Source organism: Salvia miltiorrhiza, chromosome 8 (assembly GCF_028751815.1).
Source record: "Salvia miltiorrhiza cultivar Shanhuang (shh) chromosome 8, IMPLAD_Smil_shh, whole genome shotgun sequence".
NCBI lineage: Eukaryota > Viridiplantae > Streptophyta > Magnoliopsida > Lamiales > Lamiaceae > Salvia > Salvia miltiorrhiza.
This window is the reverse complement of record NC_080394.1, coordinates 44225797-44287520: the sequence shown is the minus strand read 5'-3', so window position 1 is coordinate 44287520 and position 61724 is coordinate 44225797. Positions and strand designations below refer to the sequence as shown.

General features: G+C 38.1%; 1 protein-coding gene and 1 long non-coding RNA gene across 2 annotated transcripts; one reads left to right on the top strand and one right to left on the bottom strand.

The window, feature by feature from the left end:
* The first annotated feature begins 26829 nt into the window (after nucleotides 1-26829).
* On the top strand, nucleotides 26830-28017 carry LOC130998522 (uncharacterized). Its single transcript, XM_057923936.1, has 4 exons — nucleotides 26830-27052; nucleotides 27123-27233; nucleotides 27402-27535; nucleotides 27589-28017. Exons 1-4 carry the CDS (start codon nucleotides 26830-26832, stop codon nucleotides 28015-28017), a joined length of 897 nt encoding a protein of 298 aa, XP_057779919.1.
* Nucleotides 28018-44408: 16391 nt separating this feature from the next.
* LOC130996805 (uncharacterized) lies at nucleotides 44409-48773 on the bottom strand. Its single transcript, XR_009092817.1, has 2 exons — nucleotides 48641-48773; nucleotides 44409-44724 (listed from the first exon to the last, which is right to left on the bottom strand). It is a non-coding gene; the product is annotated as an uncharacterized LOC130996805 (long non-coding RNA).
* Between the last annotated feature and the right edge of the window lie 12951 nt (nucleotides 48774-61724).

Here is a 61724-nt window from a genome sequence, read left to right as displayed (position 1 = left end):
AGCAAAAATTTGACTTGACCTAAATTGGATTATAATTCACAACAGCAACACATGTTCAATAATCACCCAAAATTACTTTCTTAACTTCCTCATCACCAAATCCTATCTCTGGCAGCATAATAGGTAAGCAAAAATCTAACCTGACCTCAGTAGCATTTAAACAAACACAAAAGAGGCATTCCCATTTTCCAATTGACAATTAGATATACATTACTCATAACGTGAAATTTTAATTCGATATACATATTAAACTTTCGGAGAAGATAAACAATCATATACCAAAAACAGCAATGGATCATTGCAGAAAATATCCAGACAAAATGAGAGCAAACGCTAGAAGCAAACCACCATAGATGAGCAGAAGTTTCTGACCAGACGTCAGCACGTTGCCGCCCAATCTCCATCCTCTTACTCTCGTAGAAACTCTACGAGGCGCCGCATGTGCAGCACCTCCAGTGGGATCATCGGGAAGCTTGTCGAAGGGCAGCCCCAGTGGAACCTCGGCGGTGGGGCTAGCGGCGATAGTAGTTGCCCGGTTTGAAGGGAGTAAGGTGGTGGCAGAGAGAAAAGGAAGAGGAGAGAACGGTGTGTGTGTGTGTGTGTGTGAGATAGAGAGAGAGAGAGAGAGAGAGAGAGAGAGAGAGAGAGAGAGAGAGAGAGAGAGAGAGAGAGAGAGAGTGTGTGGTGAGAGATTAGAGGGGTGCTTGAAACTTTGGAGAAGAAGGAGATTGTGGGTTGGCTAGGTGTATTAGGAAATTAGGGTTTTAATTTTTTATAATATTATTAAAATTACAAATAAATACTATTAAAAATAATACATACCAGTATTGAGGCGCTCATATATAACGGTTAAAACAACCATTATAAAAGATGCTCATAGATAACGGTCGGCTTAACGGTTTTATAATACCGTTATGTATGTATCTAATAGGTAACGCACAAATATAACGGATTAACTCAAACCGTTATCTAAGCGTATGGAGAACACTACATAGATAACGGTTTTTTGTCAAAACCGTTATCTTTTCCAAAAATGTGCTCATACATAACGATTTTTTTAAAAAAACCATTATGTATGAAGTGTTATGTATGTGCATTTTTGTACTAAATGTCAAGTTATAATGAAATGGAGTCATATATTCAGAAAAGTTTGAGCTAAAATTACCACTAAATTAATTTATAAGGCTAAAATATAATCTCTCTTTATTAAACAAAGTTCTGACTAGTTTTTATCATAGAAGAGACTACTCATAGTTTTTATTATGTTAATTAAGAATCTAGAATTAATGAGTTTGGCTGATGATTATGATTTCAGTGCTGAATAGACTAATTTGATTTTCAACATTAGCAATGAAATTGAAGCCAACGAGTAGATGAGGCTAAAAAAAAGGTCACGAACTTGCAAGTAGGTAAATTTAGGGTTAATTACGTTGAAACTCATGAACTATACTCTAAATTTAAGGGGGCTGATCTGATTGATTATCTCATAGACGAGTAACATGTTCAGGGTTAATTGTGATCCTCATTGATGTTGAGAAATGATTGACAGTGATTCTGAAGAGGATGTGATGTCTATGTTGAGTTGACTAGAAATGGAGTATCTTAAGTCCGAACTCTACTACGTAGAACTGAACTTTTGCTTGAGGACAAGCAAATGCTTAGTGTGGGGGGGATTTGTTTAGTCGTAGTTTGTGTCATTTTCTCTAGTTAGCTTAGTCGCATTTTCTTGCAAAAGTTGTGTAGTGTAATGGTAATTTCATGTATAAATTGAGCTTAATGTGAAATTGTGATGCTTTAGGTGTGGAAGAAAAGATATTGATGTTAAAACATTTAAAGATCTTGAAGTAAGCTCACAATGATGCAAAAGAGGATGTGCAAGTATTGCTAGTCGTGGCGCACAATGAACCGGGGTGACTAATTGAAGAAAATTGAGCAGAAAATGCAGCGCGCCCCGGCCCACAGTCAACCAAGCTGACTGTTAGAGGGAATATGGGACATAATGCCCAGTCAACCGTGGCTCACTGTCAACCGGGCTGACTGGGAAGGTTTCTAACTTAATTATGACGGGATTTTGGCCTTAAAAAATAGTTTTTAGCAACCTAAGCTTTCACCTTCAACTTTTATCCTTTCACTATTATGAAGTAAGAACATTAGGAGAATTTTAGTTTTTCATTTAATTTCAATTTCTCTACGCATTGGGAACGAATTGCACTTCAATTTAGTAAGAATTTCTTTATCTTTCTTCTTTGCTTTCATTGTATGGATTACTTTTGCTCTTTCTTTTATTTTTACAGCATTATAAACTAACTTCTATAATATAGGGTTAGGGGATTCAATTGGGTTTCATTGGTGTAATTTTTGAATTCTTGATGCATATGTCCCATTCAATTGTTTGATTTTCAATTTAGCAATTGATCACTTCTTTATTGTGTTTGCAACGTGTGAGATCTAGAGAATAACTCATTGCTTGACCGTGGTTGAATTGGAATTAGACTTAATCGGAAACGTACAGTCTAATAATTGGTTAATTCACATTATTTTATTGGCGTAGATTCAAACTAGAATGTGGAAGCTATGGTTTGAGTTTCTATGTTAGTTGAATTTGTGTGAGTTTATTAATTGTGCATTATTTTCATTTGTTCATCGATGTCCCGAGAAGATTATCCATCTCCCTAGAATCATTTCGTCTTTGAACTTTTATTTGCTTATTAATCTTGAATTTATTTCTCATTGCTTTAGATACACACTACTTGATTACTTGGATATTGGTTAGAATGTGTAGGATTTATTTGCTTTACGTGTACAACACATAATTGCTAGCCCTGTTAAGCTTGCTTTGTGGATATGTAGTGCCCCAAAATATTTTAACTACAAAAATTTCTCTTTTTTAATTCTTTTCAATAATTAAATTTTAAGTCTTATAAGTCACGCCTAGATATTGCATGAGCACGAGCATTTTTTTATTTCAATAAATTCTAAGCATTCATTATTATTATTATTATTATTATTATTATTATTATTATTATTATTATTATTATTATTATTATTATTATTATTATTATTATTATTATTATTATTATTATTATTATTATTATTATTATTATTATTATTATTATTATTATTATGGTGAATCAATTGGAGCCGCTGTCATGCGTGAAAACCCTTGCGCAGTCGTCTTCTTGATCTAGCCATGTCCGCCGCTGTGATGGACTCCGGCCACTCGCCTCGTGGTGGCCATGATCGATCGGCTCTAAACCTTCCTATTATCTCCAACAACTTCACACCTTTGTCGGCTGCAACACAATCACCTCCTAAAAACTCTATTGCTAAAGATAACTTTGTTATCGAAGCAAATCTGGCGGATGCTGCTACGGATGCAGCCACCGGCTCTTCGTTACCGCTGAAGCATACCCACGAGATTCCTGCTGTGCTTAATTATGCGGTTGCTGTGAGACCACGAGCACGGAAGCCGGACCTCCCTGCTCACCGATTCCAAGCGCTTCAAGCTTCCTCTTTGGGCGGCGTCGATACCCTATCGATCCCCCCAGAATTCTACAAGGAGCGTATTGCAGATTTCAAATATGCCCTCATAGGCAGATTATTGCTGCGCAAAGGCACCAAACCCAAGCTTGTGCATGAATTAAAAGACGAGTTGCAAGCTATTTGGAGTATTTCGAATTCATGGCAGTTAATACCAATGGGAAAGGGCTTCTTCACCCTTAAGTTTAGTTCCTTGGATGACAAGAAAGCCGCCAAGGGAAAGCTCAATCTTGATATCTCTCATGGCCATCTGCAACTTCGAGAATGGGTCCCGAAGTTCGATCCTTACAAAGAATTTTCGTCTTTGGCGTAAGTTTGGGTTCGTATCTACTATTTACCTATAGAACTGTGGCATCCGGAGGTTATTTCAGCGATTGGGCGTTACTTGGGAAACCTGGTTCGCATTGATGGTGGATCGGCGGATAGAGACGTGGGACATTATGCCCGTGTTCTAATTGAGCTTGATCTTTCCTTACCTCTAAGGGAATCCTTGATGATCGATGAAGATAATAGCTCTATCTACATTGAATTTTCTTATGAATCGCTGCCCCCGTTCTGCCTGCATTGCAAGATAACCGGGCACTCACTTGATAAATGCCGTAAGTTGAAATCTTTTGAAGAGAATGTAGGGATCACCGCGTCTGATCAATCAAAGCAGAAGGATAAACAACCGATTCAAGGTCCACAATGGCAACCGACTAACTCTGGGTTGATCTCGGGATCGGATTTAGCTTCAAAAGAGGTTGTTGGCTTGGATGTTGCCTCGAGGAAGGCTGTGGAAGCTGGTTTGAAGGAGGCTGGATCGCAGCAGACTCTACACGGACCAGCTGGTAATTCTCCACGGGGAGGGTCTGGTCGGATGCCCGGGGTTGCTAGACAGGCTTCTTTCCACAGCTCCCCTTCGCGGGAGGTGCAGGGGAAAGGCGGGATCGGGCGATCTCAGCAGGAGAAAGGGTTGGGGGCTGCTGTCTTTTGCAGCTCTTCTTCGATTAACAGGTTTGATGCTCTAAGGCATGAGTATCAGCAAGGTTCTGATGGGAAATATAAGGATGAGATGCAATTGGATGGTGACGAAGAGAAAGTAGATGAGGAGATAGAGATGGAGCCGCCGGATGGAGTCGGGAATTCAAATGAAAAGGTAGCTGTTGCGGCGAGCAGTGGCTTGCCGAAGGAGACTTTGTTGCTTGATAAGGAAGTGGCAGAGCAACAGGCAGGGGGGTTGGGTTTAATCCGACTCAAAAGAAGGTTGTTGCCACAGAGGATATCGACAGACGTTTAAGTCAGTTAGAGGAACAGGTGAGTCAGGGAATGCAGTTGCTCTCGGAGCCAAAGCGAGGACGTGGCCGACCAAAGGGCTCGGGAAAGGGCAGGGAGACTGTGCATGCAATTCCAGAAGGTTGCATTAAAAATCGCCTCAGGAATGCGGAAGAAATAGGTTACAAACCGAAGGATTTTTTGGTCGACCTCAACAACAGTCCCAGTATGCGGGCAATGAATAATATAGTACATGGACGTTGGTCGGATGAAATGGATGATTATCCTGAATTTCAGTACTAAGTTGTTTCTGTTTGGTATTTTTTTAGTTTACGAACTCCTTTTGAGTTTAATGCCCTTAGTCTGCGGCTTTGTGCTTTCGGGGGTTTTTTTTTCTTTTCTTTTATAATAAAACTTATTTTAATAATTATTATTATTGGGGATTTTAATTCCTATAAGATACTATCTACCTCTTTTAATAAAGCCTAATTTCTTTTTTTTCTAAAGTCCAACTTCTTTAATTGAAGCCCATAATTCCAGCCCAAATAAAGTGATTCACAGAATTTTCCCCTAAAGCTGACCTTCCTCTGCATTGCCGATTTACCCTAATTCATTTTCCTTCTTGACAATATTAGATTATGGAAAGATTTATTTTTGATTGATGCTTCTTCCATAAATAATGTCTAGCTCTTAGTATAAATAGCAGTCATCTTCATTGATTTCCTCACACCCAAAAAATTATCTATCGACCTCTCCGAGTGAGGTAAACCTCCTCTTCTTCAACTTCTGTATTCATCTGTATTTTTTTCGTGTTCCTCTATTTCCTTCAGTGTTTTTCATTCTCGTCAACAAAGATGATGCCACTTCTTTTACTGTACTAGCCAGAAAGTCTGACCATGCGCATCATGTCAATAGTTTTCCCTTACATGTTTTTGATAAAGTTGTCAGAATCTCTTTTTAATGCACTGTTCTTTCACTATGCTCAAATATATATATATATATATATATATATATATATATATATATGTTTTAAGTATACGTAAGCATAAGCAAGGACATATCTTTCTTTTATAAGTTTCAACACTTTTCTTTGGGAGAAAGACACAAGTAACTAAAATGAGATAGTTTAGGACTTATATAGCCACCACTTATAAAACATGACTTTAGGGGTCAAAAGCTATTGAAAAGACAAAACAACCCTTACTAATTACTGAATAAAAATAAAAGAAAACTTAAATAAAAAACGTTTGACTTTAAAAGTGAAAAGTAAATCAAAAGGGTAAAAAACCCTAAGTAAAAAAAGGATTGAAATTGAATTCAATCGTCTCTCTCCCTTCGCGGTTTCTCTCTCGCCCTTTCCTCTTCTTCTCGTTTTCTCCCAGAAATCGACGGACATCCTCTCCATCCTCTCCATCGTCTCCACTATTATCTTGTTCCCTCGCTCTCCTTGGGTGTATTTCACAGTGTCGCTCCTTGACCAGACGAGTGCGCCGCGACCTTAACCAGCGTGCGACCTCCAGTTGCTGCTCTCCGGCGGCTTGACTTCATCCGGCGCCACCTTTCTTCAGCGGCATCTACGCCATCGTTGAGAACTCCATCTACGGAGGTTTTGGGTAAAAATGGTTGAGCAAGAGAGAGAGAGTTCTCCCGCGACATCTGCTCCATCGGAGCACACCACCACCGCCGTTGAAGGACCATCCACGGCGGCCGCGGCGACATCTGCTCCACCGGAGCAACAAGTAGAAGAAGAAACGGCCAGAGCAACAATTAGAGAAGAAGTGAGTTTTCAATTTTTTTTATTATTTTAGTTGGAATTTGACTCTAAATTACATTTGGGAGTTCTAATATGGGGATTTTATGTTGTTTAGATGATTTGTGTTACAATGCATGTGGTTTTTTGAATTTATAGTGCAATTGATCCAATGAAATTGGTTATACACAATTGATTACACAATTGGTGCATTAGGGCACATTTATATAGGGTTAATTGTTGATTTGGGGGCAATTATGGGGCAATGTATATAATTTTGAGATCCTTGGTGCGCAATTGAATAGAATACTGAACAATTTGTTGCTTATACACATTCGAAAATCTGCACAATCATTACTTAGTACACCATTGCACATTTTAAGACACAGTTGCGCATATTGCACACAGTTACTTATACACTTTCGTGCACTTTAGTTCACAGCTGAATTAAATTTTGTTTTTTGTTTTTTTATTGCAGCCTCGATTTAGATGGGTTCGACCCAATATGAAGGGATACCAAGCGCGCGTAAATCTTTATGTGCGTGTGGAGGTCATGAATCGGGTTCGACAGAAACTGCACGGTATTGGCAGTAGTGAATTAGAGCAACGGTTCTTAGACGGAGTTTTTGGACATCTGGTCCAATTGCGGTGCTCCGGTAGCACCAATAATGCGCTGTCCGAGCTCATTGCTCGGGAACTTCATGATGTTAGCTTCTCAGAGTTCGAGAAGCGGTACTTTGTGGGTGGGCATGAGGTTAGCTTAACCGCCCAAGATTACGCCTTACGACTTTTCAGAGTTATTCAATCGTCAGGTAACCTTTCTTAGATTTTGTTTTATTGGGTTTTCTGATTTTTTTCGATAGCTTGCACAGTTAAGCAATATTGTGTAGGGCACAATTGATTACATTTACACACTTGATTTTTGTTACACAGTTGATTACTTGATACATAGTAGAATTCTTCATACACAGTTGATATATGTCGTTCACAGTTAATTGTTGTTACACAGTTGAACACTTCATACACAGTAGAAGTTAGTATACACAGTAGATTATTATTACACAGTTGAAGTTATCATACACAGTAGATATTTGTTAACACTTTTTATTGATGTTGTGTAGCTTATAATTTGGCCTATGGTACCTACTCCTCGGGAAGAAGGCCATGAGTTCTTTATCAGCCTAGGTACAGATCAGCAGATGGCGGTCACTTTTCGGCCCTCGAAGAGGCATGCCGCAAAAAAATTGCTAGTGGATGAAGACGTTGAGCTAATTGAGGAGGAGTCTGATGAGCCACCGAAGAGGAATAGAAGACGAGAGCCATGTCATAAGACCGCACCCAAGTCGCGCGAGAACTGCTGTAGAGAAGCGACATCATCTCAAGCCGAGTGCAGCAGCCGAGAAGCGGCAGAGGAGACATTCTCCAGAGCCACCACATCCATCTACTACTTGTTGCTTGCATGGCAATCCATGCAAGCATGCAGATGACGAGGAGGTTCACTTGGAGCGCTTGGCTCGAAGAGTAGCTCCTCGCATACCGTTGGATGACTTGGAGAGTGGTTGGATAGCCCGTCTCGCGCATAAATTGCTTGACATTGTGGCGAAGAGATCTGATGAGTCACCCTTCATCAGTGCGACTCTATCAGTGAGTCGAGGCATTCCAACTGCAAACAGTCCTCTTGTGGACGTGGAGGTGGAGCAAGCTGCCGAGGTGGAGGTGGAGCAGGCTGCCGAGGTGGAGGTGGAAGTGGAGCAGGTTGCCGAGGTGGAGGTGGAGCAGGCTGCCGAGGTGGAGGTGGAGGTGGAGCAGGTTGCCGAGGTGGAGGTGGAGGTGGAGCAGGCTGCCAAGGTGGAGGTGGAGCAGGCTGCCGAGGTGGAGGTGGAGCAGGTTGTGGAGGAACAAGCCAAGAACGAGCCTGAGACGCCTTCGGTTCCAACTCGTGAGCATTCCCCTGATCCAGAGGAAGATATGCTTCCCGAGGATGAGGATGTGTCTTGCGGAGTATCCACTTTGGCTCCACGAGTGCCACGTTCCTCTGCTGCGTTGAGGAGCCCGTACATGTCGGGTGCGATTGGTCGTACTCCTACTACCCCTGTTGCGTTGAAAAGGCTATACAAAGAATTTCGATCAAAGGATGCCGATGAAACTGTTAAGGTTATCTCTACTGGGCAGGAGCTGAGTAATTCCACATTTCAGACCATTGAGGATAGCTCCGCCGAGTTCACCGGGACGGTAATATTTAAATTTTATCTACTGTGCACATTCTAATTCAACTGTGCAGATTCTAAATTACTTAACTGTGCAGATCATTGATTTGTATTTGATCTATATGAGAGAGAGATTGAGAAAAAAAATAGCATATCTTCGGCGGTGAAAGATAACTCGACAGTAATTGTTGGATGTGATTTCTATGTAAGTATCAAAAATCTTTGATATTCTTTTGTTTAGCAATTTAAATATTTTTTGTTGAATCTAACTCATTTTTACATATTTAGATGGTATTGCATAGTGAGTTTGAAAAAATCCACGGACCAAAGCCGAGTGGAGTTCATATGGGTGTGAAAAGCCTGTACCATTTTTGGACTCCACCGAAGGGATTGGTGACAGACGTGAGTGAATGGGGGAAGGCGAAACATGTATGTATTTCTAATGCTTTGTCAATTTTTATCTATCATTGAAATACTAACACAAATTCCTATATGTAATGTAGGTCATCATCATATGTAATGTCGGTCGTCGTCATTGGGCCATCGTCCGTGTACTATTGCACGAATGGATTGTAGAGTTGTACGATTCTTTGGCCTTCAAGTACGACACTGAGGTCGGGGTTTCATTAGCCGCTCGGACTTCGGAATTGAAGCCTATTACTCGTCTCCTTCCCCGACTCTTGAGGAAGGCAGGTTACTGGCAGCATCACGATTCCAAACTGGAACAACTGTACGAGATTCCATTGGCCGTGATGCCTTCGCGTGATCAATTTTGTCAGACGGACTCGGTTAGTTGCGGCCCCTTTTGCACCATGATACTTGATCGTCTCTTGACGCGCACAGAGCATCACCGAGGGGCTATCGACGAGACGTACTTGTCCAGTGTAGGCATCGTGTTGCTCGTCGGATATTTTCTCTTACTATTTGATATTTAGGTTGGATGTTGAACTCTGCTTTGGATTGTGGGCTGTTTTTAATGTGGATGAACTGTGTACGTATTTAGCTACTATGCACATATTTTGAATATATCAATTATGCACTTATTACATCATTTGTGCTAATTAACTGTGCACGAATTTTCAAGTGTATACGAGTCTTCAACTGTGCACGAATTTTCATTTGTATTAATTAAATTAACTGTGGTCAAATTGAATGAACTAGGTACTAATTAATTAAGAAAATTAAATTACATATGTACAAATTGGATGAACTGTGCATGTATTTTCAGCTGTGTACCAAATACTCAAGTGTGTACGACTCTTCCACTGTGCACGAATTTCATCTGTATTAATGGAATTAACTGTGTACAACTTAGATGAACTGTGTACTATTTAATTAAGGAAATTAAATTACATGTGTACAAATTGGATAAACTGTGCACAAATTTTCATTTGTGTACCAAATTCTGAAGTGTGTACGATTCTTCAATTGTGTAAAATAGTGCACAATGACAATACACAGTTTAATGCATACACATTTGTGGGCTAACTATCCTTTAAACGGGGCATATTTTGATAATTGAGATGCAGTTAGCTGAAATTAAGTATTTAAAATGTATTAGTAAACATTATATTCAATATAATGAGTTAATTGTGTTCATAACCATCACTTGCTCAAACATATTGAACATATATCACATATAACTTAAGTGTAGTAAGTGTATATGTTAGAGTGCATATAATAGCATCTTAGTAGCTTACACGTGTTTCATTAAAAACAAGTATTCAATTTGATTTGTTAACCATTGAAATTAACTTAGGAGTTTCAATTTCTTAATTTCCATTGTCCAAACACTGTCAAATCAGCCAAAAGGAATAGTTCTACGGTGCACAATGACAGTGCACAATGACAGTACACAGTCGAACGCATACACAGCTGTGGGCTAACTACCCTTTAAACGGGGCATATTTTAGTAATTGAGATGCAATTAAGTGAAATTAAGTGAAATTAAGTATTGAAATGTACTGATAAACATTATATTCAATAAAATGAGTTAATTGTGTTCATATCCATCACTCGCTCAAACATATTGAACATATTTCATATGTAACTTAAGTGTAGTAAGTGTCTATGTTAGAGTGCATATAATAACATCTTAGTAATTTACACGTGTTTCATTAAAAACAACTATCCAATTTGATTTGTAGACCATTGAAATTAACTTAGGATGTTCAAGTTCTTAATTTCCATTGCCCAAACGCCCTCAAATCGGCCAAAAGAAATAGTTCTACGGTGCACAATGACAGTGCACAATGATAGTACACAGTCGAATGCATACACAGTTATCTGGTGCACAATAACAGTCGCACAAATAGAGTACACAGTTGAATCCATACACAATTGCTAACATATACTTACACACACTGCACTTCTTCCTGTGGAGAAGGAGGGCATTTTTTCTTCGTATGATTCGTACTCTTACATATACTGCACTTCTTCTTTTGTCGGCCCTTCTGTGGTTGAGGGTCCACGTCCTCGGTAGGAAGAGATGCCGTGCATGATCTCCTATTGTGTCCACGGCCTTTACACCTGCCACAAATTTGACGCGGTGTGGTGGACGACGATTTCTCAAGATGTGATTTTGCTCTGCTGTCTTTCGGTCGTCCAGATTGTCGGTCAATCACTGGTGGTCGAATAATGTAGCCCGATACTGAAGTCGGCACATCCCACGTGTCAGGTTGTGGAACTGGCTCTACCCGAGCTGCATAAGTTTGTAATAAAGCATGTTGTTTGAAATAACGTCCCACAAAGTCATAGACGTTGAGGTTGGCATGCCTAAAATAAAAACAAAAAATAAAAAAAGGATCAATTGTAAATTTCAATTAGCACTAAATAAAAAAGGATCAATTATAAAAAGGATCAATAACTTGGAAACATTATACGAAATAAATAACTGAGATACCGTATAGCAGCACAAGCGTGACGACAAGGTATCATGTCCAAATCAAACTCACGACAATCGCATGTCCAGCTTTGTAGATCAATAAAGGTTGTCTTGTTCTCTAATTCGACTTTAAATACATGTGTCGTTGTTCCCCGAACAGTATAGCGATGACCCGATTCTACAGATAAAGATAGTTTTCTGAAAGCCTCCTCTGTCATCTCGTGGTCTCTGGCTAAATCTTCTGCGCGTCGTTGGTCAAACCATTGTTCTACAGTTGAGCGATACACTTCCAACATGGCGCAAACCGGCAGACTTCTCGCCCATAACAATCGAGCATTCATACTTTCAGCTGCATTAGACGTCATAAAACTGTAGCGCCGTACCGGACACTTCGATCTTGCCCACCTTATTAAATAAATAATAATCTGTCAACTGTGTATGAAGAATTCAATTGATTGTGTACTCTGTGAATCAACTGTGTACAGTATGTGAATAAAAAAACTAACCTTTCAACCCCAATATCTGTCAGTCTCTTGTAAGCACCCGCCCGGTGGTGGGCTTCCAAAGCAGCAAAGCTCAAGTTAAATACTTCATGTCGATAACTGTAGGCTGCATTTTTGTATATTTCAGCTACGTGACGGCCAAATCGCGCCAAGTTCTTCTGTATATGATAAAAGCACAACCCGTGAGCAACATTCGGGTATATGGACTCAATGGCACTCCGGATGCTCGTGTGTTGATCAGACACGATCAGTAAGTCATCCGGTGGATCTCCTAGGCTCGCACGCAGCATCGAGAAAAAATATGTCCATGATTCGTCATTCTCGATCGGACCAAGACCAATTGCAAGTGGAAAGACCCCTTCGTCACCGTCTTTGGTAACTGCGACAAAGAGAACCCCTTTGTTCTTTCCTTTAAGGTGGGTTCCATCTACTACAATGACAGGCCTAAGATGATTTTGAAAGGCGTGAATAGACTGTCCAAGAGCTAAAAACATGTAGCGGAACTCACCCGTCTGAGTAGTCTGAACATCATATATGGTCCCAGTATTACGCTCCCCCAACAAGTATAGATAAGTCGGGAGCCTCTGATAAGACTGCTCGAACCCACCATACATCATCTCTAGAGCAATATCCCTGGACCGCAAAGCAAACTTGTAGCCCATCTGAATGCCAAATAGCCTAAGCATTTCATCCATCATCTCTTTCGGTTTTAGAACAATCCTCTCCACCGATAATTTTCGTGAAAAGTATGCTGCAACTACTCTAGACGGCACCATTCTTGGAGCAGTGCGAGTCAAATTCGAACGACAAGTGTGGTTTGGAATGAACTTAATGATTCTCCAAAGTCCAACTTCCTGTACTGCACGCAACATGAAAGTGCATTCGTCGTCATGTTTGCAGATATAACCCAAACGTTTGTTGGTGGATCGATCCACCGCGTACTCATCCTTAGACCGAAATGTGGCATTCACCGCAAGTTGGTCTTTATCTGGAAACGATGGTTCAGCCCAATTCAATGGTAAGGCACTATCAAAATCTGGGATAACAATCAACCAATTGCGGAGTTCATTACTTGAATGAGGAACGTCATCTTCAGCAGGCACATCTTTGTTACCATGATCATAAGAAGAAAATTTACGATTCCCAATCATCTTCTCGAGGTGACCAGGTTGACGAATCCAATCTGTAAATTCATGGATTGCCGCCAACACTATCTCTTCACGATGCTTGTCGACGACCTCATCATCTGAAGACTCATCATCTGAAGACTCATCATCCGAAGACACTATCTCAGCATGCACGTCGACTGTTTGACGCTTGCCGTCACCAAAACACCTTGACTCTGTGCGATTTTCTACATCTCTAGTTGGCTGCTTGCCTTTCTTGACAATATATACTACTGGATAGTCATTCTATTCCAAAAGCAGTCGAAAAAAATCTGTATCACTTTTCAAGGCAACTTTTGTTCTCCTACCATCGCTCATGCTCGTCAGATAATGAAACAAATAATCAGAGGCGCTTTCATCACAATTCAGTTGCTCGTTAATCCCTCGTACTAGATTATCATAGGATAACAAACCCACAGACATGTATAAAAGAACCTCGTCCCCACCTATGTAATTAGATCTCTCCCAATGACCACCAAGACGAATTGCTACACGTCTTGACGACATATCTACAAAAGAAGTGCATATAAATTAGTAAATGTGTTTTCAATTGTGCACAACAATTAAAATCAACCGTGTACACATTTTAGTCAAGTGTGCGCAAAATAAATATTATAACAATAATAAATAAATATATAAATTAATTAATAAAAAATTAAATAATAAGCTCAATTAGTATTTTAATTAAGTATCTAAATTAACAAAATTAAATATTAATTAATTTTAATAAGAAATAATTAAGCTAATTTATAAATAATATGTCAACTGTGTATATTGTTCAACTATGCACACATTTATACGGTTGATTTTGATCAAACGTGTACAAATTGAATCAACTGTGTACGCATTATAGTCAAGTGTGCTCAAAATAAATATTATAATATTAATAAATAAATATGTAACTTAATTAATTAAAAATTAAATAATATGATTAGTTAGTAATTTAATTAACTAGATAAATTAACAAATTTAAATATTGATTAATTTCCAATAAGAAATATTTAAGCTAATTCATAAATAATATCTCAACTGTGTATGTTGTTCAACTATGCACACATTTACACGGTTGATTTTGATCAAATATGTACAAATTTAATCAACTGTGTACGCATTATAGTCAAGTGTGCTCAAAATAAATATTATAATAATAATAAATAAATATGTAACTTAATTAATAAAAAATTAAATAATATGATTAATTAGTAATTTAATTAACTAGATAAATTAACAAAGTTAAATATTGATTAATTTCTAATAATAAATATTTAAGCTAATTCATAAATAATATCTCAACTGTGTATATTGTTCAACTTTGCACACATTTACACAGTTGATTTTGATCAAATGTGTACAAATTGAATCAACTGTGTACGCATTATAGTCAAATGTGCTCAAAATAAATATTATAATAAAATTAAATAATATGATTAATTAGTAAATTAATTAACTAGATAAATTAACAAAGTTAAATATTAATTAAATTTTAATTAGAAATAATTAAGATAATTCATTAATTTTTTTTTTTTTTTTTTTTTTGATCGGTCAAAGTCATGTTAGATGTTAGTAGTTAGTTCCCCATCCACTCCAAGAACCACCTTATCTCTCCATTCACCAAACTCCACCTTATATCTCCAATCACCAATTCGTACCCAAGAGGGATCGAACCCGGGTCACTTCACTTAAGTGAGGACCCGGTGGCCAGTGTAAGATAATTCATTAATAATATGTCAACTGTGTATATAGTCAAATGTGCACAACATTTATGCAGTTGATTTTGATCAAACATGTACAAATAGAATCAATTATTGTGCACGTATTAATTTAATTAACTAGCTAAATTACATAAATTAAATAGTATTGATTAGTGAATTTAATTATTATACAACTATTTAAGTATTATAGTCAACTGTGTATATTATTCAACTGTGCATATTATTTACACTGTTGATTGACTTACAACTGTGTCGTTGTGGATGCAACTGTGTTTATATTTATTTTATATTTTTCACACTCAATGTGGTCTTAGACGTGAAAAAAATAAAATTTTATCATACAAAACAATAAATCATGATTTTGATATCAATATATTCTAACTGTGTCATTTACATATACAACACAGTCAACATAAACACACTGCGCAATTTAGCTCAACTGTGTAGCTAAGAACACCTTCATATCTCCCAACTGTATCCTCAAAATCAAGCATTTATTTTATATTTTTCACACTCAACGTGGTCTTAGACGTGAAAAAACTAAATTTTATCATTACGCAACAATAAATCTCGATTTTGATTCCAATATAGTCTTAACTGTGTCATTTACGCAGAGGCTACTGTGTACTGAAATTTTCTCACCAAAATCAGAAAATAAAACATACAATTGATACATTTGCTATGAATTTAACATACATACCTAAATACAATCAGAATGCCCAAACAATTTCGTCCGACCCAAGCTTTTCCAAATAAAAAATCGATAATTTTTTCTGAATTTTCGTGGGTTTTCGATAGAAAAACAAAGAGATGAAGAATGAACACACACCCAAATATTCATCTATTTCTTCACCAACCTACCTTAACATTTGCATTTACTATCACATTAATTGATTTGTACGGTGAATCCTTAACATGCGAAATTCTCATGGCTGAGGAAGATAACTTCATTTATGAGGAATCAGCTCAATTCGAAGAGAGAGAGAGAGAGTTGTTGGCTGAATTCGAAAGAGAGAGAGAGAGTCATTTCAATGCCTTTTGTTGGCTGAATTCGATTAAATGAGAGTTGTTGGCTGAATTCGAAAGAGAGAGAGAGAGTCATTTATGAGGAAGAAGGTGAATTCGAAGAGAGAGAGAGAGTCATTCTTGAGTGAATTAAGCCAGAGAAAGAAAGTGTTGTTGGGTTCAAAAGTCAATTTTATTTTTCTTTTATTTTTATTACTAATTAGTAAGGGTGTGTTTGTCATTTCAATGCCTTTTGACCCCTAAAGTCATCTTTTATGTGTGGTGGCTATATAAGTCACAAACTATCTCATTTTGGCTAAGGAAGGGAATTCTCACATTATGGAATCACCGAGACATAAGAATATATTCCATTTATTCACCACAATCTCATTCTCATACTTTACAAACTTTCTACTCACAATCAACTCTCATTTCTATATTCCTAACTACACCATAAGCTAACAAGTAAACAAAGGGAAGAAAAGAAAAGGAAAGGAAACGTGGGCTGCCTCACCACTGCACTCCTTCCTCCTGCTCCAGCCGCCTATTTTGCACCCTTTTGGCTAGCACACTCAAGTGTGCAGTCATTCAGCCACCTTCCCTATGTCTGCCCCCATCCAATCCACCCCATACTCAGCCACCCTATCTCTGCAGTTTATACTAGCACACTCAAGTGTGTAGCAACAGCTTCTCCTTTAGTCTCACACTTCAGTCCCAATTCATCACTCCCCTCATTTTCTTTTCGCTTAGAAGCTTTTGGAGGAGCAGAAATCTCCATCCAGTGTCCTGCCAACTTCAAGGCAAGCTTTGGCTTAAACTTCTCTATCTTCTTCCATGATTTAACCTGCATTCATTAAGCAACAACAAATACTACCATTTTCAGTTTCAAGCATTTGATACTCCAGCTAACAATGGAAGAAGTAAAATAATCATCCGCTCATTTCCCTGCCAAACTTTAAGGTAAGAGTAGCCTTGATTCATCATCTCCTTCAAAATTGCAATTCGCATTTATTGAAAGGAACAAGTTCCATCTTTTCAGTTCAATCATTCCAGTTCGTTAAACTCAGCAACAAATCACCAACCAATCAGTTCAAACTTTCAAGGTATTTCACTATCCCAAGTATTCAATCCAGTTCGCATTCATTTCAAAGCATGACTAGTCTCGATTAATAAATGGCCATAAGCATGTTAAACTTAGCAAAGTTACATGTTCTCTAAGGGATAACATCAGTAGACTTAAGGACTAATAGAAAATAGAGGGAGACGAGAACTCAGCTTTTAGACCGAGATACGTCCAGTGGGCGGCAACTCGCGGGGACAGAAGCATCGTCGGCGTCGAGCGGTGAAAGGCAGACGACTCCCGACCTCACGACGACCCTCGCCGATTCTGGACCAGCAGCAGCGTGGCTGAACCGAGAGGGGACGACGCCGGGGTTAGACACGGAGACAGCCGACGCCGGACGGAGCTGGCGGAAGCTGAACGGCCGGGGAAGGAGAAGCCGACCGGAGTTGAGAGGGAAGGCCGATCGGATTTTGGGGGAGAAAACCGGTTTGAAACTTCAAGGGAGAATTGGGGCTTTGCTTTCCCTTCGTGGAAGAGACGAGAAGCGAGGCAGGCACGACCGGCGCCGACTGATTTGCCGGATTCCGGAGCCGCGGCGGCGGACTCCTCGGCTGAGGGCGGTGGCATTTGGGCGAAGAAGGGTTAGGGCTCGATTAAGGCCTTCAACTCGTGAGTTAGGGCTGACGATATGAAGTGAGGAGGAAGCGAGGCGAGGGGAGAAGGTACGTCTCGCCGTCGACCTCGCCGGATTTCGGAACCGCGGCGGCGAGCCCCTCAGCGGAGAGAAGCCTCGACTGATATGAGAGAGAGGGGGGTCGACTGATGCTTGAGAAAAGAGAGAGAGATCGACTGATGTTTGAGAATGAGAGAGAGAGTTTTTAATTTGGGCCTTTATTATTTCTTTGGGCCTTTGTTATTTTATTCCAATTGGGCCGATTCTTTCATTGTAGCCCAACTGACCTTATTTTAATTGGACTGTTTTTTTTAAACATTCAATTAACCTTTGTTATCTTATTTTTGGGCCGAGGCTTATTTAATTGCAGTTGGGCCTTGCATACTTTATTTAACTTTCATTTGAGCCAAGAGTTATTTAATTACTTAAGCCAATGAATTATTTCAATTGGGCCTTTCATATTAATTATCCAAGCCCACTTCTACTTAATTATTATTAGGCTGCCTTATGTTGAGCCTTTTAATTATTTAATCTTATAACATTACTTGTTCCTATTTATTAAGCCCGATTGAGTTTTATGAGGTTATACAGCGAATAAGCCAAAGTATTTATTTCTTTTCTATCGATTACCTCGAGTGAGATTTATTTAATTGGCGGATTAGAACACCCTGAAGAGAACGAATTATTATTAGTTAATTACTTGACCTCTTGAGGCGAAACCTAGATGGTTCTTTCACTTGATCCGATAGCAAGGATTGATAGTAGAATTTCCCTGATTATTATTTCAGAATAATAATTCATGCATAAGAGAATCATGCATCGTTAATTTCGTATTCTCATTATTTGAGAATTTTGCTCGAGCAGTATCTTATTTATATTCTCGTAATAAAGGTCAAGCACGAGATTAATAATCGGTCAAGGAGCTACTGTACCACAGAAAGTTTCTATCAGGTGGGCATTACTTTCATATATACCAAATGAGTTTCATATTACAGTTGAACAAGTTATTTCATGACAAAATCTTTGAATTGAAGTTATTTCACGTATTGTCTTGCCATAAAATGTTTCAATTTTGGTATGATATCTATCTGATGTGATATGTAATCGAATTCGGGTCCTGAGCAGTTGATAGCTATCCTGCCAGGGCTAGTGTACACGTGTGACCGTGAGTCATCTAGCGGGTTGGCCGGTCAAGTGACCGTGAGAGGTGGTCACCTCTCCGGCACACAGTTCCAGATATGATAGATTACAAGATAACTTAGACTGATCAGTCGAACTTTAAGAATCACAAATGAATTTAGTAAGCTTGGGCCTTTTAGCGAAAAACCCCCTTGCTGTACTGTTTATGATGGCATGACAATTTAAATATTTACGAAGCATGTTATATTTCATTATAGGCATATGTGCCCACTGAGTACCTTTGTACTCAGCCCTGCATATATTTCTAAATGTGCAGGTTGAGCAGTAGTCGATGGCGATGAAGTGACGAGCAGGATCTTCTTTTGTTTCGATGTTATGTTTTGAAAAACTCTTGGGTACATGTCTTCATACATGTAATCAGAAATTTTATTACTTCCGCTGCGTACTCAAAGAAGTCTTATGTTATTTTGGCTAAGTCGGAGATATCCGAACTTACTAGTTCAATCGGACCAATGCAATTAAACCTCCGTTATATATATGTTAGATGTTCCCTTCGTTGTCAATGCAAAGCACGATCCTTCTCTATTTATTCACTCCCCTTTTCTACTCCCACTTCTTATCTCCCACCCTTAGTCGTGGTTTCCCGGTTTAATTATCCTTAATTAAGTCCGGTCGTGACAGTTGGGCTCGCACCGGCCGAAGTGGATGAAGATGGAAAGGAAATCAATCCTCACATTCCACAGTAAATTTGGGGGTTGGTTTTTTTTTTTTTTAGGTTGAATTTGTGGGTGGAGCTGCGGAGGAGTGTAGCCTCTGCCTCTAAATCTGCATATCGACAGGAGCTGCGGACGAGTGTAGCCTCTACCTTTAAATCTGCATATCGACAATGTAGTTTTAATCAAACCTAGTGTTCGTAGAAAATACTAATGAACATACTAATGTTCGTCGATATGTTCGTAGAAAAATAAATGAACATACTAATGTTCACCTATATGTCCATAGACGGATCAGGTCCCAAAATGGGAAGAGATGAATTTTTGGAATTTGTTCAACGGGATCCTAGAATTCGGTGGATTAGTGGACATATTTTCCCTTTTCGGATTAAATAAATGTAATTAACCAATATTTAATTACATGAAAAATCAAATCAGGAAATTATATGAACCGTTGATTGGAGTGAGATGAATGACTTTGATTTGGTATTTATTATCTATCTAGGGGAGTGATTGTCATAGAATGCAACCCTATATATATATATATATATATATATATAGGGGAGGGCTACAGTCATGAAAACACTTCTTAAAATATAAATATAAATATTTTTTAATGTACGAATTTTATCCAACAGGGTTACGGATTCATCCAACATGGTTACGAATTGTGAAAAATAAATTTTTGCTACCTTTGGAATTCGAACCCAGGACCACGAATTCATCCAACAAGGTTACGAATCAACCGTAGATCTTGATGATCTAAGGGCTGAAAATTGTTTATATTTTATATTTTAAGAAGTGTTTTTATTTTAGCCCTCCCCTATATATATATATATAGGGGAAGACTAAAATAAAAACACTTCTTAAAATATAAAATATGAACAATTTTCAGCCCTTAGATCATCAAGATCTATGGTTGCTTTGTGATATCCCAACCTTTTTATAGGAAATATAGAATACCTCTAATTAAGTATACTATTGATACACGCCCAGTATTTAATAATTTTATTACATCAAGGAAATTGATATAGATATGCTCTCAATTTTATTATTTTCGATCGATTAAATTTTAATCCATTATCGGATTATATGAGAAATATTATTATAAGTATTCCTCATTTTATTCAATTGTCTATCATCTATTTTATTTATTGTTATATGGAGTCTTAGACCAAATATATATATATATATATATATGGGTGGGCTACCGTGAGAGCACATCTTAAAATAAGAAAATAAAAGCAATTTTTAACGTATGAATTTTATGTAGAACACATATGAATTCGTTGTATAAAGGTATGAATTGTGAAAAATAAATTTTTGCTATCTTTGGAATTCGAACTCCGAACTATAAATCCATCTAACATGATTACAAATCAACCGTAGATTTTGATGATCTAAGGGCTGAAAATGATTCTTATTTTATATCTTAAGAAATGCACTTATTTTAGCCCTTCCCTATATATATATATATATATATATATATATATATATATATATATATATATATAGGGGAAGGCTAAAATAAGAACGCTTCTTAAAATATAAATTAGGAACCATGTTCAGCCCTTAGATCATCAAGATCTACGGTTGATTCATCACCTTGTTGGATAAATTCATGGTCCTGAGTTCGAATCCCAAAGGTAGCAAAAAATTATTTTTCGCAATTCATGCCTTTATACAGTTTATTCATGCATGTTATGCATAAAATTCATACATTTTTGCTGGTTCGTAATTCTTAAAATAAGGGTGGTTTATTGAATAACTGCCCCCTATATATATATATATATATATATATATATATATATATTTAATAAGCCTTGGATTAATTTATTTTGAAGTCAAGCCCAAATTAAGTAGATTTGTTGTATTAAGCCCATTCCAGCCAGTTCAGCGTGAAAAAGTCAAGCCCAAATTATGTAGACTTGTTGTAAGCCCATTCCAGGCCAGTTCAGCGTGAATGAAATCATCATTACTTCTGGCTGATTTTAATTTACGTGACGGCGCGTGAAATCTTTTCTCCATAATATGTACTGCTGAATTTGCAGGTAATTTCTCCTTCTTCTCCACTATCTTAGAGCACTCCACTTTTCTACTGTATTTACTTTTCACCTAAAGAAGAATTTCTTTTTCCTTATCCAACAGAATCTACCATTAAACTATTTCTACATCAGGAGTCCAAAGACAACCATCAATCCATTTATCATTCTTTCTTTTTACAAGATGTACCAACTTCCTTTTTGTCACTTTGTAGAACCAATTTTTGTTCATTCTTTTGGTACAGCCAAAACAACAAAAACAACAACTTACTAAACAGACTTTGAACAAGGCTCATACCATTCTATTCAACTTTATTTCACAATATGTATTCCTCTACACCAAAGTCAGAACTAGATTTGATATTTCACACATAGACATGAACTTGAACAGTAGACGTTCTATTCGTAACTTGTAAGGAAATTAGTAAACCACAATCTCTGCTACAATCAGGGGCGGAGCCAAGGGGGGGCAGTGGGGTCACTGGACCCCCCTGGAATTTGGTAATTTTCACAGGGGTATTTTAGTAATTTCATATATATTAATAAAAATTTTAAAAAAATTAGGGATAATTTTCGCAGCCCTCACAACCAACCTCTGAAACTCCTCCCCTTTTCCATTGCGCAGCTGCTTCGAAGAAATAACTAAACCTATTTCTTTCCTCTCTCAATCGCCATTCCTAGGTGCCGCGCCATTTTCCAACTTCTCTACCGGCTGCTACCAGCCTGCCGCTGTCGACACCGTCGCCAACAATCTCTCTTTGGTGCGCCGTCTGTCTACAAGGTAAATCACTAAATTGTGTATATAAATTAATTTTTTAGGCTTTAATCATTGTGGTTTGTGGTGTGTGGATGCTTAAAAGTTTGGTATTTGATAGCTTTACTTTGAGCAAATAGAGTCAGCGATGGTTATAAGAATTGGATATTGATTGAGTTATAAAGTTTGCTTTGATTTTGAAGGTGTGAGTCGACTAATGTCAGTGAGTCAGTGGGTAGACATTGCAATTGCATATTATATATAAATGTTTTGCTTTAATTTCATGTTGGTTTTAAAAATCTAAGTTTGTATGCTTAAGAAACTAGAATGTTGACAATTGGGGTTGCGTCCTACGTGTTTTTTTGCTTCCAAATGAATAAGTGAATCACCCCTCAAATGAATTATTGAGCATTCTTGTAATTACCGAGTTCAATCCCCCTTATTAAAAGGTCCATGTCAAGTGGGGCGGGTTCATCTTCAACGATTAATGGTCCTAATGCATGTGTGGAACCTGAAGCATCACCAAAAGAAGTGAATATTGAAGTTGATCTTCAGCTTGAACTGATGCGACCTTCGCCGGTAATCTCTCGAACTTCACCGGATTGTACTGAACTCACGCACGGAAGATTGAAACACCCAACGAAAACAAGATAAAGTATGGAAGTTTGTCCCAAAACCCCTGACCTAATCTACGAAGTTTCCTAGAGAACGGATCTCTAGACCCCAACGATGTGATCGGAACAGCAACTCGGAGACGTTGAATGACACACGACGAGGGATGATGAACTCGTAGATTCGCCGATAGGTTGAATTCTTGTTTGGCAAAATCAAGAAGAATTTGAAACTTGAGAAGAATAACTCACTGTATTATTATCAAAAATCAACTAACTCTCGTCCAACACATAGCAACCCTATTTATAGGCAACATGAAACCCTAATGTAAAGAAGGAAACAATCGTAAACAAAAGAAACAAAGAAACTTGCTCAACAAGCTAAAAACCCTAGCGAGAAATCCAGCTCTGTAAGATGCAGGTCTGGCATGCGTCAGCTCTGAAAGAAACACGCGCTCTGAAAAGCATGACTCTGGCGAGAACGTCAGCTCTGAAACTTACAGCTCTGAAACTCCAGCCCTGAAACTCCAGCTCTAAAACTCCAGCTCTGCTCTGAAAATACGCTCTGCTCTGAACGTATGCTCTGCTCTGTATGTATGCTCTGCTCTGAACGTCTGCTTTGCTCTGCAAGGTCTGCTCTACAGGTCTCTGCTCTGGCGCGGAATTCAGCTCTGATCTGGCTGCATCATTCCCCTCTTCTTGAAGAGGATTTGTCCTCAAATCCAAGTTGTCAATGCCAATGCCAGGATCAAAAATCAGATCTTCGTTTGTTGCAAGAAACGATTGATGGACCCTAGCTGTTCTCTCTTGTCCATCATTCATCTTGCAGGGATAAAAAACCATATGCTTCGGCTCGAACACTGAATTTTCTTGAACTTTGAACATGCCGAAATTGTTGTTGAAAATACCTCCATGCCTCTGCTCTCTTCCAAACAGCCATGTAGTTAGCATCGGCGCTGCATCACCAAAGAGTTCCCTTTCAGGACCCCTCACCCAACTTCATCAGCTTGGTGTCGCCAATATTATTCTACCATTGCAGCTGATGTTGCGTGAATAAGGCCAGTTCGAACTTATTTGAATCATCACAGCACTGCTCCTGTTCAATACTCGTAGCTTGCGGCAAAGCCTTTGCTTCTAAAATAGATGAAGTAGACTTCTCAAGCACTTCCTCACGTGAATCCTCATCCTTGATATCCACCACAACTTCCACTGCAACCTTCGTCTCCGTTGGATTCATGCATGCCTCATCTTTGATAGCAACAACCTCTCTTTCCACCACAACTGCCACTTCTTCTTCGGTCTCCTCCAATTTTGGCATATCAGGATCAACCTCCTTACCCGCAGTCAACACCTCACGATCATCTCTCATGATCATAACTGGTGTGCTCGAACTCTCACTCATACGATGTCCGGATCCCTAATACATGAACCACGTTGTAACTCGATGGTAACCATCGGAAACTGCCGGATTACCTTGATGTGCTGAATTCACCCCCCGGTCCGAGACCGAAAGAACTGCTTCTTGTCATCACATGGCGGCGCCTCACTTGTCCATTGATTCCCTTTGAACGAGGAACCACTATAAAATGGTTGATACTGCCTCCAAGTGCCCCGATTCTCATAGATCCAATCATCCCACTCCCTTCTGAGATACGAGTTACGATCGTGTTTCTTGTAGATTGATGATATATTGTTCAACTTGATATCCTCATGATCCCTTGCGCCACTTCGACCACCACGGCCTCCTCGAGTCAAAGTGGAATGAGATTGCTCAAAAAGCTGGTCCATCCTCTCATGGAGAGGCTTAAATGCAACATATATATATAAAAGTGTCGACGGGCAGTTTCAAAGTCTTCTTCTTCGCAAGGTTGAGACGGTCTCCAATTGCGCTGATTCTGGCGCTGATTACTGTAGTCGTTGGGGCCATAAAACTGTTCAGCAAGTCTATCATAATCCCTTGCGTCACTTCGTCGTGTCTCGCAGCTATAAAACTGTCGACGATCATTCTCGAAGTCTTCCTCATGATCCCTTCGAAAATTTCGATGCGGTCTCTGGTGATATTGCTCAATTCTATCTAACCTCTCATGCGTAGATTTAAAAGCATCCTTTACCATTCTCCCCACCTCTTTCTTCATATACATCAAATCGGCGTCATTAGGCATGGTCGAAAATTCGCATAGGATGATATATGGAAACACGAAAAGGATAAGGACTGAAACCCTAGAAAACGTCTACCCGGACAAAGAAGACAGAACGAAACCTGGATAATTTCGACCCTTACGAAACCTGGAAAACTGATACCAGATGATGTGATCCTCGTCGGTAATAACAAGATCTTCGTCGGACTGAACAGAGAACACACGCGGAAGATTGAACAATGAGAATTGAAATAAGATAAATTATGGAATTATCCCAAAACCCCTGACCTAATCTACGAAGTTATCTAGAGAACGGATCCCTAAATCGCAACGTATGATTGATGCAGCAACTCAGGGACGTTGAATGACACGCGATGAGGGATGATAAACTCGTCGTTATGTCCATAAATGAATTCTTGTTTGGAACAATCAAGAAGAATTCGAGAAACTTGAGAGATAATAACTCACAATATCATATATCAAAATTTGCTAAGTTTTTGTCCAACAAGTAGCTGCCATATATATAGGCAACATTAAACCCTAATGTAAAGAAGGGAACAAAATGAAACAAAGAAAACAACGAAACTTGCTTAGCAAGCTAAAACAACACTAGCGAGAAAGCCATCTCCGGGAAACGCCAGCTTTGAATTCTTCAGCTCTGAAAACTCCAACTCTGGAAACTTCAGCTCTGAAACTCCAGCTCTGAAAACGTAGCTCTGCTCTGAACTAGAGTCAGCTCTGAAGTTCAGCTCTGCTCTGACTAGAGTCAGCTCTGAAGATCAGCTCTGCTCTGACTGGAGTCAGCTCTAAAGCTTATTCTGCTCTGTTCTGGAAGTTCGCTCTGATCTGGCATTCTGCTCTGCAAGTCTGCTCTGCTCTTCAAGTCTGCTTTGCTCTGTAGGTCTGCTCTGCTCTGCAAGTCTGCTCTGCTCTGCAAGTCTGCTATGCTATTCAAAGTCTACTTTGCTCGGAAGACCTCCTCTGCTCTGGCACAACGACTTCAGCTCTGGCGAGCTTGGCTCTAGTCTGGCGCGGGATTTAGCTGTGCTCTGGCGCGAGCTTAGCTCTGTTCTAGCTGCATCATGAACCATCTTCAAAAGTGGTTGATTTATTAAATCTTCCAAGTGATCTGGGACTATGGCCTAACATAATGAGCTATCCTCCAAACATGATTGAGCAGGTGTGTAGAGCTTACTTATTAAAAGGTACATGTCAACCGCGTAATCATGATTTTCCACAGAAGATAGATGATAATAGAAAGCGAAAATTTGTTTCAGCTTGGTTTGATGAATTCAAGATGTGGTTGGAATATAGTATTGCAAAAGATGCTGCTTTTTGCTTATATTGTTATTTATTTTCATCGGGTAGTAACGAAAAAGGACATGATGCTTTTATATATGGAGGGCTTAATACTTGGCGCAAGAAAGATAGATTGAGAGATCATGTTGGAGAGGTTAATAGTGATCATAATAAATGTAGATTAGCACGTTAAGATTTGATGAATCAATCCAACACATTGAGGTGACACTTTCTAGAGTATCTAAACAGTCACAGATGGATTATCGCTCTAGATTAGATGCATCAATAAAGTGTCTTCGCTATCTCCTTATGCAAGGAATGGCTTTTCGAGGACATGATGAGTCTCAGAAGAATCTTTGAACCAAGGCAATTTAAATGGAGCTTTTGAATCTTTTGGCTTCTTGTAGTAAAGAGATATCTAATGTTGTGTTGAAGAATGCTCCTGAAAACTTGAAACTTACATCACCTGACATTCAGAAAGATATCATAAATGCAATTGCAGTTGAGACTACTAGAGCTATCATTAATGATATTGGTAATGATTTTTTTGTCATATTAGTTTATGAATGTCGGGATGTGTCTGTCAAAGAGCAAATGGGTATTGTTCTACGCTATGTGAATAAAAAGGGATGTGTCATTGAACGATTTATTGGTCTAGTGCATGTTAGTGACACAAGCTACCTCACTTGAGAAGGGAATTGATTCTTTATTTTCTACTTATGGTTTGAGCATTTCTAGTTTGAGAGGTCAAGGATATGATGGTGCAAGTAACATGAGAGGTGAATTCAGTGGATTGAAAACTTTGATACTCAAGAGGAATCCTAATGCCTATTATGTTCATTGTTTTGCTCATCAGCTTCAACTAACAATTGTTGCTTTTGTGAAAAAACATATCATTATTGGGTCTTTCTTTAATACTATCTCGTGTTTATGAAATGTGGTTGGAGGTTCATATAAGCGCAGGGATATGCTTCGAGAGAGCCAAAGAGAGAAGATTATGGAAGGCATTGCAAGTGATGAAATTAAGACCGGAAGGGGATTGAATCAAGAAATGGGGACACTCGTTGGAGTTCTCATTACGGTACTCTCATCAACTTGATTCACTTATTTACTTCTGTTGTTGATGTTCTTGAGTATGTTGGGGCAAATGGTACAGATGATTCACAAAAATATGAAGCTATGGATTTGTTAGATGTTATTAGTCGATTTGAGTTTGTCTTTGTATTACATCTGATGAAGAAAATTTTGGGAATTAAACATGATCTATCTCAAGTGCTACAAAGGAAAGAACAAGATATTGTGAATGCAATGAGACTTGTTAATGTAGCAAAAACTCGCTTGCAAGCAATGAGAGATAAAGAATGGGAGATGATGCTAACTGACATTTCTAAGTTTTGTAGTAAAAATAAGATAGAAATGATTGATATGGAAGATGAATATGCACCTCGAAGAAGAGGAAGGCGTAGAGTTGAGAAAATGACAAATCTCCACCATTATAGACTTGAGCTTTTTTACACTGTGATTGACATGCAGGCTTTAGAGTTAAATCAACGTTTTGATTAAGTCATCACAGAATTGATTTTATGCATGTCATGTTTGGATCCTAGAGACTCATTTGCTGGATTTGATATTGAAAAGCTAGTTCAACTTGCAAAGTTTTATTCGTCTGAATTTTCTGAAGTTGCTTTGTATGAACTTGAAAGTCAGCTTGAGAACTTTATTGTCGATGTGCGCATGGATGAAAAGTTCTTAGAACTATCAGGGATCGGAAATCTGTACCGCAAGAAAACAACTATATCGAGAACCATATTTTCTTTTCAGAATCTGAAAACGTTTATTTTACTGGCCTTGGTGTTGTTAAGTGTAAAAACAACCAAGAAAAGGGGAGAGAACAAATCTGTAACATCGAACACCAAGACTTGATTATCTTTTCTCCTTCCATCCTCAAGAACCAATTTCTCTCCTTCTACAAGAACATACCTTGCTCTTCAAAATCTGCAAGTTTCAATCTTTTTCTCTTTTCCTCTTGGTCTGGAATGTGAGAGTCAAGGGAAAGAAGGGGACTTTCTGGCCGGTTGTGAGGACGGCAGTGGCATGGTGCCGCTCGACCGGCTGCGAGGAAGAAGATGGGGGGAGGAAGAGTCGGCAGCAGCCGCTGCGTGGTGTGGCGGCCCGGGGTGGCTGACCACCGCGAGCAGAGGGAAAGGGAGCGCTAGAGGACGCGGCCGAAGGCCAGGCGCGCGCCGACAGCCGCAAAAACGGCAGCGGTGGCGGCGGCGCCCCTCGGCCGCTTGATGTGCGCCAGGAGGGAGAGAAGGAGGCAGGGGGAGGCAAACGGCGAGCCTCGCCGGAGATGGGGCCGGTGGTGGCGGCGCTGTTTGGCCTGAGAGAGAGAGGGAGACGTTTGGAAAGAGAGAGGGAGTGAGGGAGAGCCGATAAAGAGTGATGAAGAGAGAGAGTGAGATTTTTCCTTTTATTTCAAAACTAGTGTGGCCCCGTGCTACGTACGGTATCTAAATTTTATACTCCCTCCGTCCCAACTTTTAGTATCCAACTTTTCTTTTTTGGCCGTCCCACATTTTAGTATCTATTTCTATTTTTGGTAAAAGTAGGTGGGGCCCTTACTCCACTTTAATTATTTTAACTCTCACATAAAATGTGGGACCCTTAATCCACTCACAACACACCAATCACTTTATTAAAACCCGTGCCGTTCTCAACTGGATACCAAAAGTCGGGACGGAGGGAGTACATTTTAGTATTTAAGTTTTTTATATTACAATTAAGTTCAACCAGATACCTGTAAATATTAAACAACTTATAAATTATTCAGGAGCTTGTAAGGTCTTCCAAAGTGTATGGCAAAATAAACTTTTAAAGAGCTTATAAGCAAGTTATAACCTTCTAAAAAATTAAGTTCCTCTACGCTAAGTTTTTTTTTCTTATTTTATTATAAGTAATACTCATTATTATAAAAATAACGCAATTATGATTTTTTTTCATTATATTTCATTCTCATTTCATCTCTTTTCGATTTTGTCTCTCTAATATTTCAGCTGCACTCTAAACGGTAAACTCTAAACCTCGGCCTATATTTCTATTCTATCACATTAATGTCATATTAATGATTAAAATTCATCAGCTACACTCTAAAAAAAATTCCTTTTTTTACATTTCCTTTTATCAGCTACACTCTAAAAAAATTCATCGCTACACTCTAAACTTGGGCCTATATTTCCTATATTTTAGCTGCAGTCTAAACTTGGGCCTATATTTCTATTCTATCTCATTTTTGTGTTAATGTATAACAGTAAGCCACTTTTATATAGCAAAAATAAATTTTACCCACTCAAATAAAAACATAAAAAAATAAACATTTTTTGTGTTAAAGCACTAAATTACCCTTCTATATAAATGGGCAAACCCTAGCCTCCTCTCATTCTCTCATTTCTCTCTCTTTCTACACGCTCTTTCCTCTCTCTCTCGCATTCCTCCCCCCCACCAGCGCTCTTTCTCTCTCTCTCTCTCACAAAGACGATCGAGGCGGCGAATCGACTGGAGCACGGCGGTGGCGGCCATGGCGACATCGGCGTTGCCGCCGCGCGTTCCTCTCCTCATCTCCAATCTCGGCGTCTCTCTCTTCTTCTTCCTCTGTCTACATGCACCTCCGCCGTCGTCCGCCCCCTCGCCGCAGTCGAGGCTCCGGAGAAGGCCATCAATCTCGGCGATCAGATATCGAGCCTCACCATCGCCGAAGATCAGAAGCTCGGCGATCAAATCTCGACGCTCACAAGTTCGACGTCTCCGCCGCATCGTTCGCCCACGTCGCGGCCGCCGCCACCTCGCTCTTTCTCTTCTCTCTCTCTCCACTCTCTCTCGCTCTCTCTCTCCTGCGACGGCCGGCGAGAAACACATGCACTGTCGTCGATCTCCCTCTGCCATCAATTTCCAGTTTACTTAACGAATGGGGCGAATGTGTATAATTTCCATGTGACTTATTTTAAAATTATTGAATTTGAGGGGAGTTTAGGTGAATTTGAGTGAATTTGGTGAATTAGGGGATCAGCGAATTGTTGCAGATTGACTTGATCAACAATTTCTTCGAGTTAACTAGGATATTATTTAGATTATTTGAGGAAAAATTGAATTCAATTTGATTTTAATAAAAAAAATTGAAGAAATTGATGAAAATGACGCAATTTTGTACAAATGTTCTTGAAATCACAACCAGGTTTATGAATTCACAACTGAATTATCGGTGTTGGTTGTGAATTCACAATTGAAACAGTGTTGATTGTGAATTCAAATTTTATTGGTTGTGAATTCACAACTTGAAATAGCGTTGGTTGTGAATTCGAGTTTTAAAGCTTGAATTCACAACCAAAATAAATTTTGGTTGTGAATTCTATTTTGTGATGAATCTCTGGGTGTTTACGTGTTATATTGACTTTTATTTTGGCCTCTTTCACTTAAGAGTTGAATGATTTGAGCTTTTGTGCTAATTTTGTTGTCTCAGGATTTTGTGCTCACATTGATTGATATGTGAACAAAATTAAAGTCAGAATTTAGTTGAATGGTCTGAAGAAGAATCAAAGTTCGTCTCGATACGAGTTCGTAGGCGAAAACGGATCTAAAATCCGACTTGAAACGAGGGAGAACGGACCAAAACAAAAACGCTGCGCATTGCAGTCTGCGAAAGGCATACACGGCGGCGCCGTGGCACGGCGCGCGCCGTGCACGGCGGCCGCCGTCCCACGGCGGCCGCCGCCTCTGTTCAGATCCGACAGTACGATTTTGCGTTTAAAAACCCCTTTCTAGGGTTTTACTTTATCACTTCTCGACCCAGCAGCCTCCAAGGGCGATTTCCACATTTTTCCTTGGGTTTTTAGAGTTTCAAATCAATTACTTTCGATTGTGGATTCATTGGATTGCTTTGGATGTCAATTAACACTTCATCGGATTGGTTTTCCTTGGATTGCTATGTTTTGTAAGAACTCCCTTTGATTCTCTTTGTTTATGAATCCCTTGGTTATTTGAGTTTTTGTTTCTTGTCTTTGATGAATATGATGATTGAAGATCATTGTTGTTGATGCTATATTTTCTTGGTTATATGAATCTTTTGGTTAATTAAGTTTTGTGTTTTATGCTTTGATGAATGTGATGATTGGAGATTATTATTGTTGAGTTTAGATAATCTTGATTATATGAATTCTTTGGTTAATTGAATCTTTGTTTTATACTTTTGATGGATGTAATGATTAGAGATGATCGTTGTTGAGTTTAGATAATCTACGTGATTCGTAGTTCGTTGCTATTGCTTACGTTTTTCCCTTCTTGTTGGTGAAAGTTTAGAGATTTCTTTTTATGGAGATTAAGATTTTCTTTGCATTCGAATCTTATGCTTGATTTAGTTTCTTGCCTAGGTAGTTATTAATCTTTGATGTTTACAAGTTTGTGATCGTTTGGTTTAGTGTTGGAGTTGGAAACTCTTGTTGATTTCGTTAATGTTCAAATACCATGTTCTAGTTAGTTCGTCGTTGAGTTGCTTGCGGAATTCTCTTGGATTTTGTGTGTTTGCTTAACATTCATTTGATTAAATGTTAATATGTTATTTCGCCTAGATAATCGTTGTTTATGGTGTTGAATTGATGATTGCTTTCTAGATTGCTAGTTTAGAACCTTAGCTTTGTTTTCCTTCTTGCGTTCTTATTGGCTTCCTATCTTTTGCCTAGTTAACTTTATATGTTTTATTTTAATTACGCATTAGTTAATCGGAGAGAAAGTGTCAGACCCAATTACCCGATTAGAGTGTTTAGATTTCTTTTAAGTTTTTTGTGAGCAATACGATTAGAGCCCTGCTAAGTCTTCCTTGTGAGACGACTTGAGTCACCTTACCACCCTAGGACGACCTCGTATAAATTCGAGTCCATCCGTTAGGTGTTTTTGGATGAGTCATCTGGCTCTGGCATCTCTGCTCTGGCTAGCTCTGGCTCTGGAAGCTCTGCTCTGGTTAGCTCTGGCAGCTCTGCTCTGGAAGCTTTGCTCTAGTTAGCTCTGCTCTGGCAACTCAAAATGGTATATATGGACCCAATCAACTGTAATTTACATATTCCGTCGAAATGCTTATAACATATCTTTCACAAGTCAGAAACAAATTTTATTCAAATACGAAGCACTAAAATTACTCAGCAAAAGGTTAGGTTTGCTCCCTAAACACAGCAAAAGAAGAACAAAAGTACCTTGTGTTGGCTGAAAAAACATGATGCATCGTAAATCATTATTAACTAAGGAATTTATAGCTAAAAATCTAGGTATGCAATTAAAACTTATTAATATCGAAAAAGCGAGGATTAAGAATGTAACCTTGCAATTTCGTGCAGCGTGGTACTTTGTAACTTGGATTAGGAATCTTGAGCAGTCAGCCGACGCTTCTTTCTGAATCAGTGGAGAGAGTTAGCATCTGGAAATTGAAGTGTGATCGATGTGTTATGAATCAAATTTAATTAATTAAGATTAAGAGCATGAACGTGATGGTGATGATGATGATGAATGGACTTGCCAAAACTCGGACCTTCTTTCTGCAAGGTTTGCTCTGCTCCCAAAATACAGCAAAAGAAGAAGAAATCACTATGAAATATATGGACCCAATCAACTGTAATTTACATATTCCGTCGAAAGGCTTATAACATATCTTTCACAAGTCAGAAATAAATTTTATTTAAATACGAAGCACTAAAATTACACAGCAAAAGGTTTGCTTTGCTCCCTAAACACAGCAAAAGAAGAACAAAAGTACCTTGTGTTGGCTGAAAAAACACGATGCAACGTAAATTATTATTAACTAAGGAATTTATAGCTAAAAATCTAGGTTATAAGTTTCCATTGTTAAAATTCTTTCTAAAATTTGTTCTTTCTAAAATAATAATCATTCTATATTTAAAATAGTGAAACGCGTTATTATATTAGGAAACTAATTTAATACTTACCATAGGTGTGTAGAAAGAATCACGACAGATCTGGAAATGGAGGTATCAAAACAGAGAAGTCGTTGGTGGGGTGGGGGTCGACGGCACGGTGGACGAACTCTAGGGCTCAGCGGTGACTCGGCGGCGGACGAACCGCAAGCTCAGCGGCAACTATTTCGCCGGAGTCTAGAAGAAGGAACGACAACAGGTTATAGGAAAAAGAAATCTTAGGGCTCTTGTATTAATTGCTTCGAATGGAGAATTCTCATGGGTTTAAGAAGTGGAAACATAATCGAACTAATTAAGAGCATCTTCAATGCATTGGTGCTTAGGGGGTGTCTTAGAAGGTGGTCCCCACCTAAGACATACCCATCTCCAATGCATTGTGTCTTAGTTGGGTGCTTAGATCCCCATTTCCACAAAATTCACATTTCTACACTTTTATTTTTAAAATTCAAATTTTATTAAAATTCAAATTCTACTCCCTCCGTCCCAGCCCAATAGGCTCGCTTTCCTTTTTGGGACGTCCCACTCCAATAGGCCCAGTCTAAAATTAGAAACAATTAGGGCTCTAATTAAAATTGTAACTACTTAATTAAAGGGGATATATACCCCTAATTAAAACTCTAAAAATTATCACAATTCACTCGCCACTTTTCCTTCTCCCCTCTCCTTCTCCTCTCTTCCGCCTTTTCCATTCTCTCTCTCAACGATGAGCGCCGCTGCCATTTCCACCGCCTTCGCCGCTCTCCTTCTCCCCTCTCCCGGCCATGGCGGTCTTCTCCCCTCCAGATCTCGGAACCTCTAACAAATCTCCTCTTCTCCACCGTCTTCTCTAGCGGTCTTCTTTTACCTCTGCCACCGTCTTCTCAACGCGGTCTTCTTCTACCTCCGCCGCCGTCTCCACCGCGTGCTACCGTCTCCACCCTCCATTGCGTCCTCCGTCTCCACCCTCCATCGCGGGTACCGCCTCCACCGCCTCTACCCTCCACCTTCTCCACCGCGTCTTCGGTCTCCACCACCGCCATCCGCCTCGCACATCGGGATCCCCAGATCTGGTGAAGGAGATGATGAAATCGCTGATTTTTTGATGGGGTTGCAGATCTGGAATTTTTTCTTTCTCAAAGTTTGATTTAGGGTTCTTGATTTGGTAGAATTTAGGGTTGCCTCATCTCCACCCTTTTCTTTCTCAAAGTTTCGTTCTTTATTTTTTGGAATTTTCTCTCATAATTTGCCGAATTGTTGAAGCTAAATTGCAAGAATGAGCAAAGTAATTTCTACATTGAATTTTTGTTGCTGAATTTCTGCATTGAGTTTCATAATTTGCTGAATTATTTTTCCATTATGAAATGGTAAGATGATGAGATTTTTTATGTGTTTCATAATTTGCTGAATTAATCTCTGTTGGGTGATGAGAAAAATTGCAATAAATTCGTGCAATAAATTGATTAAGATGAGATTTTTTATGTGTTTCATAATTTGCTGAATTAATCTCTGTTGGGTGATGAGATAAATTGCAATAAATTCGTGCAATAAATTGATTAAGATGATGAGATTTTTTATGTGTTTCATATTTTCCCCTAATTAATTCGTGTTTCATAAATTGCAATAAAATTTAATTTAGTTAAATTAAATGAATAATGAGATAATGAAGCAAATATGATTAAGGAAAAACAAGGGAACACTTAAAACCTTAATTATTGGTGGACCACACCATTTACCTACCAAAAAATGAATTTCTTAATCTCCGTGCCGAAAAGAACTGGGCCTATTGGCCTGGGACGGAGGGAGTACATTACAATAATTTAAAGACACAATTTAAATACAATAAAAAAATAAAAATTAGAATAATTTTCTAGGGCTCAATCGGACCAAAACGAGACCAAATGTGCTCATTCAAGTCCAAAGTGAGGCGAGCATGCATCTCCGCGTCTCGCATAGATGCTTGTCGTGCAACAAATGCATGAAAATCCGGCGGAGCACCGACACGAGGTTGAGATGTGGCGCTACTCGAAGCTTCGTCAGCGTCTTCTTCCCACTGTGTTGCGTGCTCGCCTTCGTCTTCGATGATCATGTTGTGCAAAATGATACACGTGAACATGATATCGCTCATCTCCTCCTTACTCCAAAGACGCGATGGGCCTTTGACGATTGCCCAACGAGCTTGAAGGACGCCGAAGGCTCGTTCAATATCCTTGCGAGCCACTTCCTGCATCACTTTGAATCTCTTCCCCTTCGGATCCGTCGGGGTAGACCGGATTTTCAGCAAAGTAATCCGCGTGCAAGCGTAGAGCGCCGGCTTCACGGTCCCGATGAATGTAGGCCTTCTTTGCCACTCTTCGTCGCCGCCGACGAGGTTGCGCATTCGGATCACCAATAGCTTGAACAATTTGATTAAATTCTTGCACAAGATTGGAAAATTCTTGAGCACGTCGCTCATCCTCGTGGCTTGATGAAGAGGAAGACATTTCTTATAGAGAATTTTTGTTGTGGAGATGATTTGTAGGTAATAAAATGATTAGAATTAAGTTGGGATATATATAGGTAAAGTGAAAAAAAATATATTAAAATCTCACAATACCGTTGGAAGCCAACGGTCGAATTTTAAAAAAAAAAAATTTCAAACGGCAATATTTAAAAAAAAAATGAATTTTGATTTTTTTTTAAATGGGGCGCGTCCTCCGGACGCGCCAACCATTTCTTCTCTTCGCCCCGGGTCTCCGCCAAGACACGGCCTCGCATCAGGTCGCGTCTCCAGTGCAGCGCCCTCCCTAAGCCCCGGATCGAGACTCCTTTCGACGCTTGCGGTGGAGATGCTCTAAGGAGTGGAAGAGGGAGTCAGAGATGAGGCGGAGCAACGCCGCCCTTGGGACGGCGGTGACGCCGGAATTTAGAGGGAGAGAGAGGTGGGCAGTTTAAGGGAGGAATTATCTCGTGTGCAATTTTAAATTCACCACCATCTTGAGCTTGTAAGATCAAAACTAACTTTTAAACATCATCTTATATGCAGCTTGAAAAATCTTGACAATTTTTTGTGCATTATTTCATGTGGAGCTTGAAATATCATAATTGAGTTTCGAGCATCATCTCGTTTGAAATTTGAAAGAACAAAATTGACTCGTGAACATTATCTAATTTGAAATTTGAAAGACCATAACTAAGTTTTGAAAATTATCTGATGTGAAACTTAAGAAAGTTGATGCGAGATCCAAATTGTATTAATTTATTTGGGTTAATTGCCCCTAAATACACCACATTTCCTTGAATTCTACAATTGCACGTCACCTTTAAAATCTGCTCCTAAATACACCACCTTTCCTTGAATCCTACAATTGCGCATCACCTTTAAATCCGCCCCAAAATACACCACCTTTATATTTTTTCTGTTTTTGCACATGACTAAAAAATCCTCAAGAAATAAATTAAAGTGTTAATTTATAAATTTAAATATCTTTTTAGCAACGAAAATATAATAAAATAAAATTCTTTATAAAGTTTAAAGTCATATATATATATATATAAGTATTTTTGTAAAGAAATAAATTCTCTAATAAATTTTTAGAAAGAACTTGAATTAAAAAATAAACAAGTCATGACATTAAGAAAATAAAATGAAACTTTTATTTTAATAAATTTCACACGAATTCGATATAATTTGGAATTTAGAGTTACAATAATCAAAAGTACCACATGAATAATATAATGAGTTTGAAAGAAACATTTTTTTTTAAAAGAGGTTCGACGCGCCTCCAATGTCAGTTATCTGAAATATTAAATATGGGATAAGCATACATAGTATACTTAGTGTGGGAACATGCAATTATTGTCCACGTTAATAAAATGGTAATACATACGATCATAACATTCAAAACGACACAGTTTTGCCAATCTGGAAACCACGTCATTTAAAGTGGTAACAACCTAATCTAATTAAAGTGTTAAATAGAAATTTAAATATCTTTTTAGCAGCGGAAATATAATAAAATAAAATTCTTTATAAAAATAAATAAAGAATTTTATTTTATTATATTTCAAAATAAATAAAGAATTTTATTTTATTATATTTCCGTTGCTAAAAAGATATTTAAATTTATAAATTAACACTTTAATTTATTTCTTGAGGATTTTTAGTCATGTGCAAAAACAAAAAAAAAATATAAAAGTGATGTATTTTGGAGCGGATTTAAAGGTGATGTGCAATTGTAGAATTTAAGGAAATGTGGTGTATTTAGGGGCAATTAACCCAATTTATTTAGTATTTTAATTGATAAATTTTCATAAAAAAATCATTGTTGAATCCAAATTTTATTTTATTCACGGTGGCGCCGATTTTGACGAGAGAGAGAAGGTTGGTTTGAGAGAAGGTTGGTTTGTCTATGCGCGGAGCATAGACAATCAAAGAACCCTGTCTAACTTTCGCGGCTTACGATATTCCTGCGCGGAGCATAGACATTCTGAACTGACAACGGCTCAGACATTCTGCGCTGAAAACTACTGAGATAACTGAGATAGCTGCGCTGAGATAACTGCACTGAGGTGGCTGCCCTGAGGTAGCTGAGATAACTGAGATAGCTGCGCTGAGATAGTTGAGCTGAGGTAGCTGAGATAACTGAGATAGCTGCGCTGAGATAGCTGCGCAGAGGTAGCTGCCCTGATGTAGCTGAGATAACTGAGATAGCTGCGCTGAGAAGACCCAAATTCTACTTAAGGCTTTCCCCTCCGAAGCGTGGCTGAATTGCCACTAAAGCTCATTTTCTGCCGAAGCAGGTTTTCTAGCATTGTCAACCATTATTAATGTGCTGTAAATTTTCAAGAAAAATACAGATGGCAACATATACCCTACTCCCTCCCTCTTAGCATGCGCATGATTAAAATAAACATGTTATGTGTATGTTTGTGATTGGTGTTCCTACTAGTGATGCTAGTGACAGGGCTAGTATGACTCTATGGTCCCAAAGTATGTTATCCAAATTATGTTCCAAGCCCTAGCACATATGCAGAAGGTAGTGCAGCTTCGTATACTTAGTCAATTCATATTTCAACCCTAGGCACATATGCAGAAGTTGTGCAGCTTCAAAGACATAATATCAAATTCACAAATCCCTTCAAGAGGTAATATAAATCATGATTTTTCTCAAGTGGTAAAGTATAACATTTTCCAAATCCTAATCATGTTTTCATGCTTCGATGAAATAACTTAAGATCATATTTTACATGCTTCGGTGAAGTAACCTAACATCATGTAGTGAGAAATTTCAGTTCTGCGAAGTACCTGTAGGTCTTCCGATCATATCAGACGTTCAAAGGAATGATGTTTCTTTCTCTAGTCACTTCCCAATTCCTACATGTTCCATATAGGCTGGCTGCGCAGCTACCAGAGGAGAAAGAGAACCAGTGTTGGCTGCGCAGCTACCAGAGGGGAAGGATAACCAGAGCTGGCTGCGCTGAAATTTTTCGGATAGCCATGACGTTCTTGATGTGATGCTGCATCAGCACAGTGGCAAGGTGATGAACTGCCCTCTCCCTCCCTACGTTGCATCAGCGCTGCAGCGAGCTTGATACCCCAAGAACTTTATGCCCTGAAAATAAGAAATTACTCCGGAATAGCAGGCGAGCTTCCTGGGACTCAGGTGTTGGAATAATTTATTATAATTCATGTACTTCCTGTGCTGTAAAACATTAGAGTAATTGATTAGTCTTGATGGTCCAAATCCCACAAAATCAATCCCAAAACCAAAGCAAAATCATAGTATTGTCGCAAGGTGTAAATCATCGTAACCAACCAATAAACTCAAATTCAATCACCAAAATTCAAATAAGGCCCCACGAACATCAGAACCAAATCATAAGGAGTTAATTTAAATGCCCCATAATAACTCGTTGCAAAGATTAACCCAAAACTTTGATCATGTAAACATATCGCTATGCATTTATTTTTCTATGCTTATCACAACTAAACAGTTCACCTTCTTAGAATCAGTTAAGTCATAGTAGCTAGAATTATACTTTGAAAACAGATCATTTGATCAAAACAAACCCCAATGCAGTTATTAAAGTTCAGATGCACTATCCAGTGGATAATCGTAAGTTATATTAGCATGAAATCATTACTACAATATCACCAAAGATTTATTTAAACATCTAATGATTATTGAATTTCACAAAAGAAATCGGAGCTTAGGGGCTTAACCACTCTATCCCAGCAGGATGTAGACAGATCAAAAAATATAGTCAGATTTAATATTTAATCCACAAATTTAGATTTAAAAAAGTGGAGTTCGAACGTAATCAAGTTCAACTTCATAGGAAATTAAATCTAGTGCGAGCCTCTCTACACAAATGCATTTTGAACTACATTATGCCCCAACTCAGCCTATTAAACTAACATTCAAAATTAAACCATCACTTAGATAGAAATAGCAGCAGAGGGAGTATGGCTAATTCACCCAAATTCAATGCAATATTGAGAAAATAAAGAACTTAGCTTCTTCGTATGGTTGCCCATTATCAACATGACTACCCCTTGAACATGGACCTGAGGAGACTTGACGGCACTATCGTTCCAATGTTATATCGCGACTGCCACTATTACTTGCGAAATATTTTATAACAATGCCATAACTGAGATATAAAACCATGTCTCTAAGAAATAAGAACATATCCCGGAGTAGTGTGGTAAGGTCCTGCATGCTTCAGTCTGGGAGACCCGGGCTGAATACTTTGAGCGGCTGCACGCAGAGCTGTCATTCTCACCAGATTACTCCACAAAGAAATCCCTGACAGCCATTGGAAGAAGGCTTGGGCGAACCGATACAATGACAGCATGCTAGGCAAAGTTCCATAGCGGTCTAACCAAATTCTCGACCAGGCATCTGGCGTATAAAGCATGGCGTCATCAGCATGGATAAAAGTTTCACGAGAGCTTGAGTAAGCCAGGACTCTGAATCAGAGCTATTATGAATCTCCATTTTCCCAAACAGCTCAGAATTATCCTCCCATGTCCATCCTTTAAATTGGCCAATTTATCTTCCACTTCCCTGCGTCGTACCATCCACCAACAATTAAATCGAACAAAAATGAGATTAAATATAGGCAAAGTAATCACATGCAAATGAATTAAAAAATGCTAGCGAATGAAGGTACTTCCCATCAAATTAGGCTGAGCCATGGCATTTTTCAGCGCAGCGTTGCCCTCTTGGGGATCTCTCTAGTAGGAACATTAGCTTCGTCTTGTATTGGCGTTTATCAACGCTGAAAATTCAGCGCAAGCTGGACCGGTATATGGCATTGACCTAGTGAAGAACAAAGAATGTGTAGCAGCGCTGGTGAAGAGCAAAGAATGTGTAACAGCGCTGTCATGCCAATACTATATCAATTCATAATGTTTTTTCTTAGCTTATGTCGGAGGAGGGTCGGCTGCCCTGTTCAGTCGAACAAGCAGCGGCGCGGTGAACCTCACCGGCTCTTAGTGGCAGCAAATAGCTTTACAAATTCCGGCGAAGTACCTAGTTTTGATCTGGTTTTGTCCCGCCTTAGGGACTGCCCAGATCTTCAAGCCAAACTAGGCTGCAACATGGATGCTTGAGGTATATCTCACGGTGAATCAGGTTTCTGATCTGCGACGAAACTACGCAACACGAGGTGGTATGCTGGCGGCGGTGTACGACTCCGACAGGGCTGCAGCGTGTGGCACTCAATGCGACTGGCTGCTCGACAGCTCTTTCTAGAGGCAGAGTCGCTGGGTCCCCCCTTCAATTCCCCTAGTGCTCGAGCTTTGCTTGATTTTGAATATCAACCTTCAGGTGGAACGATGAGTAGCAGCGGCCTTGCCAGATTTCAAAAGCGCGGAGACAACCTGGTGGAAGAAAAGCTAGGGCCCGATTTGGGACATCTGGACTTGTACAGGAGAAAGAGTAATTAGCAGCAGAAAAAGAACATTGAAAGATAGAAAGAGAGAAAGGGTCGTGGCTCCGGGAACTTCTCCCTGAAACTGCGTCCGATTTTGGATATAAGGAGTTTAGCGACATTGGTCGCCTCAGGCGACGCAGCGGTGACCGCCGGAATCTTCGTCGCTGACACTGCTCGGCAGATCGGTGGACTCCTCCCATTTTTCGATTATTGCTGAAGAAATGAAAGTCGAATCCCAGTCGAGTTCCCCAATTTTCCCTCAGATTTCTCAAAATTTGGGACATTGGTCAGGGATTTCGCTGGAATACTGAGGTGACGATGGCCGTCGGAAGTTGCCCTTTCGCCGGATTTTATGTGAAGGGGGCGTGGTGTCCTCTGTTCAGATTTGTGAAACCAAGACTCAAGGATTTAGCCCTCTTGCTGCAAATCTGGGTTGGCATCCTTTTAATTGGAGATTTCTCTCGAGAACTGAGAAATGGAGGTGGAGATCTTTGAGATAGAAAATGGTCCAGGCTCTGATCTGGGACCGATTCCCTCACTTTCAACGAAATCTGGAGATGGTCATTTTTTTTTTTTGTGAACAGTAATCTAGCTCAGAACCGCCCCAAACCCCTCCTCGATGAACAGTAACCACATAAACAGTTATGAACAGTGATCTCGATTCCATGAACAGTAACCCTCTCGATGAACAGTAATCTGAATCTGGAAATTCCGAAAATCGAGAAGAATGTAAGATCGAAACTCACGCCTTAGCCCAGATTTCCCACAGACGGCGCCAGTTGGTGAAGCACGGAATCACCAACAACTAAACTAGAAACTAATAACTAGAAAGCAATAAACGACACACGGATTTACGTGGTTCGGCCATCAAGACCTACATCCACGGGAGTTCTTCGTTGGTTTCACTATATTGAGAGTGTTTACATTTTACAAGTGTGTTGCTTGAATGAATTGATCCTCCCATGCTAATGCTAAAGCTTCTATTTTATAGTTGTGAGAATGAACCCTAAAGGCCTCAGGCCCATGAACTTTAACAATTGGGTTTAGGCCCAAAACTTAGTACAATGATCTTAATCTCCAAGCTGAACCATCATTCGTGACTGCGTGGAAAGGCACTTTGGCTGCGCTGCTCTACGCTGCTGTGCTGCGCGGCTCTGGTCTGCGCTGTTTTGCTCTAGCTGCGCAGCTCTACGCTGCTCTGGTCCGCGTTGCTCTGCTCTGGCTGCGCAGCTCTGCCGCGCTGCTCTGCTCTGGCATGTCGTCTCTGGTGACGCGGGCTCTTTAGGCATCTTCGACTGTGTTGGCACCTCTCGACTGCGCAGGCTCTTCGTATTCATTTATTATCCCGAGTCTTTAGTTAAAACCTGCGCTGGTTAGTTTATATAATAATAATAACAATAATCATAACAAGGTAAAATAGGCTCGGATTACTAAGCACAGCGCTGATGAGTATTCCAGTCCTCATCAAAATAAATAAAGAATTTTATTTTATTATATTTCCGTTGCTAAAAAGATATTTAAATTTATAAATTAACACTTTAATTTATTTCTTGAGGATTTTTAGTCATGTGCAAAAACAAAAAAAAATATAAAAGTGATGTATTTTGGAGCGGATTTAAAGGTGATGTGCAATTGTAGAATTTAAGGAAATGTGGTGTATTTAGGGGCAATTAACCCAATTTATTTAGTATTTTAATTGATAAATTTTCATAAAAAAATCATTGTTGAATCCAAATTTTATTTTATTCACGGTGGCGCCGATTTTGACGAGAGAGAGAAGGTTGGTTTGAGAGAGAGAGAGAGATCGAGGAAGGTGAAAATTGGATTGAATGCTATCCAGATTTTGGTGTTCTTTCACAGGGAGCAGTTTTTGGTTTTTGATTTTTGGTCTGAATTTGCGATTTGATAGAGGAGCGAGGGACGATCGCCGGCGTTGCCATCGCCGGCGCCGGCGCCGGCGGTTAGAAAATGGCTCAAATGCAGTGAGAAGAAGAATGTGGACTACAGTACACTTCATTAATTTTTTAATTTTGGTGGACCACACTTAATTAAAACATAACACTCCTTTTCTTAATCTCCGTGCCGAAAAGAACGTGGCCGCTTTTAACGGGACGGAGGGAGTATTTTATAACCTAATTAAATCTTGATATATGAAAAATTAGTTTGACACGTATTATTTTATCAATCATGTTATTATTATCTTCAATTCTCTTATCATTCCACGTGACTATGCAGGTAGTGTTGGTTAAAAGTGCTAGCTGTGAGGCTATGGTACAGTGGGAGTATGTTGTTGAAATTCTTGAGTTTCTTCTAATCCGTATAATTACTAAATTCATACAAATTTAATAATGGCCAATATATATTTATCATTGACATAATACATTGTACAGAACTTGGGTTTTGGGATCTTATTTGTTATAAATTATGCTATTTTTAAAACTAATTGATTTTGGTGATAACTTGTACAGACAGGGTGGCAAGTAGCTTCTCTATGTGGAATTGCATAGTTGATTTTAATTTCACACAATTCTTGGTGTGACTATACTACATACAAAAGTCATGTAGACCAAGTTCACCTATGCACTGAAGAATGATAATAAAGAGAAGAACATTTACTTTGATTGATAGCTTTGATAGGGCAACGACGACAACGAAAATCTCGATAAAATTAAGCTTGTATCTGATCAATTGTAGTGACCCGTTCTTTTTATGTTATTTAAATACAGTATCGCGATAATAAAATCGCATCTTTCAGTAAATGGAATCCAGTTCACAGTTTATTAGAATTCAGCTTATGATCCTGATTTAATTATCAGACGGAGTTATTATTTTAGCTTTATGCTTTTGTATCGCGTGAGTAAATCGCGATGAGAATTATCGAGTCATTCAGTAAATATTATTTCCAAGTTATAACTGACTTAGCGAAGTCATTTTATTTTTTTTAATTGAAAAGCAGATGCAGTTATATTCTATTAGTGCTACTAGAAGTCGTGGAATTATTTCCAACTTTGCAGATTAAATCCACGGATTTAATTTAAGACATATTACAGTTTTATCGCTATTAGCAGGCGAGGAAGCAGATATCGAGCATACAGAAATTCGATGTTTAGAATTCGCAGTCAGTATTTGAATTACAGTTCACGAATACAACTTAGTTCCCAGCTTGGGGAAAATTCATAGTATATTACAAGTTGGGACTTACATGGCCCACTTCTCAAGTTTGGAACACAATAGTCAAAGAGAAAGAAAAAGGTAACAGTAGAGTGTTGGAGCACAGCCGGCCACTCCTCTGCACTTCCATCTCATCAACCATCGGCAAAAATCTTGCAGCCGCCTTCCATGGCTGCCCGGTTCCCTCAAGCTTCTACCTCCAGCCACCCTATTCCTGCACATCTTCCTGCATACTCAAGTATGCAGCGTCATTTTCTCTATTAATACCAACCCAACCAACAAATGCTAATTTTCACTCTCAGTTCATTTCACCAAAAACTTGAAGAACAACCGTGTGTTTCTACCAAAGCTCTCAAGGTAAGCTTTGTTCTAAACTTTGCTATTTCCAGTCCAAAGTCTCATTCATTCGTTAAACCATTGCTCCCTCAATTCATTTCAGTTGTTATACGTTACATTCAACCTCAATAACAATCCATCAGTTCGAACGCATTCAAGGTATTTTGCTATCTCAAGCATTCAATTCAGTTCGCATCCATATCTAGCATAATCACAATTCATCTTCATCAAATAGCCAAGTTATGTCGTACATTAGGAAGATTATAAACTTCACAATTCGGCTGCACTCTAGAACAATAAGCTATGAGAGTTCTTCCCAAACCTTACCAACTGAACATCAACCGAGTTAAGGGAGTAAGACTTAGCTTTAAGGGAGGAAGAGCCGGCTGCCCAAGGCAACCGCCGAACCTCAACTGCCGGAACGGAGAAAGAAGGCGGCGAACTCTCATCGTCTCGCCTGCATCAGAGTAACAACGACGTCAGAGCTGGAGAATCGCTGAGGCCGACCAGAACCATGGCCGAGCAGGGGCTTGAGCGCAGCAGCAGCGGACGCACGACAACGGCGTTCTTCCCTTTTCTGAAATCTAGGGCTCGACGTCGGAGAGGGATAGGAGGACGGGAGTTGGACGGCGCCACTCCCAGACGACGACCGCTCGCCGGATTCCAGACGGGCGTGACAGTCGCGGCGATGATTCCCAGAGTAGGGCTTGACTAGGTTCTGCGTAAGGAAGAGAGAGAGGACGTCGCCGGGGTTCGACGCGTCGGCAGTCGACGCCGACCGGAGCAGGCGGAAGCTGAGTGGCCGGAGAAGGAAGAGCCGATCGATATTGAAGAAGGGCCGAGCGGCCGGCCTTGAGAGAGATGAGAGAGAGAAAGGCGAGAATTGATTTTGGGGAGAGAGAGAGAACGACAGTTGAGTACTTGAGTAGAGAGAGAGTTGGGCTTGATGTTTATTTGTTGCTTGGGCTTTCACTTCTATTTCGAACTGGGCCAGTAATTAATTGATTTTGGGCCTCACCTTTTAATTGATGTTGGGCTCCTATATTAAGTTTGGGCCGAATTATTTTAAGTTTGGGCTTCATTTATTTTTAAAAGAATTGGGCTGATATATATATATATATATATATATATATATATATATATATATATATATATATATAGACTTTCTTTTCCAAATCCCATATGTATTGTCGGGCCGATTTATTGTTTATTTGACTAAGATTTATTCTTCCCAGCCCACATTAACTATTATATCATGAGACACTTTCGTTATTTTATTTAGACAAGCCGCAGTACCGTAATTCAAGCCATTCTTGATTAATTAGTAGGCTACTTTATTGAGCCTCATAATTAATGAGCTTACTATCTCCTTCAAGCCCAAATAATTTTAAAGTGGACTGTTGTCGTTTATTTCATTAAAGCCACTTGTTTTATTTAATTAATCGGCTACCTTATTTTGAGCCATTAATTAATTGAAGTTACATTAGTAATTATATTCTACTGTCAAGCCCGATAAATTCTTACGGGGTTACTTATGGGATTAAAGCCGAGCTAGTTCTTTTATTTATCAAATACAAGGTAAGATTATTTATTTTACGATTTAGAATGTTCCGATGGGAAGGAAGAGTTACAGATTTATTCGACCGTGATAGATGAGAGTTAGTTAAATCTATTAACGAGGATTAACAGTAGAAATTCCGACTACCGCTCAGAGGATTAGTTCATGCATACCAGATTCATGCATGGTTAATTATGCATTCTCATTCTGAGGATTTTTTTCCTGAGTAAGTATCTTATGTATTTTCTCGAAATCAAGGTCAAGGTCGGGAATAACCGTCAATCAAGGATTCACCGAATCGCCAAAATCTCAAATCAGGTGGGTTTATTTTCAGATATATCAAATCAGTTTAATGTTACTTTCAAGCAAGTTATTTCATTACAGAATCTATGAACGAAAAGTTATTTCAGTTATCTCAGTTATTGTCTTGCCATAAAATGTTTCAGTTTAGTATGATATCTATCTGATGAGGCAATGCCAGTTAAAGTAATCGAATTCGGGTCCTGAGCAGTTGATAGCTATCCTGCCAGGACTAGTGTACACCCAGGGCCGTGAGTCATCTAACGGGTTGGCCGGTCAGGTGTCCGTGAGAGGTGGTCACCTCTCCGGCACACAAGCTTCAGATATGATAAAATACAAGAGAACTTAGACTGATCAGTCGATCTTTAAGAATCACAAAAGAATATAGTAAGCTTGGGCTTATTTCATGAAAACTCCCTTGCTGTACTGTTAAGATGGCATGACAAGTTATGTTTTCAATACAAGTTTCTATAGGCATATGTACCCACTGAGTACTTTTGTACTCAGCCCTGCATGTATTTCTAAATGTGCAGGTTGAGCAGTAGTCGGTGGTGATGAAGTGACGAGCAGGAAATCCCTTTTGTCTGAAGTTATATGTATTAAAGAACTCTCGACTACATGTCTTCATACATGTAATCAGAACCTTCTTCCACTGCGTACTCAAAAGAACTTCATATTATTTTGATTAAGTCGGAGCTATCCGAACTTACTAGTTTAACTAAGTTTTCACGACCCTAACTCCGTTGTAAATGTTCCCTTCGTTGTTAATATTTAAGTATGTTTCTTCGTTGTTTATTATTTATTTGTTCATCCCCTTTCTATCCCGCTTCTTATCTCCAACCCTTGGTCATGGTTTTTCGGCTTAATTATCCTTAATTAAGTTCGGTCGTGACATCAATTAAGTATTGCAATGGAAGAAAGAAAGTTGGTCAACACGCAACACAAAATTGAAAAAAAAAATAATAAAAGGTTGAAAGATGAAATTTTTCTCTCAATCATTCTGTCGAGCACATGATTGGCAGAGCACAAAAATTGATTTCCCACCATCAAACACACCGGAGAAAGAAAATCGAAGGAAGAAATAGAGCATCACAAAAAGCCATTATTAACAATACAGCAAGAAATATCAAGGAGAAAAATAGAATTCAATATTATAAACAGGACTCCATCAGAATTCCATATTATAAACAGGACTCCTAACAACAGAGTAGATGTTCACCTGATAAGCAAGTATATTGAACTTAAAACACAATTCTTATCTGTATATTGAAGTTCGTTCACGATAAATCTTGATTAAAAAAAAAATGAAGAAACAGAGAGCCTTACACACAGAGTTCACTAAAGCGAATTTGGTCAAGCACGAACCCCGAGCTTTAGTGGGAGAGGCAATGCAAAAGGCTTCAAGATTACACCTTTAATAGGAAATACGTGGAATAAAAAATTCCCTCTTTCTTTTCAAATGAAACAAAGCAACAAATAACAATACTGCGGGTTGACGGGGGATAGAGAGAAAGAACGAAAGAATGAATGAATGGGATATCCAAACAGTCGGTTTAAAAATAGTGGGGTTTGCTTCTGCTTCTTGCTTTATCTCAGAGAAATTTAAAAAGGCATTTATATTTTCAGGTGCTTATCTTTTCTCTCAAGAACATACAGCTATATCACCTCCCAGGAGATAAAGATTGCTACAATACGATCGTATACAAAATTATGCAAATCTAAAAGCGATAATTATCACTTCTGCATTACACCAATCTACTATAGTGTAGGTAAATCATATTGCCTCCATGCAATAGCGGAAATTTCAATATAAAATGGCAACAAAAGTCACATTATCGAATCTAAATTCAATCGAGCAATTCTAAATTCAAAGCAAACGGTGAAATCCAAAATGTATAAGCTATTCTATATAAATCCCATCGTTTTGAGGGCAGACAACACCGCTTACCGTGATTGAGGGCAGAAAACGCTGCTTGTTGAATCGTGATTGAATAGAGAGAGATTATCGTGATTGAATAGAGAGATTATCGTGATTGACAATAAGGGCCTGTTTGATAGCCGTATAGAGCATTGTTGGGCTATTAATATCTATCTTACCCACCATTTGATAGCTTTTTTAAGCAACAGCGGAAGCCCGTTAAAAATGAAGGCCCGCATTAAAAATTATTGTTTCTTCTCGCTTATGGAACGAGCGTCGACCCCAATTTTGTTTACACCATTGCTACAGTAAAATGATACTACTTTTTTCTCTAACCATTTTGCCCTTCAAAAAATTCGAACTGCATCTTGTAAAATTCCTCTTCGCGCTTCAAGCTCAGATTTGTTTTGACTCCATCACAAATTGGTGCTCTCATCACCGGCGAATTGAAAGCAAGGTAAAATACAATACTTGTGATTTTTTGTAGAGTTTATGTGAAGGTTAAGCAGCATCACTTTTGATTCTCCATAGATGTTAGGGCTTTTTTCTTCATCATTTGAGCCCGGGATGCATTTGACCTGCTGAAATCCAAGATCGAATGAATCTATGTAGATCTTTGTTGCTTGTTACTAAAGTTCCGATTTTGTGGAAAAACTTCTGAAACAATTTCTTTTCTTTCTTGTTTGTCTTCAATCAATTTATGAATCAATATTGTCATTCAATTTCCGTCTTTATTTTTTGCTTTCCCAGTTGCAGCGAGGCCTGAGTATCTAATAATTCTTCCTTTTTCTGTTTACATTTTCTCAAAAAACCTGTTTCTATGTTATGAAGATAGGAAAACGTAGCTTCTTTGTTGACAGAGATAGGTTTTTTTGCATCTACTTAGCAGATGCATATTTTACAGTTAATATAGAAAAAAAAATCAATTTCAGGCAGTTGAGGATTGATCTATTGTTTGTAAACATCGATTTACAGGGAAGAAACAGAGGTTTGGATGCAATAGAGAGTTACATTGACACAGTAGCTTCAATTTGAAGATCTGGGAAACGAACAAGGGAGATCGAGGAAGCGGGCTGCGGATTGTGCCTTTTCAGCCTTGAGGTACTATTCGCACTTGTTATGGTTAACAATTTCAGCATTGTTTTCGTGTGGTAATTAATCTCCCATATATCACTTTGCTCGTATGGCATGCTAAATGATTTTATGATATCATTTTGCAAGTGCTTTACTATTATTTTTTATGGCAGACAGATATATAGAACGATTGATTACAAGTGCTGTACTTTGCAAGTGCTTTACTTTTTATTTTTGATTTTGCAAGTGCTCTATTTCTTGTAATGCAGCAACCTAACCAGTTCGTGTTAATTCAACATGCCGATCGATGATAATAATATCGTCTGTCTGTACTTGTTGATGGAGGAGATGTTCCAACAACGTTTGTTTTTTATGTTGATAGCTTATGTTATTATAGTTAGGATGAGGTTACGTAAACGAAAAAGAGGTGCTAATGCAGTAGGATTTGGTTATATCGAACGCATCCCTAATCAGGCCAAGCATATGAGCAGACTTGTAGGTGTTAGCGACGTAGATTGCATTGCAAACTTACGAATGGATCGCAACACTTTCGGCAGGTTATGTATTCTATTACGCGAATTAGGGGGGCTAACTGATGGGCGGTATGTTAGCGTCGAAGAACAAGTTGCAATGTTCTTAACAACCTTAGCACACCATAAAAAAAACAGGGTAGTTAGGTTTGATTTTTGAAGGTTTAATTGGCGCCTCTGTGCTTTCATTCCCGCTGAAAATGAGTGAAGGACAATTGAGGAAATTTGGTTGTTACGTGAGGGCTATAAATGGAATTTCAATGATTAAACTACATTTCAACATCCCGTATCAAACAAAAATTTCACTCTACTGCATTTTAATATACTGCTATCAAACACCAATTAATGTAATGTCGGTATTAACTATTAAGCTATCAAACAGAATATAGATAATAACCACATATTATATATACTACTTTTAATAATATTTGCTTATATCTAACACACTATCAAACAGGCCCTAAAAGTACAACTAAGAGAAAATAATTAGGTTTGTGTGTTGAAAATAAGGACCGACTCTGCTGGGAATTGAACCTAGAATCTCTGGTTTGTATGTAATATAGCGTGTAATATAAATATACTATAAGTATGCGATGTAGGCTATGAGATTTTGAAAAGAATGGATTTGAAGCCTGTGACGTAGGTTAAGCTTAGTCATATTATAGAATTGTTTAGTTTGGTTTGATAAGCAATATGATTTTTTAAAATTGTTGGTATTGGATTAAATAGGGGAAGCCCATTAAAACCGTATTTTTTTATTTAGTCTTGGCCATAATATCTTTTTGGGTGATTTTAAACATAGCCCCCTTTTCTTTCTTTATAGCCTCCCATTAAAATTATTAATAAAAATAATATTAAATGTACTATTATATCCTTATAATTCTAATTTAAAATTTTAATTTAAAAAAAATAACAATTAAACCCTAAGAAATATAACCCCCAAAATAGAAGAACACGTTGAAAGGAATGGATGGAGGATATAGCCCCCAAAACAGAAGAAGTACACGCTGGAAGGAATGGAGGAAGGAAGATATCACATCACTCTTATATCTGAAGTTTTTTCTTGCTACAGATTTTGAAGTAAGAATCAGAGTCATGAAGAAAATCATGTCTCCTTGAACCTGTAGATCCTGCCTTTTATACCGTCATAAAAATCTACACTGTTTTCTGCAATAATACTGGTAAGAAATAGATCAACAAAATTGCAGGTCATATAGTTTAAAAATTTGTGATTATAGAGATAGTCACCCATGGACTCAATCGAATTACTACAACCTATAGATACATATTCTGACTTGATAAATCAAAGTGTCGAACTTGTTAAGAGAATCAATACAAAAGCATTTGAATTTCAACAAAAATAAAAAATTAGGTACTAAATTGATTTAGAATAGTTAGTTGTTTTTTTGGAGCATGATTGTTCTTCCTTGTGAATTGTGATTGATGTTGTCTTCCTCCCTCTTCAGAAGTTTTTCAAAGTTTTCTTCTTCAGGTTTTCGGGGCTATACTGGCGAATATTCCTTAGGATTTTTCTTTATTTTTTAAAAAAATTTGAGGGCTTAAGGGCATTATAGTAAATTTATTATTATTATTATTATTAATTTTAATAAGAGGCTATGATGAGAAAAAAGGAGGCTATGTTTAAAATTACCCTATCTTTTTTTCCCACAAAAAAACTAAGTATCATAATTGAGCTTAAATTTTATAAGCCCATTAAAAAACTATATACTTGTTTCCTCCTATCTCAGCCCATCAAATATTAACCCTAATATTCCACTATAAATATATACTACTACTTTGCGCCTCCTTTCTTCTCAAAAAACAGCTCAATCGGCTCCTTGTCTAAAAAATTATCACCGACAGACAACAACTTTTCTCTGTAGTCACTCTTTAGCTTCTTCTCTACATCGCTTTCTTTTTTCTTTATTCAGCTCGTTTTTTTTTTTTTTTTTTTTTTTTGGGGGGGGGGGGGGGTTATGGCCATATCTACGCAAAATAATGCCATTTTCTGTTTGTTTTTTTGGGGGTTTATGGCCATATCTACGCAAAATACTTGGTGTAGATCGTTCAATATTTACATAAAATAATGCCTGAAACGAAATCTTATATGTATATAAAAAAAAAAAATTGCGGTGTATTTGCGTTTCAATTTTTAGTTTTCACATAACCTAATTTTATTCTATATTTTTTTTCTATTCTATCGTGTATGCTTCTCTTAATGAAAATATTTATTTTTATAAGATTAGCATTTATTTGTTTATGACTATTACTTTGGGGAGATCTTTTAATATTTACACCAAATATTGTCTAAAGCGAGTATGTTTTTTTTTCTATTGCTCGACATCTTTTGTCTCTTGTTGAGAATATATATATATATATATATATATATATATATATATATAATATTTTTAAATTTCCTTTTAAAAGAATTCTCTCTCTACTTTGTGTAGTTCTTTTAACATGATTCTTAAAGTAAAGATAGATCTTCAGTTTTCAATATTATTTTTCGTGTTTATGGCATAAAGTGTGGATCTATGATTATTTATATAAAATGGTGCTTAAACCAAAGTTTTAAGTAAAGTTTTAGGTAGATTTTCATTTTTTGATGTTGCATCTTGTTTAGACTATGTTTAGACTATCTCCATCAGTGACTTTTCCTCAACCTAACCTTCAATTAAAATATTTATTTCTCTCTCTTCCACATACACATCCTAACCTTTATCTTAAATTTACTCCCATTAGTGACACTCACATGACCTAAATATCTTTTTTATTCTTATATTAGTCACAATAATTTTTAAATATATTTTAAAAATTAAAATAATAGAGAAAAAAATAAAAAAAATAAATAAATAAAATTTAAAATTTACTTGATCATACAATAAAAATTACACGAGTAAAACAAAATTAAAAATACATAAAATAAATTACAAATACATATAGGAAATTAAAATTACAAGTACAATAGATGCAAATTACATATTCAATTAGTCGTGTCAAATTTTGCTCTTATATGCTCAATTAAGTCATTCTGAAGAGCTTTGTGAGCTTCGCGATTGCGAAATCGATCCCTGTTGATCATGTAATTAGACAAACTTGCAATTTTGTCAGTTGAGTAGTGAATAGATACATCTTCATCTGCAGGTAAATCCATCAAAAATTCTGTGGGATCATAATAGTTTTGGTATGTGTCTCGTTCATTTTCCACTATCATATTGTGCATGATGATACAAGCCATCATAATTTTTCCCATCAAAATCATATCCCAAATGAGACAAGGACGTCGAATAAATGCAAATCGAGCTTGTAGAACTCCGAAGGCTCTCTCGACATCTTTTCTTACAGCCTCTTGGTGTTGAGCGAACAACTTGTGCTTTCGGAGCACTGGACTTGAAATTGTCTTGACAAATGCAGCCCAAGAGGGATATATGACTAAAAACGGGAGATCGATGAAGTACATTGATATCATTGCACGAACCTAGAGTTCCAAAGAACGCATGCCATATCCATAAATCATATGATGCAACGACTTCCAAAATGATTGTTGGTTTTCCACTTCTTCCTGCATATTGACCAGCCCAGGCAGTATGACAGTTTTTCCATTCCCAATGCATGCAATCAATACTTCCAATCATGCCGGGGAAACCACGTTGTTCTCCATCATAGAATAGTCTTTGCAAATCTTGTTGATTGGGCCTTCTAAGGTATGTGTCACCAAAGCAAGAAATGATACCTTCTACGAAATGAATGACAACATCCCTCGTGACTATTGAACTCATTCGTAAATATTCATAAACGGCATCGGTTGCGGTTCCATAAGCCAACACCCTCATAGCTCCAGTGCATTTTTGTAGTGGTGAAAGGCCTTGCCTACCAGTGCAATCGGGTCTCTGTTGAAAATATTCATCGTTAGCAGTAACAACATCTATTATACGAAGGAACAATGATTTTTGCATGCGAAATAAGATTGTGATTGTTTATGAGCATATCGTCAATAAGATTGGTGGTGGAAGAAGAAGTTCCTAAAATAAGATTGGGATTGTTTATGAGCATATCGTCAATAATGCGATCAATTTGACAATTTTGTTGATAACGTCGTTCTTTCCATTCATCTGAAGATGAAGATGAAGATGAAGAAGACATTTTGTCTTTAGAATGAGTTAGGTACTGGATATGAGGTATGTTATATAGAAAAATAAATGCAGTGATAAAATTATTAAGTGTGCATGTGAATGATAGAGATTTGGATGCATGTGAAATGGCAGGACAATTATTAAGTGTGGATGTGAATGATAGAGATTAAAGTGTGCATGTGAAATGTCAGAAAATGTGTGATAGAAAATTATGATCACGTGAAGAGTGTCAGAGACACTTGCATGTTGAACAGTTGGATTGAAAATTCAAACAAATTACATAGAGCAATGCAGAATTGAAATAACATAAATTAAAATTACACCATTGAAACATAAATTAAAATTACATAATTGCAAAACTACTTTGGAAATAAAATGGCAATGAAGTGGCTTTCCATCTCTTCCTCTTCTGCAGACAAATGGTCCTTCGCCAACAATGCGACCAACATTTTCTTTTCCATATTCAGAGAATTCATTTTAAGCTTTTCACGTTCCAATTCAATTTTAGCAGTCATTAACTCATTTTCATGATCTCTACTAAGTCTCAATGCACGGATTTCTTCATACATTTCATTTGATTCAGATGCCATTGCCTTACCTTTTCCTTTCCTTTTAGCTTCATCTCTACCTGTAGGACGAGACATAGTAGATCCGCCAATAGTTGGAGTTTCTGGATTGGACGGGATAAAGTAATCACCATCTTCAGAAGTCTTAGACCTTTTTGTGCTGCCACCACTTTCTTGATCATCACCCACTTCATTGATTGCAAAGTTCCACTTCGGATGTTTACTTATAACATCATTGAAAACAACCAAGTCTTGGAATTTACTGCCACCTGCTTCATAAATTGAGTGAGCTTTTTCTTTGGGTGTTCGACATCTTGAAATAAATTCCGAGAGATATTTTGTGAAATGGATGTTCGTGAGGGGTAGAAAGTTGGTTGAGGTGTGAAAAAAATTGAGAATTCTCGTAGTACTGAGAATTTTGAACATCTTCTGGATTTGAAAAATTTTGAGGGTGAAAAAAAGATCCAAAAGTTGAATAATAATTGGGGTCATTTGGATCCATGGCTTCAAAATGAAGAAAAAATGAAGATAGAAAATAAGGCTATTGAAAGATTGCTGAGAAAATAAGGATATTGAAGTGGTGTTGATGAAAAAAATTTGAAGTCTATATATAGAATTTTTTTACTAATTTTTAATTTTTTTTATATTACAATAAAATATTAAAAAAGAGTATTTAAAATTATATATTTAATTAAGTGACACCCAATTAAAGGGTGCCACATAAGCATGACTTTCTCACGCCTCAAAGGCGGTGAACCGCCCAAAGTCACCAAATTTGCTCCAATTTCCATTTAAATTAGTAATTCCATTTGTTTGTCTTATGCGGTGACACTGAGTGTCCGATGGTAGTAGTCTTAGATCTAGATTTTTATTTTTCAGCGTTTTATGTTAGGTATACCTTGTATAAAAAATCATAGCTATTTTGAGAGTTTAGTTGTTGATAATCCTTTCATCAATGTGATGGACAACTTGATCGTTGCATTTGGGAAGGTAAACTTTATTATAGGTACTGGTTTAATCTAATAATGCTCTTGATAGACATTTTCATCTGATCATTGTTTGAATTTCTTGTGACACCCGCCCCTTATTTGACTTTCTTCATTTTTTTTAATAAATAATTGTTTTATTTTTATGTGGTCGAAATTATTCACTAAAAATATAACAAAATAATATTTTGAGTGTAAAGTTATTTTTATTTTTGAGTTGGTATTAATTGGCTTTAGAAAGCGTGTTTTGGCTAAGAATTTTGGAGACGTATAGTTGATTGTTTTTTAGTTAATATTGATGTTCAGTACAATTGATTTTTTTATTTGGTTTGAAAGTCGGTATAATACTTTTTGTAGAAAAAAAATTATGTTTTGATTCTGTATCATTTAGAATTTAAATTTGCCAAAAAAAAAAATAATATTATTCAGTAAAAGTATACATACAACTAAAGATTTAATGAAGTGGCTTTATAAAAATCTAATGAAGAAAATTGATTATGTTTTGCACTTTCATCATTATAATAAAATTTGTGCTGTATGAGATTATAATAATATTTTTCTCTGTTTTTTCTTAGAAGTGTAGAAAATAAGAAATAAATGAGTTTATAATAATAATATTTTTCTCTTTTTTTGGTTATAAATCCAGAAAATCGGAAAAAATCTAAAGATCTAGTGAAACAGAAACAAACACATAAAATATGAAGAAAGAAAAATCTGAAGATATAAAAAAAGAAAAAAAAAAAAGAACGAAACTAAAGATGTAAAACAGAAAGGAACACATAAAATAGGAAGTAAGAAAAATATGAAGATATAAGAAAAGACATAAAAATAACGAATATAAAATAGGAACAAAAAAGCCGAAGATATAAATAAGACGTTAAAGAAAGAAAATGATGTAAGAAGATGTGAGAAAGAAAAGCGTAGATGTAGAAAGTCCAAGCAAAAAGATGCAGAAATGAAAAAATATAAAAATGGAAGCAAGAAGTTTAGAGTAAAGATGCATAAATTGATTCGAGCTTATGAATAAAATACATAAAACTGGAAGCAAGAAGCTTAGAGAAAAGAATATACAGCAAGCTAGAATATGCCAACTTTAAAGATAGAAGCAAGAAGTTGCCGAATAAAAAAGAGAATAGAAAGAGAATCAAGAACAGAAGATTAAAAGAAGAAGAAAGAGTGCTGCTGTAGAGAAAGCAAGAAGCTGCCGAAAAACAGAGAAAGAGAAGCATTACAAATGAAGAAAAATGACGGGATAAGGGAAATATAAAGGAGGATTCTTGGAGGCTAAGTTTTGTATTAATAAGGCCCTGCAAATTGTTGTCTTGAGCCCCACAATCTACTGTTTTAGCATTAAATGTATATAAGACATAAAAAATGAAACTCTGCATTTTCTATACACTGTTTTTTGGCGGGAATGTGTGTGTGTTTTTTGGTGTATTTATATTGTGTTTTTATATATAGAGTAGATTTTGTTTTTAATTTTGAGCTTTAAAAATCAGATTTATTAATTATAGTTTTCTTATGAACTTTCTGTTTGGGCTCCATCATTTGTGTTGGGCCGATTTCTTTCTAATTAGGCTTTATAATTTTTTTTGTGGGTCTATTTTGTCTATTAATAAGCCCAAATAATCATGTCTATAAAAGCGCTCTATTTACTTATTTTATTTGGGCTTAGTTAAGAGCAAGCATCTTGTATTATATTTTCTTGGACTCTATTATCACTATATTTTTATTTTATTTTATTTTTCTAATTAAAATTACCAATTATTTTATAAATATCACATTCATTATTTATTTAATTCCACTAAATCATTAGTATCATTTTTACATATACATTATTAAATTCTTTAATTATTCCCATTAAGTTATAAATTATTGGGGTGTTAATTATTCTCGATTATCCCCAATAATTATTCAGAATTTACCCATAATCAATCCATCAATATTTATATCCGGACAAAGTGTATCAATAGTTAGAGATTTCCTATTCCGTAGAAATTAGAATGAAACCTCGGAACCTACTTAAGGATTTAATTTCTTATAGATCCGAATAACCAAGAACAGTGAGGCTTCACACGAGCTGAGCATTAAATCTCCACTGTCAAGGTGAGTTTTATTTTACATACTTTGTATCTTGAGTTATATAAGCTCTGATATTTCATGAAAATTATCTGTTTGTCCAATATAAATATTTTTATGCGCGTTCTGTATTGTTTAAGGCTCGTTTAAATATCGATCGAGATTCTCATTTGGCCTAACACGTCAAATGAGGATTGTGTACACAAAGGTTAGTGGCTCGATGGGTTGATCACCATCGTGCACTAACAGATTTAGAACGTTATAAGGATGGGTGCTTGCCTGGACGTGTTCCGAAGCACAATTAAGGTTATTAATACTGACCGGGTGCGTCCCGAGATCAATAACAGATTTTGGATCTGACTGGGCATGTCCCAAGATCAGTGAATGGGGGAAAGAAAGCGAGTAACAATCGAACGTACATGGGTGCCCTCAACAAGAAAATATTTTGTCATGCTTGGAAGTGGTTTTCTGTTTTAAAACCTTCTAAGTCATGATTGTGGTATTGGATAAACTGCTTTTATCATTTCATAAAATATTTTGAAAACTCGTGCCCACTGAGTACATTAGTCAGTCCAAATTCTTTTTAAATGTTTTCAGGGTAGGCGGTTGCCGTGTACGGTGCTTAGCTGGGAAGTGTTCCTTGTTCCAACTACTATCTACTCCTTAGCTAATCTAGCTATATTCCTGAATAACGTCTAATCTAACCATTTGAGCTCAGACTCATTACTTCTATCCCGCTGCATCGTTTTGAATGTTAAAGTATCTGAGTTGTGGAACTAAACCTAATCGAATCCTTGGGGATTTTTCCGTATTATAAACTCATTTATGTCACTTATCTCTTTCATTCTAATAAGCTCATTCATTTACTATATTTTTATCTTTCCCCCAAAGTACGGGCTGTAACAAGTGGAATCAGAGCTTAGGTTTTCTTTCGCATCTCTGATAACCTCAAATTCTTTGAAATTGAGTCTAGAATTGTTCCTCTAGATTCCTTAATGTTGCCAACATTCCCAGCTCTCCGTCACACCACCATCTCAAGGTACGTTTCATTTTATGAATTCAAATGTATTTGTAAAATCTTCAAAAGTATTTTGAAACTATTCAAATGGAAACGAGGTTCCCTATAAAGAAAAAGAACCATTCCAAACAACGATTATTTTATCAAAGGATGTGGATAACTCAAGAAAATGATGTTTTGGGACAGATCGAGCCCTTGACGATTCCGCAGGAAATGTTTGTCGAGTTGGATTTTCTCGAATCCCCTCGACCTAACAAGAACGATGATATGTTGTGGTTGTAAGTGCCACTGCCAATAAGGAAAGTCTTAAAAGAGTGTTAGGAACCCCACAAATTGTTACAATAAGATAGAAAGCTAGAAGTACCTATGAGATAGTAGTAGAACCACTGAGATAGGATTAACAGAACTTGATAATCACCCAGGATGTTCGAATATAGAGAATGGACCTTAGGAGCTGTTTAAACTTCTTTTACACTTTTTTTTTCATTGCTAGTATTTGATATAGAACTTAATTCTTTCAGATGGAACCACCCCAACCACCCCCAAGCTTCCCTACACTTAGGGATATGATCGATCGAATGAGACATACTCAAGAGATGGAAGACAAGTTCCGATGTTTTTGGTTGTGCCGATGGGATTCAACCGAGCCCTTTGGAGCATTTTTAGGGCGATTCGTGCATGTTTGGCAGGTTGCGAAGGCGGTAGGTGTCACGGACAACGAGGTCGATCAACAGCTTATCCGCCTACTACCTCTCGGCTGGATAGATTGGGCTGACGAATAGCTGGATGCTACCTCACACCCATAGCTATTCACGTCCTGACCCCTCGAAAACTTTGTGTTGTTTAGTACACGAATCTTCAATAGGTGGGCGAGCCATGGACTCACTGCCCCTTCACTTTCAGTTCCACCAGTGGAGATACCTTTGGCATCGCACCAGTTTTTCCCTCTAGAGCAGCGGGCAGATGCAACAGCCCCTATTATTCTTTATCGCAAAAGTAGGGATGAGTATGAGGGCACCCCACCCAGGGGCCCAGTGGTCGATGTGCCAGCACCTCCATTGGTAGCCCAGCAGCAGGAACCAGCCATTGAGCCCGAGGTACCCAGACGTCACCACATCCGTCTGGAGGATTATGGGTAACCCTTTGCCCTACCGGAGGAGGACATGATGGGACTGGATTTTATGTTGAAGAATCCACCTACTCCCCCAGCCTTCCCTGAAATGGCAGATGACGGCATCCCTATCATAAGTATCAAGGAGGAAGACCCCGAGGAGGACCCTGTGGGCATCTATGACTGGGAGGATGAAGATTCACCACTATTGGGAGATGGCTCCATCACAGACTTATCTTAGATGATGCTACCATGGCATTAATTTTGACAAATAGCATAGGTGTTGGATTTCATTTTGTTTTCATGGAAAACCGAGGAGTAGATAGCCCGAGCTTTGTCCGAACACTGCATATCCAGTTGTTTTATCTTGTTTTTGACTGCTCATGAATGCTTAGCCATATGCAACCAATGTTGTTGATTGTTATTGATCTATTTTAGTACTTGAATGGACTTCTTATTTCAATAAGGAATGTGTATATTGCTAACTAGATTTTTGTTTCCTAATAATCTACAAACATGAACTGTAGAATGGAAGACCACAATTTTGAATTCGAGGCCGAGATCCCAGAGGACGACTTTGTCATTGGTGGACGTGGACGTGGTCGTGGATGGGGATGTGGGCGCGCCAGAGGTCGCGGAGGCCGAGGCCAAGGAAGAGGACATGGTTATGAAAATTTTGTACATCCTGCAATTCACGACCGCACTGCAGCAGAAAAAGTTAGGAAGGAGAAACCCCAACTTTCGACGGTATGGGCAGACCAGAAGATGCTGAAAAATGGATTAGGGTGGTAGAAAAAATCTTTCAATACATAAAATGTGAGAAAAATGAAAAGGTTAAGTGCGCCACATACCAACTAGTGGAGGAAGCAGACTTCTGGTGGGGATCAGTAAAGAATACTATGACTGAGAAACAACTAGGAGAGCTGACCTGGGCTGAGTTAAAAACTAAACTATTTGAGAAGTATATACCTGAATGCTACCGTCAAAGGAAGCAAAATGAATTTTGGAACCTGAAGCAGAGAAACATGACAGTAGCCGAGTATGATCGGGCTTTCAACCAGTTGTCCCATTATGCTCCACATCTGGTGGACACGGATGAAAAACGGACAGAAAAATTCCACAATGGTTTGTGCCATGAAATGGCAATCGTCCTTGCAAGCTAAGGAGGCCTCACCTATGCTCAAACCATGAACAGGGCACTCACCATCGAATCACTATTGCCTAAGGAGAAGGCAAAGACCCCTGCCTAGTTTGCTCACCCACCACAGTCTGGTCAAGCATCACACTCGGATATGGGGAAAGGAAAGAGGAAATGCGACGAGGGAGGAAATTATGAACATGGGAAGAGGCCATGGACAGGAAACTAGGGACGAAACTACAATTAACAGCAACAAGCTCCACAAAGGCGACCATGCCCGAGGTGCAACAAAGTTCACCTAGGAGAATGCCTAAGAAAAGTGATCGTCTGTTACAATTGTGGTGAGCAAGGGCATTATGCCAACACCTGCCCCAAAAGGAATAGAGGAGCCCCACAACAATATAACCCTGGCCGCCCACAGAGGAACTTTGGGAGCCCTCCAAGAAACCCAAAAAACCAGCCACGGAACCCGGCCAACC

What these genes read in the sequence shown, in the direction of transcription:
- LOC130998522 (XM_057923936.1), top strand. Translation starts at nt 26,830, where the DNA reads ATGGAGCTTTTGAATCTTTTGGCTTCTTGTAGTAAAGAGATATCTAAT. An exon ending in TGGTGCAAGTAACATGAGAG is followed by an intron (nt 27,234 to 27,401) that starts GTGAATTCAGTG and finishes ATGTGGTTGGAG; the next exon opens with GTTCATATAAGCGCAGGGAT. An exon ending in TCGTTGGAGTTCTCATTACG is followed by an intron (nt 27,536 to 27,588) that starts GTACTCTCATCA and finishes GATGTTCTTGAG; the next exon opens with TATGTTGGGGCAAATGGTAC.